Raw genomic sequence first — 61,649 nt, 5'->3', positions numbered from 1 at the left:
ATTTTATTATAATTATATTATTTGCAATATAGGCTATATAGCTCCCACTTTCCCTCTGTTATATATATATAGCTCAATATTCATATCATCTGAAATTTTCCATTAGCAAAGGCTCAGACAGTTATTAAGCTAATTCATATTCCATATTTAATTCAACTATCATGCCAGCAGCAGAAATTACTCAGGCGCTTCTCAAATGCTACATTTCTGAATTTGGAGTAACACACTTCATGTAAATATTTATTTTGGATAGGGTTAAGGGGATTTTCCCTTTGCATGTCTAGACAGTAGCTCTTTATCACACTCATCCTTTTCATTTATTTGTATTTGCAATCTGCCAATCAGTAATTGTTACCATTTAATGGTGTCTCCATCCTTCAGAGTCTTAGCAGAGAACACCTTCACTCACCAGTAATTCTACCAGCCTCTTTATGCCTGATGGCCTTTGCTTTACAGAGTGACTAACTTAGAAATCTGCAGTCTTTGATGGGGCGGACAGACAGATATTGCAGTTGATGCAGCTAACATGAATGGTTAACAAAATACAGATCATTTTTAGATTTGGTTCACAGACTATTTAAAATCTGATTTGGCTTGCAATGTATAAGTACCCTGCACTACATTACACCACACTTCCCCATAAACCCTGTTAAACCTTCTGCTCAGGGTGCAGAACTTGTCATTTCCTGTATTCAAAATAAATCAAATGCACCCTCCCTTTAGGACCAGGTTCCTGCTGATGTCAGGGAATAAGACATGCCTCAGTGTTGAAGTTTGCACAAGACACACTTGCCATTTCCATCTTGCCAGCTGTTCATTTCCCTCCGTTCTCCACCCCTGTTTAAGGTTTTGTTGAGTACCATGGTGTTGCCTTGTCAGGCGTTCTCTTACACACATGCACACACTGACCTCATGTTTGTGTTCCTCTTGGTTTTGATTGAGTCGTTTTATTATTTTGTTTTCTTTGAAAAGCACTTTGAGACAAATGTGTTTTGTTAATCTTCCAAATTAAATTGATTATGAAGCAGAAAAACAAAAATCTTCAGTTGCAATTTTAAAGAACAGACATTCAATCCTCCAAAAAGTAATTTAACCATAATGGGTTCACCTGGTTTTTCATACACTCAGGCGACCCAGCTGGGTCTGATTAGTCCCCAGCTTCTATCAAAGTTCAAGTCACAGGTTCCTCTGCTCTTAATCCGCATTCATATTGAGGCCCTCTGTTTTTAATGCCCTGCCTCTTGTAGAGAGAGACTTGGCTGTGATATCTGATGGACACACTGCTTATGCACTGTATGACTTGCAGAGAGAGACTGGCCTGTGATATCTGATGGACACTGCTCCTGTCACCCCAGCCTGCAGTGCACTCATTTGGGCCCTTTTCCTATCATTGGCCGGCCGCCACCGCCTCCACCTGACGTTCCCAGAGAACACCCATGTATGGCCCCAGAGTCCTGCCAGAGCGTTGTAATTGCAAGGTCTCAGAGTCCATCACAGAAACAGCTATGTGTCCTGTTGAAGTGTCCTTGAGCAAGGCATCAAACTCCAACATAGTCATTTTAAGTGACCCTGGATAAGACTCTGCTAAATGGGCATCATTTGGGTATGGTAAGGTGGCACTTCCCTCTTTGACTGAGTCTAAATAAAGCATAATTGCCAGAATTATATTTGAAAGCCATAAAAGCCATGTCAAAAAGGACATCAGAGACGCTTTTTCATGATCAATGTTCATTATCGGTAGCTGGTTGGTGACCTACCTATGTCTGTCTAATCATTTCACATTGGCCACATAATAAACATGTTCTCAGCCAGCATCAGTAAATTACCCACTTTGTCAGCATTAATTTGGTCGATATGAGCGGATTTGGACGTTTTGTTGGCAAATCATATGATGTGGTTGCTTTGCTCTGCCGTCTACAGCGGGCGAGCTTACTAGGAACACCTGAAGGCAACGTTCTTTCGACAGTCGCTAGATGGGCAATTTCAGAAACTTTCCTACTTACAATGAAATGTAATGTGTGAGTTGTGACCTGTGATTGACCTTTACGACGTGTTATGCAGTTAACCTAATTCAATTATTACAGTTAAAAATGGTCGTGTGATAAATAGCCAACTAACGAGTTTTTTAGCATTACTTGAACGCGGCGCCAGTGTCCAGCAGTGCTCCGGCACTGCCAGCCTCCTCATCATATCGCGATAGAGGAACACCAGGCCACGGAGCTAACGCTATAGGCAACATGGCGGAAGGTATGAGATTGGCTTTTTTGATGGTATTTAATGGTACACTCCCTTTCATTGTGGTATGCGTGTTGAACTGTAGGACCGAAGCAACTAGTGATTAGGCAATGTAACGGACCATGCGTTTACTGCAGTTGAAAATGCAGTACATGTCTGGTCAGATTCAGCTGGTTAGCAATAGCTCTCATTGATATTGCTTTATTTGATGGCTACTAACGTTACGAGCTAGCCAAGCAAGTCAGGGGTGGTGCTGGGTTGGACTGCGGAGATCAAATTATTTTGTCTGGACAGCCAACTGGTTAGCTAGCTAGCTAACTAATGTTAACCAACCTAGTGTTAGCGTTAACTGACAGCATTGGCATGTAATGTTATGAATGATTAGCTAACGTTAGCTCGTTTATGTCAACGTTATGGATCACACAACTCTACTGTCATGACGTTATACATGCTCAATGTTAGTGTTAATAACACTTGAGTAGCAACGATTATGTTGTGCATGAAGCCATGTCGTGTCATGTCGTTCTGTAACATTATTGTATGTTCTGAATCAATCTAGCTACAAGGTTGTACGACAGGGAGGGCAGGTGTCGTTCCCTGATGGTATGATTTCTCAGGAGTGGCAGTGCCAAGTGCACAACCTATATGGCTTTATGTTAGTCACAAGGGGTTGTGTGCTCTGTCTGTGTGCCTGCAAATCTACGTAAAAACTTGACTGGAGAGGAGCAGTCCAGACTATGCTGTACCCTAGGCAGGCACTGCTTGTGGAGCTCCTCCATTGTCAATGATTCTGAAAGTAGATTTTGAGGACTTGTTGGAGTCCACAATCTGCTTTCTATGCTTTTCTACAGATAATTCAAATATATCCATGTAAAGTCAGCCTACATCTGTCTTCTATCGTCAATTGAACATCTCCAGATATATTATACAGCCCAGGGCTGTTTTGTGTGTGTGTGTGTGTGTGTGTGTGTGTGTGTGTGTGTGTGTGTGTGTGTGTGTGTGTGTGTGTGTGTGTGTGTGTGTGTGTGTCAGTGTGTGTGTGTATGTGTATATATATATATACACACACACACACACACACAGACACACATATATATATATATATATATTATACATACATATATATACTTGGGAGAGACTAGATCATGGTCACACCTCTTGACTTAAATCCAGCATTCGCACAAGGTCCTTGGAAGTGCTTGAATGATTTAAAAATAATTTGCTAAATTGCTACATTCAAATAGTGTTTAGATTGGATTTTTGCTTAAATATAATGAATTACTTATACATGAGGTCATGCTGTCAGAGTTGGAGATAAACCCTTATAAGCATTGGGTATGCACACAAAGTAATAGTCCTGCAACATTATAGTGGATTGTAGCATTGGGAATTGGTCCGCTGGTTGGTCAGTGTGGTTGTATGCTGCTGCCCCAGCATATAGCCCTTCCTGTGTTGCGCTGATCAGGTGGTGTTGAGAAGCTCCCCCTCTGTTCCTCATGACCAGTAGCAATGCCAGTAACGGTTTACGAGGGAGGACAAAGTAATGTGCCTCCTCAGCATTCTGTCTTCACTAAAACTTTACTGGTTGAAAAGGAAGGAAATGGGCCTCAGTGAAATTCTGTGCAGTCTTGGCTCAGGCATGAATCATGCTTGTGACACCAAGCTGTAGAAAGTGCTCCTAAGAAGAAGTTATGCTATGAAATATTATTGGGGTGGCTCAGCTGGCAGTGACATGATGAACACTTGACTTTGTAGGTGGAAGTTCCAGCTCACAACCTATGTCACATGCCGTCTCCTCTTTAACCCCTCTCTCTTCCATCTTCACTGCCATAAGAGTAATAATCTTGAAAAATGGACGGTTATGTTTTTAGTCCCACAACACAAGGGGCTGTATGTCAGTAGTGTAGGAAATTAGCCAGGGGCAAGGGCAAAAATGCCCCAAGAAATCTCAGAATGCCCCTGAAAACCACGATCGAGGGGCAAACAAATGTTTGCCCCTCGATCGTGATAATTCAAGATCACCCCTCAAGATTTTGATAATTTTATTTACATTAATTTAATTTCCATTTCCATCTCTAAGCCAGTTCACACTCACACCATATGCCGAAGCAACGCTCAACCTAAGCTTAACCTACGCTGAACCAACAAGTTTCATTTAGGCGTCATTGTTAACAGGCGAGGCCGTTCACACCATGTCACGCTGAAGCCACGCTCATGCCTTGCTCAAGCGATTGTTCAGGATTCAGTCCTATTTTCCAAGCGTGAAGCTTGAAGCTGCCAGGCATGAAGTCAATGGGAGTTGTGGTTGGGTTTAAGGTGTGCCGAGGAGGCGCTGAGAGGAAAAGAGAAGGCTTCTTGTGTGAACGGTTAGGCGTCAGTTCAGCTTGTGCCTGCCTCAAGCTTCAGCTCTGCTATGTCCGGCGTCCTGTGTGAACAAGGGCTAACACACACTCAGCACCTGCAAGCTGTTTGCCAGAAGAAGAAGATGAAGAACACACTCACAAACACACAAAGCACTGTTGCTCACACACTACACTTTAGCAACTTCAGGTTTGCCACTGTTTTGCAATAATATATTTCAAGGGACTTTTCAAGCAGTTTTCAAGCCATAAAGCCTGGGGAAAAAAAGAGATTAAAAGAAAAATGTATCCACCCATTCTATCCACCACAGGTTACCTAGGTGACCAGCCGCATATTTGAGCGAAGAACGCCTATGAGAGAGCATGACAGCTCAGCGATCAGCAAAACGCTGTATACTTGTAGGGCCCTATTCTCCCACAGGCCTTAGGCGCAAAAACTGGCCTTAAAGGCCGGCTTTCCTGATTTTCAACCATATTTGTGTCATTACAATGTCAGTAGTTGGATTAGATAAGCAGCCTTTACCTCCCCTCACTCAACCCTCCTGGCTGATCTCCCTTATCTCTCACATATTTTGTGGCCGCTCTGATGCGTTTTACGTCAGAGCGGCCAAGTCCAGACTTGCGGAAGACGAGCAGCTGTAAACTACAAGTGTTGTGGGGGTGTGCCGCCATGGTTCCACCTCTAGAGGTCCTCCACGCCCCTTCACAGCTCCTGAAGCAAAACAAAAGGCAGCCATCTTTTTTCACCGCATAGCCTAGGCTAGCTAATGTTAGCTCCCCTAGCTCCTTGCAAAGAACCATGGCCATATCTCGGGAAGGGAAGCAGCTACAGACACGGGACTGGCGGCATTGGAAAGCTCGTCAAATTTTACATCTAGTAGAAGGTGCGTTGAAGTTACGAAATCAACGCTGAGCAATGTACCCTTTTTTACATGAAATAGTTACAACATCAGATGCTCATAACTCCTAGGAAAATGCCTTAAACTGCATGAAACTTTGTGCGTGAAGACATCTCCCGACATATATACTTCGGTTCAAATTTGGTGCAATTTGGAGCCAAAAATAAAAAATATTCTTCTTCTTCTTGTACTATTGTTTTATGTCGATGCCTTCTTCTTCTTCTTCTTTGAGTTTTATGGCGGTTGGCAAACATATATGCATATGTGCATTGCCGCCACCTACTGGAGTTTGATATCAGCCAAATGCCTGAGGGGTGGGCGTGGACTTAGAAAACCACGAGCCCAGTGCATTGTGGGAAGTGGAGGATTTCTGCACCTCGCACCCGCCCCCTCCCCACCCCACCCCACCCCACCCCACAGAGTGTATTTTCTTTGATTTATCAGGCTATGAACAACCGATTCGAAAAATTGTAACGGATTCCAACTCCATAGGTGCGTTACATTTAATAAATCTTCATATTCACCACGGTAAAGCCATCCTTTAAACGCAAAAAAACGTGCCTTGCGCCTGCCTCGGGAAGATAGCAACATGGCTTTACGCCCCGAAATGCGCTTTACGCGAAATAGGCGTGGCGCAGTGGCAGAATAGGCCAGAATGGGCGTTTCGGCCTTAAATACCGGCCTAATGATATCTTCCCTCCTGCCATTAATTTAGCGCTTTGCGCTTTTGAAAACCAGGCCTTCAGTGCGCCGCGGATATTCCAGGCACAGCTTCTGCTCTGCTGATCTCAGTTTGTCCCCCTCTCTCTCTCTCTCTCACTCCCTTGCTCAGACAGGCACAAGTCCGATAGAAAAAATAAGTTGTTATACCGTACATAGTATAACAACATGAGTTGTTTCTAACATGACAGTTTTGAGCCCGTGACATTCAGAGGCTGTTGCATCATCCTACCTGTGCAGTGAAGGCGAGAGAAAACGAGATCATTCTGGCCAAACAAATGTTCACTGCCTGGCTTCCCTGCCACAGCCACACGTGAAATCTCCCAGCATGCATTGGGCTAATCCATTTCGATAATAAATAGTAGGGGTGGGGGAAAAAATCGATTCACCTAAGTATCGCGATTTTTAATGTCACGATTTTTTGGATCGATCTTTTATTCCAGAATCGATAATCGCAATTTTTTTTTTTTTTTTTGGGTGCTTGCAGTCAGGCCACTCACTGAACAGCAGGCCAGGCGCCGCCTACTGGTTTACTAGTGGTTTTATTACTTTATTAGTTAGTCTGAAGTAATAATTACACTTCAGGGTTAAAGTGGGTGCATCTCATTGTAAAATTGGACTTCAAACGGCCCAAATCTGGCTTCAAACGGCCCAAATTTCACGCGCGTTGGCCCATATCGGCCTGGCCTGCTTGGTATCTAATGCCCGGCCTGAATTATGATCCCAGTCCGCCCCTATTTTTAACTATATCGCCCAGCCCTACTCATGATATATAATATACAGTCTCTAGTGTATGATTCAACTTTTACCATGTTCTAATCTAGTGTAAAAAAGCAAACAAACTGAAAAAATAAAAGAAAAAAATAAACAAAAATCGCAATAAATCGTAATATCGAATCGCAATAATCGTAGAATCGCAATACTTAAGAATCGCAATATAAATCGAATCGGCACCCAAGAATCGTGATAGTATCGAATCGGGAGATAAGTGAATCGCCACAGCCCTAATAAATAGCATCCAAATTAGCCAAAATAGATAGAAAGGTAGATAGAAATAGATAGAAATAACATGTAATGTTACTAGGGATGCACCGATCGATCGGCACGTGACCGGAAATGGCCGATTTTCACGTGATCGGCCTCAATCGGTGATCTGCGCCGGTCACTCTTAACACGTTCACTGCCAAGGACGTGTTAACACGTTTTCAGAATCCAGCTGTTGACTGCCAAGGACGTGTTAACACGTTCTCAGAATCGATTTTTTTTTTTGACGGTGGGACGTTGATCTAACCCTTTTACGTCTCCTACACCAGAATTGGAGGTATTGAATGTGTATAATCTATTTTACCGACCCACTGAGTGTCGACATGTCTCTCCACAGTAGAAAGAGGCGACCCAAAACTGGAGGGAAAAGCGCGACGAAGCCGTTCTCATACTGTAAAATTGATGGCGAAAACGCTTTCACTTTCGCGCTGATGCACAGCGGTGGCAACGGTGGGGGGTTCCAAGAATAGATTGGATGCACACTTTGAAACACGCAGCATAAATATGACCAGAATCGCATCAAAGCTCTCAACCAAAACTCCACGAAACGAGCGAGTCCACCCAGACTTCCTCAAACAGCGGCCGCTCAAACAGGCAGCAGCCAGGCAGCAGCAACTTCGTTGTGACACGCCCGCTGGAGAGCCAGGGAGGCAGGAGGAGAACACACACGGAGGGAGGAGTTGGAAGCAGAGGGGGGTTTCCTGCTGTTATGGAGGAAATTACTGTTCAAAACTATTGTTTAGATGTCTGACTCTTACTGATGCCAAAAATGAATGGTTAAAGTGACTGTTCTATCGAATTTCACAAAAAGCCGTTTATCTCTGAATAATTTTTCTGACGCTGAAACCATGCTGTATTCAACTGCTAATGCTTACATAACTACTAACTCTACAAACTAACTCTTTTAGACAGAGAAAGCACACATTCTATTAGTTCTTTTGAGATATTGTGTGTTCACAAAATCTTAGCAGAAAAGAATCCTCGGGTCTTGAAAGATGAGCCAGAATCCTCAAAAAAACCCTCTGGCAGAAGCTAACTACAGTAAAAAAAAAACGTCTGGCAGTGAATGTGTTAATAGCCGATTCTGTGAGCCGATTTTCACATGACGTGCGCGCACCCCAAAGCACCGAGACAGGCACCCAGCCACCACACCACACACGCCAGCATACCTTCCTCGTTGTGGATTTTTTTCACCGTCAGTGAAGTAGACAAATCTCACAGTTTGTCACACATGCAAGTCGAAAATAAGCCGTGGAGACAGAGATGCGGCCGAGTCCCGCTCGGCTGGAGTCCAGTCTGAGGCTCGCTTCACCTCACTGGCCCCCCTCTCTCTGCTCTCTCTCCCCGGGAAGCGGTGCTCCAGCAGCAACCCGCCACCGCGCACAGCCGGCTTGGCGAGGTGAACGCGAGCATTGTGTCCAGTACAACCATTCCCCGACCTGCATTCTCCATTCCACATCAGCGCTGCTGCCTCAGCCTGTCAGTCATGTTGTAACGTTGATACAGGAGAGACTATTTGTTTCGTATTGCAATAGAACTACATGAGAACGACGGACATAATAATAAAAATGCATCGGACTCACAAGTGTGCAAGGATTTCTGTGCGTGACGATATTTTTTCGGATGGCAGATGAAAATACGCATACCAAACTTCGGACTGTGTGTAAACTCCGCCTGATATTCAGACTGAAGATCGTTACTGTAACTCATAAACTCATTTCCCCTCTACTCAAGAGGACTGGTCTGGAGCCAGTCTATAAACTCCTTGTCCATGGATCATTTTGATGTTCTGTTGCACCTGTTTTCTTTTGGAAAAGTAAATGCATGATAGCTGTGGGATATAGGCTATTGGATTTAATTTAATTTTTGTATTCATTGTATTTGCACAAAAAAGCTCTGTCCAGTAGCCTAACCTGGAACACTTTTATTTTGAGATGTGTTTGAGTGAGATGGTCCTACTTCATGCAAATGATAAGAATTGTTTATTTGTTTATTTGGATCCCCATTAGATGTAAGAATTGTTCTATGAATCTTAATTTTCAAACAAAGTTACAAAAATGTTTGTGTAAGCTGTCAATTGTTGTTTTTAGAAAAAAAAATCGGAATCGGCAAAAATCGGTATCGGCAAGTCAGACTATTCAAAAATCGGAAATCGGAATCGGCCAAGAAAATGGCAATCGGTGCATCCCTAAATGTTACCACAACATGCAATTGTAGAACATTTCAATATTGGACAAAATAAAATCGCGAAATCAAAACACAACCCTATGTGAAACATATATGTCATCCTGGGCCTATATATATCCCTCGTAGATTTAACGTGATTTAGATAAGTGACAGCATAACGCGGTTCTACTGTCATGTGCTATACTGTCATGTCTGCTCCAATAAATTGGCCCTACTTCACATTTAGTTTTACAATAAAAACACATTTCTTCAATGACTTTACATAATGTAGGCTATATTTATGTGCATCATCCTACCTGCAGCAGGGGAGAGAAAATGATATAATTCTGGACAAACTTTCACCAATCTAATCTCATCATAGGGATACGCTATTTTTTTCTAGCGATGCGTTTAGAACATTCTTTTCACTTTGATCTTGCTATAGTGTAGTGTATTTACATGCTTGCAGTATTTAAACTGCAGTTAGATTGGTTTGAGAAGCATAATAATATGGAATAATAGCCTATATATGGAGACAGACAGACGGGATGAAGGGAGGGGGGGGGAGCAGAGCGCTTGGCTTGTCTCTGGCTTTACTGGATTGCTCCGTGGAATTGGAGCTTAAAAGGCAAGCTTGTGACTCGTTTACTGCACTTCCCCAATGAGCAGACTGTGCATAATTTTACGCTTAAAAGACGTGGTTGTAATGCTTAAGGCTGCGTGTAGCGCCGACACCAAGATATCGAGTGGGCTGGTCCACGCCCACTGATCTGCGCTGCGCTGGGCGCTCAGCGCAGTTTATAGGCTGATGCAACAATAGGGGCCGTAGACTACTACGAGGCTCAAACTCAGAGATTCTGGTAGGCTAAATCAAAGCACTTTTAAGGATCTCTTAAACCCAAGCATTTTCAACTCCTTGATTATGTTTTCTAAATCTAAGCACTTTAAAGTACTCCAGACCCGTGGCAACCCTGAACTTTATGCACTAATTACTTTTTTTAAGTGCCCCCAAAATTTTGTAAATGCCCCCATTTTTTAGACAGTGGGGCAAAAGTTGCCCCCAAAATATTTTTTTTTAATTTCCTACACTGAATGTCAGATGCACAGATGCACTCTTTGCCATATTTTTGTCATGTGGGTCTGAAAATGTTGGAGATGTTGGAATTACAGACTTTAAATGTGGAGACCTGAGTTCGATTCCCTGCAGGAATGCTTCCATAATATTTTGTGTTGTTGGCTGTTAGAGTTAGTCTTATTAAACGTGTGATGTAAGCCCCAAAGAAAGCTTTAAAGCAGTGATATTCAACCTGAGGCTCTCGAGCCGCATGCGGCTCCCTTATGGGTAGTTGTAGTTCTTTTAAGTCCTACTTAAAAAAAACACATCTCAGAATTAATCAAATTTTTATTCTCAAGTCACATCAATCTATTACGCCCCAACCCCTCCACCGTCTGAACAACCAATCACAATTTATCTCAGGTCTGGCGCTTTTTGCAGGTGCAAGTGCAAACTCTGTCACACTGGGAAAACCAACTTAGCATGAAGCTAAAATGGCTAAAGAATGTAAGAAACGCAAATATGAAGAGGAATCCTCTAGCTAATCTAATCTATCGAACATTTAAAGAGGACTGGGAACTCAAGTTTTGTTGTTCTTTGTGTCCATGTATCTGTCTTCTTTGCCATAACATCATTTCACAATTCAAAAGGTCCAATTTGCAGTGCCATCACAAAACCAAGCACCAAAGGTTCAGTACCGACTTTCCAAAAGGTGGAGAGCTTTCAGGGATTTCAGGGAGGAAAAGGACATTTTTGGATTGTGCCTCTTGCAAAAAATATATATTAATGTCAGTGTGGCTCTTGTCTTGAGTAGGGCAAGGCTGAGTACCACTGCTTTAGAGCCTTCTAACACTGCTTTGGCTAATAGTCATATGGAGTGTCTTTAGCTGTAGGGTAAAAAATCATTTAATTAGTCCAGACTCCAGCTCAACACTATGTTCAGAGCCTAGTTCTTCTCTAACCTGCTTTTTTCTCTGCCTGCACCCTCTGTCTTGTCCTTGGTCTGTCCCCTTTCCCTTGCCATGGGACAGAGGAGGTGGCCAAGCTGCAGAAGCACCTGGCCCTGCTCAGGCAGGAGTATGTGAAGATGCAGCAGCGGCTGGCGGACACAGAGAGGCACTGTGCCGTCCTAGCTGCTCAGTCCCCAGGCCAGGGCCCCACCAACCCTGTGCCCGGAGACACCTTCATCAGCCGCCTGCTGGACATCGTGGGCGACCTCTACCAGCAGGAACAGTACAGGTGAGGGGGGTCGTCCTTGGGATGGATGAGTGACAGCTTTGGTAGAGGTTTTGACGATCCAGCAGTGCTACACATTTTATGATGGAGTTGGGTGTCTGTTAGCTCTGGGCAATATGGACAAAATCTATAATGGTAAATAGTAAATGGCCTGCATTTATATAGCGCTTTTATCCAAAGCGCTTTACAATCAGTAGGTAGTCTACATTCACCCATTCATACACCGATGGCGGCAGGCTGCCACGCAGGGTGCCTACACACCATTGGGAGCAAGGAGGGTTAAGTGTCTTGCCCAAGGACACAACGACAGCAGCTGGGAGGGAGCGGGGATCGAACCGCCAACCCTTGCGTCATTGGCCGACCCGCTCTACCTCCTGAGCTAAAGCCGCCCCATCATAATAATGATGATGATTATTTTACCAAATACCTCTATTGATATTTCAATACGCTAGGCAGTGTTTCCCCTACCATACAGGCCTGGCGGGCATATATATATATATATATATATATATATATATATATATATATATATGCCCGCGGGTCCATGAGAAACCAGCCAGGCGAGTCACCCGTCGCCCCTAACCTCATCGAGGTATGCTAGAAACAGGCCCCAGATAGTTAGAATTTTTTTAAGTGAGTTGGTTCTCACAGGAACCTGAGCCTCTCCATCCGTATAACAGAGATCATGTCTACATTAACTTTTGTTAATTGCAAACTTGCTGCTACAAGTTCAATTAAACAAGTTTCGCAAGATATTGTCCAGGCTGTTTTAATTTCAATTTACCCACATTGTAATTGTGTATTCACTGTATAATGCAATGTTATCTATTGATTTTATTGATTTGGAAATATGCACTATTGTGCTTAGGGGCCTGTGTCCACCTAGCGTCTTTTTCCGACGTTAAACGCTGGAAGTGCGCTGGGAAGCGCTGATCTCGGCGCACAATATACAAGGAAGCAGTCTGAAAATAATGTTAGTTCAGTGCGGTAGTAGCTTGATAGCTGACAGCTAGCAAGCTAACAACACATATAGGCTACGTTATTAAAAGCAGTAAGCACAACACTCACCAGAAATATTAAGTGTTTAGCCAATCTGCTCCCACAATTGAGCCTTTCTGTCTCTGTTGCGATAGTTTCTCCATATGATTAGTTGCCAGAAAAGGAGCACCCGACACCAGCGTCTTTCTGAAAAGTTAAATTATTCTCAGCTGGAAGCGCTGGGAGCCGGCCCACAAAAACGGCGGAGCGCTCTGAAAATAGACGCTGGGTGCAGCGCACTTTCTTTAGGTGTCCGTGTGCGCCGGCATACGCTCTCTCCTCATTGGAAACAACTGAAAAAAGACGCTGGACCTGAGGAAAAGACGCTAGGTGGACACAGGCCCTAATACTGTATGCTATTTAGATAAAAAAAAATGGTCCCAGCCCCTATATGGAAAAAAACGTCCTCTTACATTAGAAAAACAGAAATTCCGAGTATCCAGTTTATTTCTATATTATTGCAGACCTAGTCTTTCTTGTTTTTCAAATACAGTACTGTTGTCAGGACTAATGTTATCTTGGAAAATGGTTTCAGGTGTCTGATGAGTGTGTGTTGTTTTGCAGTGATCTGAAGGTGAAAGTGGCGGGGGAGGAGCTTAGCCTTAGTGCCCATAAGTTTGTGTTGGCTGCTCGCAGTGACGTCTGGAGTCTGGCCAACCTGGCCTCCACCTCAGAACTGGACCTGTCTGGTGAGCAGCCCTGGTGAAACACGATAGGATTAGTTCACTTCGCGCTAAGATGACAATTCAGTCATTATGTACAGTACTCACCCCCGTGTCAGTGGAAACACCACAGAGCTTCATAGGGCTGGCAATGAAACACACATCTCACTCAAACCTTACAGTAGCAAGCACAGCCATGCTGTCAAATTCAAACACGCATCTAAAGACCCCCACACATGCTCCGCAGTAAAACAGCTGTCCGCCCGCTGCCTGGTTGTTTTCCTATGGGGAGAGCGGTGCCTCCAAACTATGTGGCAGCGCTACACTTGGCATCGCGCACCGCTCGAATTTGCCACCAAAGTTCAAATTGTTTAACTTTGACCTATTTACCACTGAGCTCTCTCCGCTCTGCCTCACGGTGAGAGACAGTAGACAGTTAATATTACAAGGTCCATTATTGGAAACGGCTAACTCCGGTGAGGTTTTGGCCTTTCTGTCTACATTTCAATAAGACTGCCTGGTTGTTTTCCTATGGGGAGAGCGGTGCCTCCAAACTATGTGGCAGCGCTACACTTGGCATCGCGCACCGCTCGAATTTGCCACCAAAGTTCAAATTGTTTAACTTTGACCTATTTACCACTGAGCTCTCTCCGCTCTGCCTCACGGTGAGAGACAGTAGACAGTTAATATTACAAGGTCCATTATTGGAAACGGCTAACTCCGGTGAGGTTTTGGCCTTTCTGTCTACATTTCAATAAGATGCTCAGTTAGGGCAGCATGAACACAAGCACACTACTGATTGAGCTAGTTCTAAAAATGTCTATGCATTTCTTTATTTAGTGAAACCTATGTTGATTTTTTGTCATTTCGATCATGATTTACTAATGCAGCACATAAAACCTCTGAGTCATACTCCTAGTTTATCCCATTGTATCTAATAAATAAATATATTTATTGTTTTGGCCTTGTCCACTTTCTCCCTGATTACTCTGCGAATTGTTAACTTTATCACATGATGGTTATCCAGATGCCAAGCCTGAGGTTGCCATGGCGATGTTACGCTGGGCATACACCGACGAGTTGGAGCTTAGTGAGGATGATGCCTTTCTTATCGACTTGATGAAGCTGGCCAACCGCTTCCAGCTCCAGCTGCTCAGAGAGAGGTGAGCAGGGTCATCATACACTTCAATTGTACCTGTCATTTCTGTAGCTGCAATGTTACTGTTTTAATGCGTGCGGCTCAACTGCTTGAAAATACATTTGTGTCTCCATTGGGGCAGGTGTGAAAAAGGCGTGATGTCCTCGGTGAATGTCAGGAACTGCATTCGCTTCTACCAGACGGCTGAGGAGCTCAATGCCACCACATTGATGAACTACTGTGGCGAGATCATAGCCAGTCACTGGGTGAGTCGCTCCATCTCCAGTAGGCTTAAGTGGCTGATTGGGCAACTTAGGGTGTGCATGCACACATGTGTGGGTGGTAGCATACTTGTGTTGGGAGGTGAAGTGGTGGATGAATCAAGTGTAATTTCTTCAGAGATGTACAGAGAGAGCTGTTGGACCATGCATGGAAAATTATACATTATCAAACCATCTCAATTTGCTCTGCTATTGATTTTTCTGTCTGGATTATGTGACAGCCTACATACTCCTCTTCTGAACGTTCTTTCATGTTTGAGGCATCAGGTATAACCCTGGCATTTATTTAGGAGTGTGCATGCCACCTCTGTTTCTCAGAATCAACCAGTAGTTTCTAGGGATGCACGATAATTATCGGACCGATATATTATCGGTCGATATGGCCATTTTGCGTTATTATTTATTATTCTGATAATGGCCTTTTTCCAATAAATTAAAGCCCCATTCAGCAAGTTTTCCAAGTTTTGCTATTGGAGAAACTGCGTCCTCTGCGTGCAATAGTATCGATAACGATATCGCCGTTCAAAGTCAACAAAACACAGCGCCAGAAAGCTCTATGTACATGTTGTGACATCGGGTACTCACCATGTGATGAAATAATAATCCATAGTTCCGTGAAACAACATTTTCGTAGCAAATCCGAATCGAGTTACTTCCTGGTTTCCAGGAACATAACACTGCCGCTGTAGAGCGCATGCGCGCATCTTTTTTTTTTTTTTTTTTTTTTTATTGCCACGGGACGTGGCAGACAAACTGCTTAGTCCCAGGGCTGGCCAATGGAGGGCGGTGTGGGATAAATAAAGGCGAGAGTCTCCCTATTACAAGTCAATCTACCATGTCCTATGACTAAAAAGCTCTTATATTACATTAAAAAATGTCAAAAGTCTTACTGATTGGGGCTTTAACAGCCGATAATCATGCTTTGTTTTTGCCTTGGAAACGGAGCTATTGTTGTCGCACGCTCGTGACATCATAGATGCGACGCAAACATGGCTGCTGCCAGTTACCAGTATGTTGCTGTTTTTCAGTTTCAGATGATCAGAAAGCTATTGTAATTTGCAATCCATGTCCCGCACAGGTTCCGAGAGGAGGGGAAACCTCTAACCTTGAATTACGTTAAACCAAAGCTGGCGATGATGGAGCGGATTTGTTTGTTGTTAGCGAGTGTTAGCATTAGCATTAGCTCGTAGCGTGGCCTACACTTCAGGCTCGTCCGCTTGGCAGACAAACTGCTTGTGACATTTACAGTCTGTGGCTTGTGATCAAACAGCCCCGCAAAAGTACTTCATACTCACAGAACTGGTATAAACATATAGAAACTAATGGAAACCCCTTTACCCGAAATGAAATATCCAGGGATTGTGTATTTAACACTTTGAGTGCCACGGCCCTTGGGCAAAAGGTGCTGTACTGTGCCACATAGGCCGCAATGCATTTTAACACATTGAATGCCAGCCATGTTTTCATTCCTGTAGGTAAGTTGTGCCAGGGGTGTTTTTGACGATTCTGGCTCATTTTAGAACAGCCGAGGATTCTTTTCTGTTAAGAATTCATGAACACCAATCATCTAAAAATAACTAATAGAATGTGTGCTTTCTCTGTCTAAAAGAGTTAGTTTGCAGAGTTAGTAGTTATGTAGATATTAGCCGTTGAGTACAGCATGGTTTCAGCGTCTGGAAATTTATTCAGAGATAAATGGCTTTTTGTGAAACAGTCACTTTAACCATTCATTTTTGGCATCAGTAAGACCGTCAGACATTCTAAACAATAGTTTTGAACAGTAATTTCCTCCATAACAACAGGAAACACCCCTCTCATTCAAACTCCTCCCTCCGTGTGTCTTCTCCTCCTTCCTCCTAACAGCGGGCGTGTCAGAAGCGCGTTGTGCTGCCTGCCTGTCTGTCTGCGTGCCTGCCTGCCTGCTTGCCTGCGTGCGGGGACGAGTCTGAAATGGATTACTGTAAAATCGCCAAGCCATTTCCTTGAATGGCTTGCTCCCGCGGTGTGTGTGTGTGTGTGTGTGTGTGTGTGTGTGTGTGTGTGTGTGTGTGTGTGTTCGCGCGTTTGTTCCGCGGCTCTGGGGGGAAGAGATCTCTGTCCGTTCTGTGTGTGTGTCCGGGCTTCTGACTGTAAAATCGCCAAGCCATTTCCGCGGGAGGCGGCTGCTTTTGGGTCCCGTGGCTGTGGCTTCTCTCGGTCTCTGTCGCCACTTAGTGGTCGGTAAAATAGATTACACACATGCTCTTGCTCCAAATAGTTATCTCGAAGATGTAAAAGGGGTTGATTGATGTCCCACCGTCAAAAAAAAAAAATGTTTATGTAAGACGAGTTAGCTCGTCCTTGGCACTTAAGCGCTGGATTATGTAAGACGAGTTAGGTCGTCTCTGGCACTTAATGTGTTAAAACAGTCATATAATTTCTTTAATAATTACTATGTAAACACTGAACACGCACAAATAACGATGAGACTCTCTTCTATCACCTGCAAAAAAAAGTTTATTGATCCCATTTTCCGTTCTTTAGTTATGAGCCGGAGAAGATAGCTTGATTAGACCAAAAACAGCCCTTTTTTTCTACGAGCTGAGATAATGACCCTTTTGTGAAAGGAAGCATTTCAAGCACATCATTGACTCATTGCTAATATTTTCTGATGTAATGCTGCAGCTGCCTGGGTCTGTTGTATGCTGTAGTGTCCTGCGTGCCCCACCTCCCCCCCCCCCCCCCCCCCCCGTTGTGGGAGGAGTAGCTCTCTGCTCTGCTCGGCTCTGCTGTGAATGCGTTTGCTCTGCGTGTGCTCAGCAGTGAAAAGTCCGCTAGTCCAGCTTTTTTACACCCGCGTGTATGTCACCATGCTTCCAGTTGAGAACTCCACGGCTGATCATGCGAATGGACTGTTGCAGCGGACACGAGGTGCTCAATTGTGACAGCAGATTGGCTGCTGCAGGGGCACAGCTACGTTATGCTTCAATGAAGCAGCTGCATACGGACGGATGCGATGCGATTTCCTCTTCCCAAACGACTTCTTCTGTGTGTTTTACTCTATGGTTTTACTCCACTTTCTCTCATCTGGAGTGCGCTGTCGCCACCTAAGGGTTCTGTAAAATAGGTTAGACACATTCAATAGCTATCATATTGTAAGAGGCGATGTAAGAGGCATAGATCGACACCCCCCCGTCAAAAAAACAATTTCGAGTTACTGACGCCATTTGGCGTCGCTGGCAGCCTACGGTAAATTTCTAATGACGCCATATGGCGTCGCTGGCACTCAATGTGTTAACTTCAAAAAACAACTCGCTAACGTTAAGCTAACCGCACTAGCTTGGAGTCCCACTATAAGCCAAAGGGACTTTGGAGTTGAGCTAGCTGCTGCAGCTGCTGGACAGAGCCATCTAACAGAGCCAATAATAAGGAAAACAAAGGTGCAGTCGCGCACATTAGGCTACATACAAAGCATCAGTCAACATCACATAGTGTCTTTTCTTTAATCTAGTGGCAGCATTTTTCAGTAAAAAGTGAAACGACACAGATGGTTTATAGTGCCTGCCCCATTCATTGTGCCCAGGCTACAATTCACTGAGAACTGGAACGAATGCAAAACTGAAACAGATCAGTAACATGACAATAAGTCTAAATTACTATGCCTTTTGTCATTGTGTTTTATCTGCAGACTAAGCAGTCATTGGCTTTCCATTCTATAAAAGCCTTTATTTTTGTATTGACTATAATTGAGTGATACACTTTATTAAAACAATCATATTATATCAGAAGTTTTCTTTGTTTTGTGTTCACAGTGATGTCAGTTAGATTTGGTTAGGTCAGAGCTATGCTCACTACATCTGCCTTTTTTAAACCCCAGGTGTGCATAAAATACAGGTTAAAAACAAAAAAAATAATATTTTGATTATAATAATTATCGGTTTTCGTATCGGTTATCGGCCAGGAGAAGCAGATATTTATCGGTTTATCGTATCTGTTGAAAAAAAAATCCATAACGTGCATCCCTAGTAGTTTCTTACCTCAACTTGTGTTCCTCTGTGGGTTATTCTCCATCCATTTCCTCCCTTTCAATACATTGAAGTTATGTTTTCTCCTGAGTACCGTATGTCCTTTATGATATAATAAATCTCTTGAGGCCACGACCAAGCATTGGTCAAGGTTATGTTTATGACTAGGTTGTGGGGGGAAAAGTATCTGCCACCAGCCTCTCACACCTCAATGTGCTTTTTTCTGCCTTTATTGGTTGAAACTCTGATCACCGCTTTTCACTGTGCAGGAGAGTGAAGAACCCTCTGGCCAAAGTCTGTTATACATAGAAAAATATAAATAAGTGGCTTTTCTAGCTTGGTGAAGAAATTTGGTGATGCACAATTTTTTTTTTTTACCTTTAAAAAAAAAGTTAACCTTTTCCATCTGCTGGTTTTACCAAGCATGCCAATTCTGATGCTTTTCCCTGAAGTCTTTGTCTATTGATTGTCTCTTCCCAGGATGACCTGAGGAAAGAAGATTTCAGCACCATGAGTGCCCCACTACTGTTCAAGATGATCAAGTCCAAAACAGAGTATCCTCTCCACAAAGCCATCAAGGTTGAGCGGGAAGATGTCGTCTTCCTCTATCTCATCGAGATGGACTCACAGGTCAGATCCAAACGGCACTTTACTAACTGCTTAAAAATTCGCAGTTCATTACAATGTATCTGAGATTGGAATCAAAACACTTCTGTTCATATTTTTCTTAAATCTCCTGTTTTCAGCTTCCCAGCAAGTTGAATGAACTGGACAACAACGGTGACCTGGCATTAGACTTGGCGTTATCTCGTAAATTGGAGAGTATCGCCACAACTCTAGTCAACAACAAAGCTGATGTGGATATGGTGGACCAGAGTGGCTGGAGCCTCCTGCATAAAGCTATCCAAAGAGGTGTGGGGGAGGCACTACTTAAAGGGGGACTTACCCCCCCAGATATGTGACAAAACGGCATGCTGCTTGATTTGAAAAAACCTATGGGAAAAACCAAGAAAAGGCGGCGTAGGTCGTCCCCTCTTGTCTCACTATACTCTTTGGCTGTGCTCAGACAGGAAACTTCGGAAACGTTTTATCGGAAAACGACGCCATGACAGTTTGCCCACCGCAGCAAGAAAAACGTTATACGAGAGCTACAAAATCTTTATAAATATCAACAACTAGCCAACGCTGGTGGCCTGTATGGAAACAGCGTTGCTCAAAATGGTTGAAAGTTATATCAATTTGGTCATTCAGTGGCGAAGTACTTGCCATTGACTCCCATGTAACTCGTTAAAAGAGCCTGGTGACGCGAGCCAGCCGCAGCAGAGCACAATACGAGGCAGGACAAACCCTCTGCTCTGAACACGCTCTAAGTCTAATGTAATCACAATGGGAGATTTCTGCATTGAGGTAAACACGTTAACTTGTCCAACTTGTCCTCTAGAACGCTATGAAGTCAGTTTTTCATTTTCGTTTTTTTTTTTTTCGTGATTCTTGTAAAGGTGCAGTGCGCCATGTGAAAATCACCCCCTGCTTTTTCCTCTCGTTGAGCGCGAGACCAGAGCGGAGCGGAGTAGTTGCAGCTGGGCCGTACACACACAACATTCTCGACCCCTCCCTCCTCTCTTCTCTCTCTCTCTCTCTCTCTCTCGGCACAATTAATTGGTTGAGTGGTTCTCAATGTGGGGTCCGGGGACCACCAGTGGTCCTTGAGAGGATTCCAGGATTCTCTGTTATCTCTCAACCTATATGGAATTCTAGACAAAATCATATCTAGGCTACATTAAAAAAAAATTGCATAGGGCTCTATTTTCCCACAGACCTTAGGCGCAGAAACTGGCCTTAAATGCAAAAAAACTTGCCTTGCGCCTGCCTCTGGAAGATAGCAACATGGTTTTAGGCGACGCAATGCGATGTAGGCTAAACAGACGTGTCGCAGTGGCAGAATAGGCCAGAATGGGCGTTTCGGCCTTAAATACCAGCCTAATGATATCTTCTCTCCTGGCGTTAATTTAGCGCTTTGTGCTTTTGAAAACCAGGCCTTATTCATAGCGCCGCGGATATTCCAGGCACAGCTGCTCTGCTCTGTGCCTCTGCTCTCTGCTGTGCCTCTGCTCTGCTGATCTCTCTCTCTCACTCCCTCGTTCAGACAGGGACGCACAAGTCTGATAGAAAAAAGAAGGTGTTGTACCGTACATAGTATAACAACATGACAGTTTTTTATAACATGACAGTTTTGAGCCCGTGACATTCAGAGGATGTTGCATCATCCTACCTGTGCAGTGGGGGACAATAAAAGGCGAGAGAAAACGAGATCATTCTGCCCAAACAAATGTTCACTGCCTGGCTTCCAAAGCCACAAATGTGAAATCTCCCAGCATGCATTGGGCTAATCCATTTCGCTAATAAATAGCAACCAAATGAGCCGAAATAGATAGAAAGGTAGATCTAAATAATGTCTAATGTTAACACAACCTGCAATTGTAGAACATTTCAATATTGGACCAAATAAAACATCAAAATCAAAACACAACCCTATGTGGAACATATATGTCATATTGGGGCTATATATATCCCTTGCAGATTTAACGTGATTTAGATGAGTGACAGTGTAACGCGGTTCTACTGTCATGTCCTGCTGTGATGTCCGCTCCAATGAATTGGCCCTACTTCACATTTTAGTTTTACAATAAAAACACATTTATGCAATGACTTTACATAATGTAGGCTATATTTATGTGCATCATCCTACCTGTGCAGCAGGGGAGAAGAAAAGGTAGCAAAACGATATCATTCTGGACAAACTTTCACCAATCTAATCCTCATCATAGGGATAGGCTATATTTTTCTAGCTGATGCGTTTAGAACATTATTTTCACTTTGATCTTGCTATAGTGTAGTGTATTTACATGCTTGCAGTATTTAAACTGCAGTTAGATTGGTTTGAGAATAATATGGAATAATAGCCTATATATGGAGACAGACAGAGGAGATAAAAGGGAGGGGGGGAGATCAGAGCCCTCTGCTTTTCTGAAGCCGGACTGGATCGCTCCGTGGAATTGAAGCTGAAAAGTGAAGCATGTGATTCGTTTAGTGCACTTCCCCAATGAGCAGATAGTGCATAATTTTACGCTTAAAAGGCGTGGTTATAATGCTTAAGGCCGCGTGTAGCGCCCACACCAAGATATCGAGTGCGCTGGTCCACACCCACTAATCTGGGCTGCGCCTGGCACTAAGCGCAGTTTATAGGCCGATGCAACGATAGAGCCCCAAATCTCATCATATGGGGGTCCATTGCCCCAATGTGAACTATATGAAAAAGGTTGGGAATGATTTACAGCAACACAATGCCATTTAAAAGTATGAATGGCGGTGGACGGAGAATAAGGTTACTTTTTTATCCCATTTGAACTGTGCCACGGGGTGCCAACGCTAATTTTGTCAATTTAAAACATAACTTTGCATGTCAAGAAAGTCACAGTTGTAGTCAAACTGAAACATAGGGGTTAGTTTCGTATAAAAACTACATAGCTTGTGGAAGCTCGTTTCATGTCGCCGGTCTTCAGCTTTGCCGGTAGAGAAAGTGACGTCACTTAGGCGACAGTGTATGTAGTCTTTCTGATTTATAACTTCTGGTGCAACAGTTTGGCGACAAACTGCGACTTTCTTGACATGCAAAGTTACGTTTTAACTTGACAAAATTGGCATTGGCACCCTGTGGCACAATTCAAACGGGATCAAAAAAGTAGGGGTGCTCCGATCCGGCTAAGCCACGATCCGATCCGATTCCGATTCCTGGGGTCACGATCCGATTCCAGAATCGATTCTCGATTCCAACGATTCTCGATTCCAGAATCTAGAATCGATTCTCAATTATGTAGTTTTATATTGCAATAACACACAAAGGTAAATCTAAGACAAAAAATTACAAATGTATTAATGCTGAACTTCAAATTCAACTTCTGAAGTATTACAGTCAGGGCCTAAATTCATTTTGCAAACTAGGGGGGAATTCCCCCCTTATGTTCTTCAGATAAGATGGATTTATAGGCTGGGGGGGAACTGTAGACTTTGAGAAGGATTTATAGATTTTGGGGGGAATACATTAACCAGAGTTCTTAAGTGCAAGAGGTGGTGGCACCGTGGCAGTACAGTACACAAATGACATGAACATTTGGACACTTATTCAGCCGGTATCTTGCATGTTGCGTTCAGGTGCACTGTAAAAAAAAATATATATATATATATATATTTTTTTACAATACGAAGAAGAATCGATTCTTGGGAGTTTGGAATCGATCCAGGAATCGTGGCATTAAGAATCGCGATCCTTTCAGAATCGATTTTTTGGAGCACCCCTACAAAAAAGTAACCGTATTCTCCGTCCACCGCCATTCATATTTTTCGCAGTGCTGGTACAGGGAGAAAGCAGGAAGTGACGTTTCACTTTGGCTCTCTATAGAAATGTGAACTTTGCTGAGTGCTGAAAACTCTCTTGCTCCCCCTCCAGGTGATGAGTTTGCCTCCACTTTCCTGATCCGCAACTCAGCCCAGGTGAATGCAGCCACAGTGGGGGCAGTGGAGACGCCCCTTCACCTGGTCTGTTCCTTCAGCCCCAAGAAACACTCTGGGGAAGTGATGAGCGGCATGGCACGCATTGCAGAGGCCCTGCTCAAGACGGGAGCCAACCCCAACATGCAGAACAGCAAGGGCAGGTGAGTCACACTCGTGCAGCATTCACCCTCTAAAACGGTTGGATTGCATGAGTCAGGAGTGGCAATGATGGCTGCATTTGATGGCTTTTTGTTGCACCAGGGCCAACATTGACTGAAACAGTGTGATGATGCTTACATGGTGGCTTTGTTCTCTTCTATAGAACCCCTTTGCATGAAGCGGTGGCATCAGGCAACGAGCCAGTGTTCAACCAGCTCCTACAGTGCAAACAGTGAGTTGTATTTTAGAACGGAAGGAACCCTGGTCGTCTCGTCTTTGAACTCTGTTATCTGGCCTGATGTAACCTGGTGTTATCTGTCTGTCTTGGTAGGCTGGACCTGGAACTCAAGGACCATGAGGGGAGCACGGCTCTGTGGCTGGCCCTGCAGTATATCACAGTGTCTTCAGACCCGTCGGTAAACCCTTTTGAAGAGGACGCTCCGGTGGTGAACGGCACCTCGTTTGACGAGAACAGCTTTGCAGACCAGCTGATCCAGAGAGGCAGCAACCCCGATGCACCCGACACGGCCACAGGTACGGCTTCATAAACTCACTCTACAGGTAGTAGAGCTGTATGGAACTGTCGCTGTGCCTTTAAAGACCCCCTCCACTCAAAAATGTGCTTTTCTTCTTTTTCCTTCAGTTGAATTTATTTTGATCCATTTTTTATTGATTAAATTTTTAAACATAAAGGAAGAAAAACATACGAACCACAAACGTTACAATAAACACAAAATACAAAGTATGTACAGATCCACTCACAACATAACCCCCCTCCCCACAGGACTTCCCCACACATATAAATGGCTCACAGCACGATGTGTGCCCATCAATGTATACATGACTCAGCCCTCTTGCAGCCCATTTGAACAAATGAAAAACCTGACACAGGCAAAGTCAACATAGGAACAGTCTCCAACAACAATGAAAGAGACATGGAACCTAGCTATCATGACGATGCCCGCGGCCCCCATGCACGACTTCAACAAATGCATTCCATGACCAGTGTTGGGCAAGTTACTGTCAAAATGTAATATACTACATATTACTAGTTACTTTCATTTGAAAGTAATAAGTTACTTTACAATATTACTGTCTGTGTAGAGTAACTCATTACTTATTACGGTACATTACTTTTGCATTACTTTCACCAAAACAACAGCAGCAGCAGAATGACATCGCTGCCCTGGAACCATCCCGAAAGATAATGTCAACCGCATTGAAGTCAGTTTACACAATCCAAAATTCTAAATGTTATTCTTCTCCTTTGTGATTGTCATCTGTAGTGGTTATTTGCATAAAAACAGACAGTTTGATTAGGAAATTATTATACCTTTATTTAAATGTCCTTTGATTAAAAAAGAAATGTAACTCAATTTGTAACTTGAGTTAAGTAACTGGTATAATATTACTGAAATCCTATAAGTAATAAGTTATATTACTGAGTTACTGCTAAAAGTAATATATTACATGTAATATGTTACTTTTGTAATGAGTTACCCCCAACACTGTCCATGACATAATATTTTCTACCTTTGCGCCATGCATACGGGTCACCGACATCTCCATGACAGCCAAGTCCACTACCGAAGATACCAATTGTTCCAAAGGGAGAGTGTGAGGAGCCATCCATCTCTGAGCTACCTTTTTTTGCAGCAGTAACGCTCAGCAACAGCCAGCATCTCTGCCTCAAGGATTAATTCAATCCAGTAAAATCATTCAACAACAAAACAACAGGAGAAAAAGGAACAGTGACTCCCAGCACTGAGGAAATCTTCCTGGCAACTTCCCTCCGGACTACTTACATGCCTCAGTACCCAGAACTCGCACTTGTGAGTTAAATTCTGGTCAAATATTAGATCTGTGTTTGTTTTTGTTTTTTTGTGTATTTTTTCCTCAAAGCCCCTCCCCCCCCCAATTTCTCCCCAATTCTACTTGGCCAATTTCCCCATGCTGCCCCGGTCGCTGCTCCACCCCCTCTGCCGATCTGCGGAGAGACGTAGACTAGCACCATGCTTCCTCCGACACATGCGCAGCTGCCAGCCGATTCTTTCCACCTGACAGCGGGGAGCTTCACCAGCAGGACGTAGCACGTGGGAGGATCATGCTGTTCCCACCAGTTCCCTTCCGCCCCAAACAGGTGCCCCGACCGGCCAGAGGAGGTGCTAGTGCAGCGACTAGGACACATACCCTTAGTCCGGCTTCCCACCCGCAGACACAGTCAATCGTGCCTGTATGGATGCCCGACCAAGCCGGAGGTAACACAGGGTTACCATAAGAGAATAACATTGAGTTTGGCGTTAGTGGGCGTAACCCATAAGAGAGCGAGCCCCGTACCCTAGCGTTGTGTAGCAACAACACCAGAAGCAAGTCTAGCTTGTCCTTAAGAATAGGGGGTCTTAACACTGTAAGACATTTTCGTCATCCTCTTCCTGTCCTCTCCTCTCCTCTCTCCACCAGGAAACTGCCTCCTGCAGAGAGCGGCCCGGGCGGGCAGTGAGGCTGCTGCTCTCTTCCTGGCCACACACGGGGCAAAGGTCAACCATGTCAACAAATGGGTGTGTATTCACATTAGGCACATCTCAGACAAACAATGTCATTATTTCACTAAAGCAGAACAATTAAGTCACACATTGTTGATGGGCAGCAGGGTCACGTAGTCAGTATAGAGAAGGGGTGTCAAACATATGGTCCCGGGGGCCAGAATCGGCTCGCCAAAGGGTCCAATCTGGCCCACAGGATGACTTTGCGAAGTGTGAAAATTGCACTGACAAGTCAATACAATGTAATGCACTAAGAGGTACCAGGTTTCAGCAGCAAGTTAAATATTAAGTAGCCTATTAACTCATTCATGGCCAAAGACGTCTTTGACGTGTTATCAGGAATAGCCCAGAGGGCCAATGACGTGTTTGACGTGTTTTTGTTTTTATTAGTGCAGCGCGTAGTTCAAACACTTCCCCAGCCTGTGACATGTTATCAGGTCCCTAGCCTCAAAGACAAACAGCCGACAACACGCGATCAAACGCATACCGCAGCTGTTGTTTTGAAATGAGCAGGAGGAAAAACAGAAAACAGAGAAACGCGCTTCCTTGTAGAGAGGAGAAACGCCATTGAAACGCCCCTCGGCGCGCTGCACTGGTCGCCTTGCTGCAGGGCGAACCTGGATTGAGTTGTTCGCGGAAGTCAAACCCGTGACGAACATGATCGATCCGGTTCCAGCGCCTGGTCCCAAAGCCAAGCCGGACCCGTTCCTGTGTCGCAGCATTCGTCCCAGCCCGAACGAGAGGAGGAAAACGAAGCAGAGGCAGAGGAGGCTAGACGCTGATCTCAGACCAGTTTGGTGGTCCCCTCCTATGCTAATTTGCGGGGGAAGGAGGTGCGATCCAGCAGCAGCTGTCGACAGAACTCTCTCTGTGTGTGTGTGTGTGTGTGTGTGTGTGTGTGTGTGTGTGTGTGTGTGTGTCTGTCTGTCTGTCTGTCTGTCTGTCTGTCTGTCTGTCTGTCTGTCTGCACACTCACTCACACTGAGTAAACTGTATTGTTGAATGTAAAAAAAGCACTTCATGTATATATACAGTATATATATATATTTTTTTTTGTCATTTGTGTCATAATGAATAATATTTACATGTCTGATGTCAATACAGTTCAAAATAAAAGAATTGAGAGCGAGTTCTGCCTGAGATTGTGTCGTTTACAAAAATGGCCTTTTCTCCTGTTTGTCTTCTCAGAGAGACCTTTTTGGTGAAAACAGGGTGTATATAAATGGCTACAAGTAGAGTACAGAACATGCTAAAGGATGAGTCACCTTTTTCATCCTAAAATAGGCACTTAAGTGAATGATTTGGTGTCTGCCCTGGTATCTGTCACCTATTTAACTATCCATGACTTTGCATCCTTTAATAAGAGTCTAATTACTATGTCTTTTGTCATTGTGTTTTATCTGGAGACTAAGCAGCCATAGGCTTTCGGTTGTATTAAAGCCTTTATTTTTTGTATTGAGTGATACACTTTACTAAAACACTCGTATCATATTATAATACCCCAGGTGTGCATAAACTACAGGTTAAGTAAAGACAAAAATGTGAAATTATTATTGATTATCGTATCTGTTATCAGACAGGAGAAGCAGATATTTACGGTTATCGTATCAGCTGAAAAAATCCCCCCCAAAGTCTATAAATCCCCCCTATCTGAAGAACATGAGGGGGGAATTCCCCCCAGTTTGCAAAGTGAATTTTAAGCCCTGATATATTAATTGTATGTCCCCACAGCATCTACAATGTCCCAATCCTGCCCACCCCCCTCCAATTTCATTCCTTGGATGACAAAATTAGCATAAAAAAAGCCTGTGTTACCACCTCTGAATGTCCACAGTTGGAACTTCCAGTTTTACAGAGGAATCTGTATCACATAGTAGGCCTGAGAACTTGTCTAATGAAAATGGGTAAATTCTCATGTGTTTAAAAAAAAGTTGCTTCTTTCTTTGCCCTTGTCTACAGGGTGAGAGCCCGCTGCACACAGCCTGTCGCTCTGGCCTGGCGAGCTTGACAGCAGAGCTGCTCCAGCAGGGAGCCAACCCCAACCTGCAGACCCAGAAGGCCCTGCCTGATGATGCCCAGGGTGTGGCCCTGCAGAGCCCCCTCCACATGGCCATCGCTCACAACCACCCAGACGTGGTCTCTGTCATCCTCGAGCAGAAAGGTCAGCATGTCTGGGGGAGTTTGAGGGACTTTGTAGGAACGCACTTGTGTTGTTTTAGTTGCGTGTAAAGCTAAACTACCTTTTGGATGGATTTCCACACTTGTTGCACTTGAACGAAGGTTAGGTGTGTAAAGCATTGTCTTATACCACTTTCATACCGACGAACAGGGTCACTTGAGCCATGTTCAACATGTCTTTTGGCACTTCACACCAAGTCAGTCAACACGGGTTAATCCCTGGTCATGACAGCTCCGATAGGATCCGGGTCACCACCCGGGAGAGATGCATAACACTTAGCATAAGCTATTGGCATAACAAATGGTGTGGTGCCATTCACACCGAAATTAACCCTTGTCCAACCCACCTTTCAAGGTGGGTTGGACAAGCCAAGTTCAGGGTTAACCCTTTCATACCCAAAATCAACCTGGGAATAATAACCCTGTTTGGACCCTTGGTGTGAAAGGGGTATTATATTGCACTACATGCATGGTCCATCCTTGAAGTTCCTCAAATGTATGCATAATAATTGGTGCTTCCTAATTCTGTATTCCTTGTTCTATTGCAGCCAATGCACTTCATGCCACCAACAACTTTCAGATCATTCCAGACTTCAGCCTCAAAGACTCCATGGACCAGACTGTGCTGGGCTTGGCCCTCTGGACAGGTACACTGAAACAACATGACACCTCCATTTGTGGTAAAATGTCTCTGGAGTGGATAAACTGGTTGCAAATGTGCATAGTGACATGATGTAATACATAACATGTATAATGTTCCCCATCAGGTATGCACACCATAGCAGCTCAGCTGCTGGGTTCAGGGGCTTCTATCAATGACACCATGTCCAACGGGCAAACCCTGCTGCACATGGCCATCCAAAGACAGGACAGCAAGAGCGCCTTGTTCCTACTGGAGCATCAGGCTGACATCAATGTTAGGTACAGTAACGCCTGGGTTACACTGCAGCTGTAAATCATTTTGTCTTGCTGCAAACTGAGTCATGAGGTTCTTGCATGGAAATATTTACATGTAGACACAATTTTTGATTGTACAATTCTAAAGCAAATTTGTGTTTTAACTTTGATTCCTGACAAAATGTTTCATCATAACATTTCACTGAGAGCTAGCAAAAAAGGGGAAAACAAGCCATTAAAGTGTATGCATATATTATCTACTCTGAATAAGAACAAATCCAACACATGTGATACCTTCATTGAAACTTAACACATGCAGTGGAATGGTGTAGGATTAATGTGATGCTTGCCTAAAATGGGACTAGAGGCGGTTTAGGAGAAGGAAATCATTTTTCTAAAATTATATAATTAGAAAGGCCTCCTGAATGGCTAATAATTTAATCAATTAATTTTCTCCTCATTCCAGGACCCAGGAGGGTCAAACAGCACTGCAGCTGGCCATCAGCAACCAGCTGCCCCTGGTGGTGGATGCCATCTGCACGCGGGGAGCTGATATGTCTGTGGCAGATGAGAAGGGCGACCCTCCGTTGTGGCTGGCCTTGGAGAATGGCTTGGAAGATATTGCATCCACACTGGTGAGAGAAATGCATACAACACAACCAATTTAGAGGTAATAGGGCCATTCTGATTCATCATGAGTAGTTTATTGAAGATAAAATTAAACTTAAAATGACAATGATGCAAGATCTCTCCAAAGTGATCTCTCCAAAGACTCTGTCCTTTTCTAGTAATTTAGTATATACAGTATATATATATATATATATACACACAGCGTAATATATATGTATATATACATATATATATACTGTATATGTATGTGTGTGTGTGTGTGTGTGTGTGTGTGTTTTAGAGATGCGCGGATTTTTATGCCACCCTAATCCGCGTGTATGCATGAACCATCCGCCTGCCATAAATCCGCGTAAATTATTTCCTACTATTTATAGATCCGCGCCCGCTGTGCACCCGACATTTGACAATGCTATAAATGGGCGATTTGGGTAGATGAACTTACTGTTTCTGCTGCTGTTGGTGCAGTCGACTCCAAATAAACGTCCATGCTGTATTATAATCCAGTCCAGCACTTGCCCATGTAGCATACTAGGCTAACGCTATAGCTTTAAGTTTAGATCAAGACTGGATTGAGCTGTATGGGAAAATAATACTATTTTTTCACGCGTTGCGTCTTCTCTTCCAATGTGTCTTTTTTTTTTTTTTTTTTTTTTTTTTTTTTTTTTTTTTTTTTTTTTTTTCTTTTTTTTTATTGATTCATTCCAAAGCATACAGTCAACAAGCATACATTAAACATCAATACAGAGTATGCTACTTCGATAGAAACAAAATAAATGAACAAAACAAACAAACAAACAGGGGTATCATGTTAGAATAAACTCAGGCATTAACAAAAATATTTAAATCTTTACAAATATTCACAGTTTTTAAGGCTTTACTGTTCTTGAGATCACATAAAGTTTTAATGTAATGTCCAAATTCAACTTTGAACTGTTGGATGTGCGGTTTCTTGGTAGCCCACTTGCACTTATGTAAATAGTATTTCCCATATAAAATAAAAAGGTTCAAAATAAATAATCTTTTACACTCAATATCACTCTTTTCATAAAAAAATATAATGTCTCTTTTTTCTAAGTGAACAGTTGGACCAGTCAGCTCCTTGAAGAAACGCTCTATCTCTATCCAAAATAATTTTGCACATAAACAATCAAAAAATAAATGACATATGGTCTCAATTTCAAGATTACAAAACACACATATTCCATCAATATCAATCCTGAACCTTGAAAGTACCTGGCTAACAGGATAAATCAAATGTAAAATTTTAAAAGAAACTTCTCTAATCTTGTTGGTAACACAATACTTCTTATTGATATTCCAAACTGCCTTCCAATCAATATTCTCAAATCTAGAATTCCAGAAAAACTTGGCAGTAGGTGTTGTGGACTCCTGACATAATTTCCTAATGAACTTATTAGTACATTTTTTGTCTGTGAAACATATACCATCTACCATAAGGTTACCATTAACTTGTGGATTCAAATCAAGCATCATACTTCCTTGTAGTAACCTCAAAAGACCGGCAGGTATTGCGTCAAAGACAACAGCAAACTCTTTGGGCGTAACTGGAACTCCGTATTTTCTGAGGAATTCTGCATAAGTAAATAGAAGTCCATCTTCATTTAGTAATTGTGCCACCAACAAAATGTTATTTTTAACCCATTTATCAATATACAGTGTTTTATTTTTGAATCTAATATATTTATTATTCCAAATTAAACATCTATGGGGCGAAAAATTGTGTTTATACATAAGTAACCAGGATAATAATACTTGTTTATGGTAGTTTGACAATGTGACAGGGATCTTATTGATGTCAAAATTACAATGCAGGAGGAATTCAATACCACCTAATTTTTCAAAAATAAGTTCTGGAAAAATGTACCACAGTTTATCTTTTCCTTTCATATAATTTTGTATCCACTTGACCTTGAACGTAGTATTTGAAGTACCAAAATCTAACACATTGAGACCCCCTTCACAATATGTATTACAAATCACACTCTTTTTTAAATAGTGGGGTTTATTCCTCCAAACAAAATTAAAGAGTCTTGTGTCAATCTGTTTAACTATTGCCTGTGGGACATCCAATACCATTGCAGTATATACCAACCGTGATAAACCTTCACTTTTTGATAACAATACACGGCCATTTAAAGATAAATCTCTCATTAGCCAAGAACCAAATTTCTTATTGATCTTCTCAATCAAAGGAGGGAAATTCAAATTCACCCTTTCATCTTGATTTTTACATATTTTAATACCCAAGTATGAAATTACATCTTTTATGGGAATACCACATATTTCAACCAAATCATGCGGCTTATTTTTTAAAGCAAAAAGGTCGCATTTTTTTATATTTAAAGTTAAACCTGATACCGAAGAGAATACAGCAAGGCAATCGATAGCTTTTTTAACTTCTTTTTCATCCTGTAAAAAAATTGACGTATCATCTGCTAACTGACAGCATTTTAATTCTTTCCCGGCTATTTGAATGCCTTTGAAATGGTCTTTTTTAACGTGAAGTGCCATCATTTGCATGACGAGTAAAAATAAGAAAGGAGCAGCCGGATCCCCTTGTTTAATCCCTCTCCCGATATTAAATCTAGGAGTGGTTCCATTTGATAATTTAACTGAACTATTACAGCCTTCGTATATTGTCTGGATTGCACGTTTGAAATAACTGCCAAAGCCAAAGAAGTCTAAAGTATCAAATAAAAATCTGTGCTCCACAGTGTCGAAGGCCTTATAGTAATCCACAAACAAAATATAGCTATCATCATCAATTAACTCGCTATAATCAATCAGATCTAAAACTAGACGAATATTATTGCTTATGTGCCTTCCACGCATAAAACCAGATTGACACTCATCAATAATTGAATTAAGGCACAACTTCAATCTCTGAGCAAAAATCAGTGCAAATACTTTAGCATCATTGTTAATTAAAGTTATAGGCCTCCAATTTTCAATCATTAATAAATCTTTATCTGGCTTTGGTATTAAAGAAATAAGCCCTTGAGCCAATGTTGGAGGAAGCTTCCCAACCTCTATTGCTTCCCTAAAGACACATAACATAAATTCTGCAAAGTCATCTTGAAATACTTTGTAGAACTCACTCGTTAGTCCATCGTTCCCAGGGGATTTATTATCCTTTAATTTAGAGATACTATTTTTTACTTCTGTTAAAGTTAAATTCTCCTCACACATCTTTTTTGAATCCTCATCTATAGACTTTGCATTCTGCCTTATAGAGGCAAAGAAAGATGCATCACTAATATCACTTCTTTTGGTATATAATTTCCCATAAAAGGATGTAACAAAGCAAGAGATATCTTTTAGATTTTCAGAAACTTGGCCATTAATGTTGAGCTTAACTAATGAGGAAAGTTCTGCATTCCTTTTTTCCAAATTAAAAAAATATTTTGTGTTCTTTTCGCCTTCTTCCAGCCATTTCCTTCTCAATCTTACAAAAGCTCCTCTTGCTTTGTTTTCATAAATTTGGTCCAATTCTAAATGTAACTTGGTCAACCTATTTTTATCTTGTTGATACAGTCTTTCTTTTTCGTACAATGTAATTATTTCTCTGGTTATATCATCTTCCTTTATTCGTTTAGCCTTTGCTAATTCCTTCCCCCTCTGGATCGCCAAACTTCTGATATTATATTTCATAAACTCCCAATGTCCGCCATAGGATTTTAATACTTTAGCCTTATTCCAACTTTCATTAATAATCAATTTAGCAGCTCCCAAAAATTGTTTGTCTTCTAAAAGGGCATTGTTTAATTTCCAATAACTATTATTGGGTTTCCTTCCTTCCATTGTATTATTAAGACTAACTGAGATGTAAATAAGTTTATGGTCGGTGAAAACAGAAGGCTCAATATGAACATCCGATACCAGTTCATGTAATTCTCTAGAAATTAACCAGAAATCTATTCTTGACTGTTTAGTCATATCTTTGGTACACCAAGTAAAATGTATTTTGTCAGGATTTCTATATCTCCATATATCAAAACAATTCAAGCTTAAACATAAATCATCAAAGTCTGCAGTATCATTCACTCTTGCCGGTCTTGGGGGAATACAATCTAGTAGTGGATCTTTAATGGAGTTCCAGTCTCCTCCTAGGATTAATTTTGCATTAGCAAAGGTTGTCAGTAGTGTAGAAATTTCTTCTTCAAACTCTTGGAAAAGACTTTTGTTTCTGGAACTATTATTTGTGGCATAAATATTTCCCAAAATGAACAGGATTCCCTTTAACTCTACAACTAAAAGTAACCATCTACCAAAACCATGGGATTTACTCTTCAAAACTCTACCCTTAAAATTTCCTCTCATAATGGCAACACCTGCAGACCTATTACTTCCATAAGACATCCAAATATTGTCTCCCCATTGGTTCTTCCAGAAATTAAAATCAGACAATGACGCATGTGACTCCTGTATAAAATAGAAATCAGCCTTAAATTTCTTACAAAATAAAAAAGTAGCCTTTCTTTTCAACAAATCTCTGATACCCCTAACATTCACTGAACAAATTGATAAAGACAGTTTACAAAAACGTCACTCTCTACTCTCAACGATAAACTGAGTAAAGAAAAGATTATCATCACCTGTTAACAAATGAAAAATCATCAAATATATTATACCTGACCATATTGAAATTGATCAAAACTTTTGGCTTAGTGCAAAGATCGAGTCCATTGTATCACTCTGCCATGCTGTCATCTTTAAGACCGCAATTCTTTCCCATCAATTATCGCCTTGGCTCCGACAAAGAAGGCTTTTTTTCCTCCTTTGCGTGCTGCCTCTATTTGGGGCCACAGTCTGTTGCGCGTCTCTTTGTCTTTTGCCGTCAGGTCTTCGGCAAACCTTAGCTTCCTGGACGCAAGGTATTCGGATCCCTTTGCATTCTTCCACACGGCTTCCTTGGTTGATCTGGATGTGAATCTTGTGATCACTGGACGAGCCTTGTCTCCATTCTTCCTCCCAATCCTGTGGCTGATGTCAATGTGGTGGCGAAGATTGTCTCCCTCTGCTGGAATGATGGCCCGGCAAATCTCGACCACACGCTGCTTGACATCCTCTCCTTCTTGCTCCTTTAAACCATATAACCGCAGGTTCCATCTTCTTTGGTATCGCTCAGCCTCATTCACCTTGTCTTCAAGCTCAGACACTCGTTTCTCGTGGTCTGCAGTTGTCGTCTTCACAGTTGTGACATCTATTTTCATGTCATGGATCTCTTTGGAAAGAAATTCTGTGTTTTCTTTCAGGGCATTGATACTTTCTGTATTTTCTTTGATCAATTTCTCCAGACCATCCGCCTTTTTTTCTATACCGTCAGCTCTCTCGTTTATTTTATCCACCAGCAGCCTCACAATATTGTCCTGCATTTCAGCCAGGGATGGCTCAGGTTTAATCTTCTTGTGCGGAGGAGACTTAGGGCGTGCATAAGTGTGAATATCAGCAGCAGCGGAAACATCCATCTCGGAAGCGTCGTTGCTTAAGACAGAGAAACGATTCTTATCTGCCATTCTTGTTTTCTCGTTTACCTTGTCGTCTCTATCTCTCTTGTTATCACCAGACTTTGACGTGTTCTCCGTTGTAATGTTGTAAGCACAGCGCGCGCCAATGCTAACACTATTCCTTGAATGTTAGCTAGCGTTAGCTTGAATGAGTCAGCCAAAAAGTTTCTCCGGTCAAAAGTAAAAGTCAGAAATCACCAATTCCTGCATTTTCCACTTCAAAACAACCTTACATTGCCGTTTATGATTCGGTATTAAGGTAAAGTCTGTTAACAGGTGTGAAAATCAAATTTATCCACTCAGCCTCGAACAAACACAACCAGCTTGACCGCCATCCGGCTCCAGTCCTTCCAATGTGTCTTCAGTAGAGACTCCTGTTTTCTGGTGACATCATTGACCATATAAGGAGTAAAGAAAGAAGGAATCCCATCGCGTGGCTATTTGTTTACTACTGCCCCAGTGCCTTGGGTCCTTGCCATCTAGCAATAGCTGGCTAACATGTGCCTGACGAAAAATTAAGCTTAAAATACGTTCATAGACTAGATAACGTAATTAATATTAATGTTCCTCATTAATGATACATCATTTCACCCGCCCGCAACCCATCCGCTATCCCGCGGGGCGGGATATCCGCAGTCAGCGCGGTTATAACTGCAGCCCGTGCATCTCTAGTGTATATACATACGTACATACATACATACATACATACAGTACATATACACACAAGTTGAAGTTGTGTGTGTCTGGCTGTGCTTGTGTATCTTTAATGCACGCTACACCACAGGTCAGGTTGGGCTGAAATTTTGCATGGCAGTGGGTTATGAACTAGTAGGGTTGCCACCCATCCCTTAAAATACGGAATTGTCCCGTATCTGACAGTGAAATCATGCGTCCCGTTTTGAACCGATACGGGACGGGGTTTGTTCCGTATTTTCATCCCACCCGCATTGTGTGATGAAAACCCACCCTACTCTGCATCTGGTTGGCTAATACTGCTGCCTTTGTTGGTAGATTGGTTAGTTTTAGGCATCAGTCACGGTCAGGCTGAGCCTCTGCTCGTCTGAGCCGATCAGAGAACAGGGATGGGGCGGGTCTTCGCACAATGCTGGTGGGAAATGGCTGCCCCAACTCCACCACTTCCAGTGAAAACTCTTCCAAGTTTCTGAAATACAGATGTGAATGGGAAGAAACACTTGGTTTGACAGGATTAGCGAAGATGAAAGAGTGCGTTCGTAAATACGGTAGTCAGTACGTAGTAATGCTTCCAGATCACAAAACGGCACAAACCCGAACCGAGCCAGGAGTGACAGGAGGCTGGTGAACAGAGGTGAGTTTAACACGTTGTTGAGTGCGGTTTAGAGCGTCAGATTTGACTTAGTGTTTTCTGTGGTGGTGCATGGTCATTAGACAGCAGCATGTCTCAGTCAAGAGAGCAACATTCACGTCATGTCAGGAGGACACCCTGCAGTGTCCCACAAGCAACTCCCGAGGCTGAGACAGTAATGACAGCTTTTTAATCCCTTCTGGACATCATGTGCTAATTGATCAGAATCTGATCAATTAGATATCCTATCCAGTTGTATTTAGGCTACTAGGAAATATATAGATGTACTGTCTGCTATAAATCTTGGCTGCTGAGGTGCTTCTCTAGGCGACATTATTATGATTTGATTTGGGAGTTTTACAGTCAAATACATAAACATTAATCTACATTAATCAATATAGTGCACATGAGAGGAAAGTAAACAACTGTCATAGTATGCTCAACCAATCTGGAAAAATGCATTCTTCAATAGGCTACTAATGCATTAACAAACAAAAAGTTAAGTAAAAAACTTCGCAGGTTCACAGAGAAAGTAAATATTTTTAACCAAATATATTTTTCTCAAATATAGGCTACCCATTTAGTTAGGAGTTTATAGCTGAAAAGCTATCTATTAGTTCATTGTTAATTAAGCACTACAAGCTTCAAGTATCAATCTAAATGCTTTCTTGAAACAATCTAAGTTATGATTTACTACCACTGGCGCCCCACCCCGCCCTCGGTCGTGGTCCCGAGGAGCGGCGGGGCCCCTGCTGCGGGGGGCGTCCCTTATTTTTCTACATGAAAGGTGGCAACCCTAATATGAACTGAGGAAGGTCATGGACAGGTCATCAAGTCCAAGAACCACCTGGAAAATCCTGGAAACCACCTCACGACCACACCCCAGGTCGGATTGGGCTGAATATTTGCATGGTGGTGGGTTATGAACTGAGGAAGGTCATGGACAGGTCATCAAGTCCTGGAACCACCCATAAAATGCTGGAAACCACCTCACGCCCACACCCCGGGTTGAATTGGGCTGAAAATGTGTATGACGATGGCTTATGATCTGCGGAAGGTGATGGGCAGGTTGTAAAGTCCTGGAAACCATCATCATTTCCAGCCAAGCAAAAGCCGCAGTTGTAATTGCTTTGTGCCTATTTAATCCAGGCAACGTCAGGTACTCTGTGTGTGTGTGTGTGTGTGTGTGTGTGTGTGTGTGTGTGTGTGTGTGTGTGTGTGTGTAATTAACTTTTTTCCACAAGTGCTTTTTTTTTTGCCCTTGTGAAATATGTTTCAGGTGCATTTAGGATAATTTCCAGGGCAACTGTGTGTGTGTAGCTGCTTCTCTCACCAGAATATTTTAATTTTTATTGTATTTTTCATACTCTATATTATTCTCTTTATCTTACATTGTGCACCTATTGTATTGTAAATTCCTATTTATCACTCAGGAGGACCTCCTAATTATTGTATATATTGAACTGCACGTTTTGATTCTTAGTCATTTAATTTCTTGATGTGACTGCTACGCTGCATACTTAACACTAAGGCCTAATGTACACCACCTCCGGAACTGGGGCCGGTTGCACCAACGGGTCTTAACTATGCCTGGTCGTAACTCCTACGTCGGTCTTAGTTAAGACCATGGACTTACGCCTGTTGCACCAACACGGCTTATGTCTGGTCTTAACTATGCTGGTCGTAGCAATGCGCGTCCATGTGAATTGCCAGGGAATGCACCCTGATTGGATGATGTTGCAAAAAATGTGCCTCGCGACCTGCTTGGAGCACTGTGCCACTACGCTCTCTCAGCCACTACTGTAAAACACCCTCCCTCCTCCCATCCTCCCTCGCTCCGGGGGAGAAATGGCAGCTATTGAGCAGACAGAGTCAGTCTGAATGAAATTGAATGTAACGTTCCCAATTCTATGTATTAACTTCTAAAAAACTAACGGCAACATTTTAGAAGGCGGGTTAGGTTAACTAGTTAGTTATAATCTAACGTCGTGCTTTCAAAGACGGCGAACTGGCGGTGTTACGACGATGACGGTCAAAAAGCTCTCCGCGGAGATCTCTGTTACAGGCAGGCTCTACGCCTCCTCCTGACGAGGCGTAGGAGTTACGCCTGGTCTTAGTGAAAATAAGGGTTAAGTCGTCTTGGTGCAACCGGCGTAGCTGTTAGGTCGTAAAGTTACGACCAACTTAGCTTAAGACCAGTGTAAGACCAGTTGGTGCAACCGGCCCCAGATGCGGTACAGCTGCGAACAGACCCACACTCGTGTAATCTGTGAGATGTATGTGGGATCTGACAGAAATAGAACAGGTGCGTAATTTGCTATACCACATGTATCGCCCATCAATTAACATGGGCGAGAGTCGATCCGGCAGTTTTGCCAGATCCGCAACCCAGCCATAACGCATCAGGTGTACATTGCCTCTAAGGGAAATTCCTCGTATGTAATCTGATTACCTACTACTGTGGCAATAAAAGTGATGTTTCATTCATTCTCATTCTCACAGCAAATCAGCTGGCAACTGACAGGGAACTCCCTGTCAGTCTTCTCCAAAGCATCTGGATATCCATGTATCCTTTGCTACAGATGCTGGCCAGTTTCACCAACAAATCTGACACCCCCTGTTTGTCCCCACTAGGTACGCCATGGCTGTGATGCCACTTGTTGGAGCACAGGTCCCTCAGGTTGCCAGCAGACCCTCCTGCACAGGGCTGTGGATGAGAACAACGAGGTCACAGCCTGCTTCCTCGTCCGCAGGTAAACATCATGTTTTGGTATCCGCACCAAGAGCAAGGTCTCTTTGTAGACTCAGCATTTTGCACCGATGTTCAACAATCAATACGGGAAGAAATCCATTGAAGAAGAGGCAGACAGATCCATTTCTCCACCTCAACAGTCCATAATGCATTGAAGAAGAAGCAGACAGATCCATTTCTCCACCTCAACAGTCCATAATGCATTGAAAAAGAGGCAGACAGGTCCATTTCTCCACCTCAACAGTCCATAATGCATTGAAAAAGAAGCAGACAGATCCATTTCTCCACTTCAACAGTCCATAATGCATTGAAAAAGAAGCAGACAGATCCATTTCTCCACCTCAACAGTCCATAATGCATTGAAAAAGAGGCAGACAGATCCATTTCTCCACCTCAACAGTCTACTGTATAATGCATTGAAAAAGAAGCAGACAGATCCATTTCTCCACCTCAACAGTCCATAATGCATTGAAAAAGAAGCAGACAGATCCATTTCTCCACTTCAACAGTCCATAATGCATTGCAGCCACAAGATCCATTGCTTTTTTTTTTGTCTTGCTTTTTCTCAACTGGAAAACCTCTCTCGCTCTATTATCACTCTCTCTTTTGTGCTCTCCATCTACACAACCAACAGCTGAATGCAACCAGGTCATGTTGTGGAAAGTCATTTAGGAAAATGTATGAAATCACTAACTAGAAGTAGATGATGCAGGTTGAGTTAAAAGTGGGTTCACCACTACACTTCATCATCAAGTAACTCGTGGAATGTATCAATATTGATGATATCTAACAGTATAGTTGAGTATCTGAGGGTGGATTTTTCCTGGTAAAGTAGCTGTGTATAGAAGGACATCACAACATGTCTCATTTATGGGTAGGCAGCAGTGATTAAAAAGGTGGTTTAAAGAACAGAGAATATGTTAATCCCAACCCAAGGTCTTTTACTGACCCGGTAGAGAGAACAACCAGGGGGGGCATGGTGGTGCAGTGGTAAGCGCTGTCACCTCACAGCTAGAAGGTCCTGGCTCCTGGGTTCGTCAGGGGTCGCCACAGCGGATCATCTGTTTCCATCAGTTCCTGTCCTCTGCATCGTCCTCCGTCATGCCCGCTGTCTGCATGTCCTCCTTCACTGCGTCCATGAACCTCCTCTTGGGCCTTCCCCTCCTCTTTCCTGGCAGCTCCATCTCCAGCATCCTCCTCCCGATGTACCCCACCTCCCATGTCCATACCATCTCAGTCTTGCCTCTCTCACTTTCTGTCCAAACTGCGTGACATGGGTGGTTCCTCGGATGTAATCGTTCTTAATCTTGTCCAGCCTCGTCACTCCCAGAGAGAAGCGTAGCATCTTCATCTCTGCCACCTCCAGCTCTGCCACCTGCCTGTTGGTCAGTGCCACCATCTCTAGACCGTACAGCATGGCTGGTCTCACTACCCTGCTGTAGACCTTTCCCTTCACTCTCGCTGGTACCCTTCTGTCACAGATCACCCCAGTCATCCTTCTCCACCCGCACCACTCCGCCTGCACTCTCTTCTTTACCTCCTTGCCACAGTCCCCACTACTCTGCATGGTTGACCCCAAGTATCTAAACTCCTCCACTTTTGGTACCTCTACTCCCTGCATCTTCACCCCCCCTCCATCTTCCCTCCCGTTCACACACATATACTCTGTCTTACTTCTGCTTACTTTCATACCTCTTCTCTCCAGCGCATGCCTCCACTTCTCTAGATTTTCTTCCACCTGCTCCCTGCTCTCACTACTGATTGCGATGTCGTCTGCAAACATCATAGTCCACGGGGACTCCTGCCTGACCTCGTCTGTCAGCCTGTCCATCACCATTGTGAACAAGAATGGGCTGAGGGCCAACCCTTGGTGCAATCCCACCCCAATCTTGAACCCCTCAGTCACTCCCACTGCACACCTCACCACCGTCGCACTGCCCTCATACATGTCCTGCACTACTCTCACATACTTTTCAGCTACTCCTGACTTCCTCATACAATACCACATCTCCTCTCTTGGTACCCTGTCATATGCCTTTTCTAGGTCTACAAAGACGCAATGTAACTCCTTCTGGCCTTCTCTATACTTTTCCATCAGCATTCTCAGGGCGAACTGTCGTGCTTCTTCCTGGCATGAACCCATACTGCTCCTCACTAATCTTCACGTCTCCTCTTAATCTAGCCTCCACTACTCTATATATATATATATATATATATGTGTGTATATATATAATATATATATTTATATAATATATATTTATATAATATATATATATATATATATATATATATATATATATATATATATATATATATATATATATATATTATATATCGTTTTTGTTTTTTGTCCCCTCCTCTCTTCCAACCGCCCCCCCCTCCCCCTCTCTCTGTCTCCCCCTTTCAGGACGTTACGCAGGACATTACCAGAGTTTTTCGTGCGTGGGTACCCCGTAGAAGCTTTGATTATGAGGGAATTGATCTTCCTGAAGCTTCAAAGCTCTGAATATGGTATTGGGGACAGCCCTAGTGCTAGCTGTCTAACTCTCTGCCTGTCCTCATCTGTGTGTGTCATGTGTATAGTGGCTGTGATGTGAACAGTCCACGGCAGCCAGGCCCTAATGGGGAGGGAGACGAGGAGGCCCGTGATGGACAGACGCCCCTGCACCTGGCAGGCAGCTGGGGGCTGGAGGACGTGGTGCAGTGCCTTCTGGAGTTCGGAGCCAATGTCAACGCACAGGTCCGTCCCACCCGGTCACTGGGCCCGGCGTTCTCTGATCCCACTCAGTCAGGTCCATAAATATTTGGACATTGACACAATTTTCATTCAAGCATTCAAGCATTCCAATTTCATTTCAAGTCCATTGTGGTGGTGTACAGAGCGTACACCACCACAATGGACTTGAAATTAAACAATCAAGATGTGCTTGAAGTGCAGACTTTCAGCTTTAATTTTATGGTATTTACATCCAAATCAGGTGAATAGTGTAGGAATCATAGGTGTAGTGCTAATGTAACGTGGGGGAACGGCGTTCCCACACTTCTCCAAGGGCTGTTTTTTGGGTTATTATTTACGACAGCCTGAAGAAGAGTGCGACTGCCCCCAGTGATAATTATAATAATTTTGAGCATAGCACCGGGAGAGGGGGGTATTCCCCATATAGCTATAGGTGCGTTCCTCCGACTTCTCCTGATAGCACTACACCTCTGGCAGGAATTACAACAGTTTCTACTGTGCCCCCCCTTTTTAAGGGACCAAAAGTAATTGGACAAACTAACATAATCATGCAATCATCCAATGGGTTCTGAAGCCTTTGACTGAATATGAGCAGATAATATTGTCCAAAACACTTGGACAATACTGCTGTTGTCAGCAGTTGCATCATCAATAAAAAACAAGGGAACCAGTTCCATTGACAGCTATACATGCCCACGTGTGGGCATGTATGAGTGTCAATGGAAATGGAACTGACACTCATACATGTCCACGCGTGGGCATGTATGAGTGTTCATGGAACTGATTCCCTTGATGATGTGACTACTGACAACCAGTGTTGGGGGTAACGCATTGCAAAGTAACGCATTACTGTAATCACATTACATTTGTCGGTAACGAGTAGTGTAAGGCAGTGGTCCCCAACCACCGGGCCGCAACGCATTTGGTACCGGGCCGCGAGCCCGGTCCACAAAAAAAAAAAAAAAATGTTTGTTTTATAAACATAGGCTATATTATTATAGGCTATGTGTGTGGTAATTGCATTGAACTTGTATGTCTCTGTATGTACTTGTCGCTGACCTTTCATGAGCGCAACCAATCAGAGGAGGAAAAGAAGATCTACATCCCGTTGAGAAAAGTGCACAATGCTTAGGACATATTTGTGACTATTTGTGCACAATTGGCATGTGGCCTGTCTGTGCGGACTGCAGAGCAGCATTGCAGCGCCTGTGTCGGTCGCACCTTTCCTCAGCCCACAACACACACACACACACGCACGGGAGGTAATTAATCGTGATGGCCCGCTCATAGATGTGCGGCGGGGTGCAACGAGCTTGAGAAACGAGAGAGAGCGAGATAGAAAGAAAGAAAAGCTTTCAACTTGGCAAATTAATTGGTGTATGTTTTTTTGTTTTATTATTGTGTATTATTTTATTCACATATTTTGTTATTGAATGTATATAGTGTAGCGATCCAGGTAATTACAGGTAATGTGGTGTTTCCGTGTTTAGCTAGGAACTGAGATGTGTGGGTTGTTCCTAGGGGGAAGGGTGTGTATGGGACCAGCGGCTGCGTGGCGGAAGTCAGTCAAGCTGGGAGAGAGCGTTGACCAGACGTGTGTGTAGAGCTAGCAGCCAAGCTACCGCTAGGTGTTGATGTGAAGCCACAGAATAAAAGCCTTGTACCAACTTCAAGTCTCCGGTTCCTTGGACGAATACCTGATTCGTTACAATAGCATTATGTCTTTGTTAGGCATCACTGCTTATTGTTCCATGCTGCTGCTGCTATACCTTCAATAAAAAATAAAAAAAGACCACAAAAAAGAAAAACTTGACATATTAATGACGGTGTGTAAAGTAGGCTATGTTCATGCAAGGAAAATACTTGCTGTGTCTAATATCACGACTCCCCATACACCCCCCCCCCCCCTTCCCCGCCGCCAGTCCGCAGCAAGATTGTCAGTATTAAACCGGTCCGCGATGCAAAAAAGGTTGGGGACCCCTGGTGGAAGGCATTACGGTTCCTAAATCCCGTAATCACATTTCAGTTACTAATCAAACACTTAAGTCGTTACTTGGGTTACATAAGTTCTTCAATTTTCATTAGGATCGGGTTTGAATCTGCAGAATTATGGAGAAAACATCACACGTGTTTCATTCACTCGATTGCAACAACAGCTGACTGTAAACAGAGTGAGTCTTTGTGTGGCTAGAATGGAAGGGCTGGGGGGGAGGGGAGGAGTCACGATTGGTTAGGTTTTAGGCATGAGGAGTGACGATTGGTTCGTCCCTCCAGCCGATCTATTTTAGGATAACTTCCTGAAACTACGGTGTCCGTAATGGTCAATATCACTGTAAACAGAATGACAGCATGGGGAAGCGCGCAGTCTACAACTTTTGACAGGTGGATTATGCACATACTTATAATTTGTTACATGAAAGGACAGGAATGTGATGGTAAAGTGGAAACTTTGCCCAGGCCAGAAGCAATTTATCCACCGCTGGACTTGAAACCTTTCCAAGGCAGCACTGGAAGGCAACATATGTTGCTAACGACACAAAGCTAGCAGCTAAAGTCACCCACGCTGAGTCGACATGTGTAGCAGCAGGTAAGGTGAAAAGCAGCGATAAACAGGCTTGTTACATTGTCAGAGGACATTTTGCCAGTGTAAGCTATTTCTATGGTGACGGCTGAGTTTCACGTTATTTTCTAGAGGGCGTACAGATAGCTTTTATTTTGAAGGCTGGCTATGGAAGTGTTGTGTTGTGTTGTGTCCAATGTCCAAATATATATGGACCTAACTGTATGTTCCGTCCTCAGAGAGCCTGTCACTAAAGCATACAGTTCAGGAATGGTTGTGCGTCTCCGCTCGTTTTCTCATTGTTTAATCTCAGTGTGTGTCAATTTCCCCTAGGATGCAGAGGGCCGAGCTCCCATCCACGTTGCCATTAGCAACCAGCACAGCGTCATTATCCAGCTGCTTATTTCCCACCCGGACATCCGTCTCAACATACGTGACCGGCAGGGCATGACCCCCTTCGCCTGTGCCATGACCCACAAGAACAACAAGGCTGCAGAGGCTATCCTCAAGAGGGAGCCGGGCGCTGCTGAGCAGGTAGATTGTCTCTATCTCTATACCACTAGGAATGTAATGATACGTTTTAACAATGATACGATACACATGTCACCATACGTGGTTGCAATACGATCCAAGGACGATATTTGCTCATTTAAAGCGATATGATATGATACGATTCAATGAATTGAAACATTGACAATTACAATCTTATTTGACTTGACAGGGCTGATGAGGGGGGGGGGGGGGTGTTGCGATGTATATAAAGAATAAATACCCCTCTACTAATATACATTTCCAAACCCAGGCACACTCTGAGACTTTGGCTGTTAAATTACCTCTTTCAGCTGAACATGAACTTGGCATTATCATCACATATAAACCACCAAACAGAATCCTGCACGGGTCCAATTTTGCAAACCCGTGCCTGCCCAGACCCGTCAATATAAGACCTGTGCCCGCCCCATTACCCATGATTATCTCAAAATCAAAACCGGCCCCGCCCAGACCCGTTAATATAAGACCTGCGCCCTGACCCGTTGCACGTGATTAATCACACAGGCTACAAACACAGTCTCTCACTTTGAACCAAACAAAACTGCCCTTGTTTCACACAGTAGACCAGGGGTCCCCAATTACTTTTCACCAAGGGCCACATTTTGCTGAGGGCAAGGGCTGAACGGCGCTAGGTGCAGGAAATTTGGGGCATTTGAAGCCCGATTTAGAGGAATACCGGTAACTAATTTTAAATTAACAGTTGTCATGTCATTATTCAGTCTTAATATTTGATCCTTAGAGCTTGAAATTAACTTTTTTGACCACCTGCCAATTAGGCCTGTGAATCTTCACTGGCCTCACAATTCGATTCGATTACGATTCATCTGTCTTCGATTCGATTCCACGATGCTCTGCACATGGCTACTTTTTCATCAATTAATACAAGCAGTCAGATAAATATCAAGTCCCTTTTTTACTTTAAAGTGCTGTACCCCGCTAGTCCATCTGATGGACTTTTCCTGCATTCGCGTATGGGCCGTTTCGGCATTTTTTGAGTATATGGTCTTAAATTAAGGCTAGGTATTTTTTTGGGGGTATTTGACAAAAATCAATCATAGTTATCATTTTTATACGATCCTAAGACCTATTTTCAAAAATACTCCTCAATTTACTACTGGTCCATCTGATGGACCCATTGACTTCCATTGAAACCACTCTATTGGTACTCCCAGCAAATTTTCACAAAATTAATTTATTTCATTTATTTCAGCGGGCATCCTGGACCAAATACCTTGAACTTTGACCTTAATATCTAACCTTGGAGTTGGTAGAAATTTTGGGGGAGTTACATGGTCTCAAAGTCCATTGCATAGTTGTCCCATTGATTTCAATGTTAATTTTGCACAAAAAGAACATTTTTTTTTTTACTTCCAGCAAATTTTTCAAAAAATCATTATTTCCTTGATGTTACACATCTCACCTTGACTCAAGCGGTTAAAATTGTAGTTTCTAATGTGTTTGCCTATTTCCCCATATTCCCCCAGTTTTGGCATAGCAATCAATTCCATACAGTTTACATGAAATGTAAAAAAAAACTGATTCCTATGCCAAAGATGGGAAAATATTATAAAACTGAATTTGACAGTCCACACTACTGATTTGAAGCCTTTAGACCAGGATAGATGCTGGACTAAAGCTCGTTTGTGTTTTTTGGGGAAAATGGCTGGATGTCCAAAACATGCGCTTTTTGGATTTTTGGCTCAAAATATGAAAAAATACTATTTTTACAAAAAATACAAAAACCCACTGATGATGTCACAATGTCTGTGACATCATCAGTAATGTCATCAGTAGTCGTGTTTCCATTACTCTCAGAAATGCGCAAAATCTATATATCGCAATAGAAAGTGGGTAATGGAAACACGTAAATTTCGAAAAACCTCCCAAATATCGCAAAAAGTTTTTGCGCTCTCATGAGGTGGTTTTTCAGACGTGTCGATATAGCAGTTTATCGCAAAAGTGTAATGGAAACACATTTTTCGCATTTGCATGTCATGTGACCCATCTTCCCCTTTGGAAACGGAGCGGAAAATGAAAGGAAAATGAGGGAGAAAGGGTTCGCCGTGGCAAAACCTCCGCAGCAAGTGGAAAACTTTTAAGCAACGCTACCTAGCAGAAAGACGAGTGTTGTGCAAAAGCGGAGCTGGGGAATATAGATCATGTTTAATGACAGAAATCGGTCCATGGTGACAGGCTGCCTGTCTGTGTGCGCGCAGTTGTAGGCTACCTTTTTTCCTCTGCCTCTCGCGCTCACTGCATTCACTGCAGCCAGCAATATGTTGACACTCATTTTCGTTTGAATTGATAATCAGGCTCGTTTATATGCGTTGTAACTTCATGTTGTGATTTGCATTGAGCATGCAGGGGACGGGATTTGGGGCAGATCCCCGTGCGTAATCACTGTGGCAGCTGCTGCAACGGGGAATTTCGTTCAGGTGTGTGCGCCGTCACTCAAACGTAACTTCAATGGAAACGCCTACAAGTCGCAATTGTACATTGTCGAAATTGTAGAAATATCGCAATTATTTTGCGAAAAACTGTAATGGAAACACAGCTAGTGACATATTATTGACAAAAAATCATCTCATGACATCACTGATGATGTCATAGGCTAGTGATGTCATAGCTATTGTGACATCATGCCTGCGAATCTTTGATACTAGGCATCTTGCAGTGGTGACTTTTGTAAAACACCCCAACTTGCCCATAATATCAGACCCAAAGCCAGTTTGTCTTTATGGAAATGGAAAAAAAAATCACTTTTTTTTTTTTACTGTACTTACTGTACACTGGCATTTGAGGGGTTAAAATTCGAATAGGTATGAAATGTTGGTATGAGGTATTAGGGAAGAAGTTACCAATGAATTATAAACAGTCAAAAATTTAAAAATTTAAATTAATATTTATAAATTAGTACACGATACCCGTTAAGGTCCATCAGATGGACCAATAGTAAATTGAGGATTCCGCGCCTCCGGGGTACAAGGGTTAAAATCTGAATGTCAACAGAAATTTAAACATAAACGATTCAACGATTCATCTGTCAACGATTCGATTCACACGTGCATCGATTATACGATAAATTTTCACACCCCTACTGCCAAATATGGCTGCTAGATTTTAAAGTTACCAGCCAATTAGAATTTCCACTAGCCAAAATGTTTTTCTTGAAATAAACCAGAATATGAGTGTGTTAATTTAAGCATAAGTATCAGTAAGTGGCCCGGGATTCTCAAAGCCTGGGTTGAGGGTCACACAAGAACAAAAATGCACTCTTGAAGCTAAATAAATCCAAAACCAACAAGTTAATGATTTACATTTTTTGCTTCAAACTTCCTCAATGTAGAACAGTCATTTCTTACACATGAGATTACTTTGAGCCTTTTAGTCATAAAGATTATTGAAAGATATTCCATATTCCAGACTGAAATGTCATAACAGAAGTGGAGTATTGGCCAGAATGACATGAACATTTGCACACTTATTTAGCAGGTATCTTGCATGTTGCGTTCAGGTGCACTGTAATTTATTTATTTTTATTTTTTGGAATTCCAGTGTGGGCCGCTATTTGGAGAACCCTGCAGTAGACGAATAAAGCTTGTTTTATGCTTGCCGTGCCCCGCGAGGAGCGAGCGGTGCGAGCGTCCAATGACGTCAATGTGTTGGGCGCGACCCCCACAGCCGCACAGCGCGTACCTTCTCTCCAAACATGGACGCATTCGAGCCACTGAGCCCTGAACACTGAGCTGTGTTTTCAACCCATTTCTTGACCCATGTGGTAGGCTAAACTTTGATTTGCAACTGTTCGTTTTTAGTCATTGCAACAAGTAAATGTGTTGTGTTGAGAGCATGGTTGAGAGAGATTAAAAGCAGCAGGCTATCAGGGCTGAGATCTGAAACGGCTATTCGCTATGTGCTGATATACGGTCATTTGAGAGTGAATTTGCGCTTCATTGCGACTTTTCACGGGCTGTTCTCACTATTACCATTGTACAATTAACATGCTGATCACTTGGCTGCCGTTCTGAGTATAAAAGCATCTGCCCCAGCGTGAGGTCCGCACATGACTCGCGGAGCCTCGCTCGCCTATAATGAGACAAGGTCTCATTATAGGTCTTTACTCTTTTTACTGCTTCATTATATTTAACCGAACATATCAGACAGGCTTAGGCTACACAGCAGGCACAAGTGGCCCGTATCTGATCTTTTCCCCAAGTCTTTTCCATGACTGTGTGAACAGTACAAGTCACATGGAATGTGACTTTTTTAAATCTGACCTGGGCTACTTTCAAATGTGAAAAAAAATCTGATTTGAATCAGATTTTTTGGAATGTGACCTGGGTGTGAACAGACATGTGGCCTGTATCAGACTTCAATGTGATTTGTACGTCACTCTAGAGCGACATTTGTCACTATTCCTCGCTGGCGGGAGGGCCAGGTGGGCAGTCAGTATTGATTACAGACATGGAGGACACCTGCAACCTTAGACCTCATAAGTATTTGGAGTAGGGATGTTCATCAATTATCGAAAATCGATAATTGATCGTTAAGGATTGGAATCGATCCTGTGGCATTTGGATCGATTTTTAAATTATTTAAAAAAAAATTTTTTTTTTTTTTTTTTTTTTGGACTAGGTTTGGGTGGAATTCGTTCCTCCTCGCCCCTCTCCATTGCACAGCCGACTAACGTGAGGTGGAGCTTCATATAGTCTCTAGTTTTCTGGCTGGGCACGGGCCTTTGTGCCAACAAAACTGTTTTAAACATGGGAAATTCACACCGGCATGCGAGTGTTGGAGAGGAGACACATTGAAATAAAGAGTTCATTGAGGAGAACACGTTGTCTTTCGTATTTTCTGCCATAGGCATTCATTTTGTAAAAATATATATATATATATATTGAAAATTTTCTAAGTATTAATATGATCGATAATCGATAATTGATCGTTAGTTTTCACCGATTATCGATTTTGGAAAATTTTCAAAATGAACATCCCTAATTTGGAGTGACACTTTTGTGCTAGCAAAACTTGAGGGGTCGCCTGTAGTGAGGCGCTGACAGATGTAGTTCAAAGTAGCCCTTGACATCCTGAAATTTTTGATGAACTGTTTCAGTGTAGGCAATAGGCATGCACGTCACGGTCCCACTACTCCTGGCATCGACTCCGCATCCACAAATTCCTCTGTACAGAAGTAGCAGCTATTGCCCCACAGAAAGCATCATTAACATTTTGGCTCTCTTTCTCCTCCTCGCTATCATCTGCTCCCATATTCGCTGGCTTCCACTGCACAATAACTTATAAATTAAACTGGAAACAAAACATGAAACAACACCGTCAGCTACCGCCATGTTTACTGCTGTCTTCTTCTGGGATTACGTAGAACAGCAGTGTGCTGCCTGTGACGTTATTGTTCTTCTGCGCATGCGGGTCACTTCAGGGCCGTGACCTGTTCACACTGGAATTTGATATTGGCCACTTTGAAAACGTCTGTGTGAACAGCCACACAAAAAATCTGAATTGAGCACTAAGCTTTGCTGTGTGAACGTAGCCTAAATAACAGACAAATAACTGGTGCTATTTTTATTGATTTCAGACGGCCAACCATCAACTCTTAATGTAATCTAAGGTGTGTGGTTGTCAGGGGTCACCCCTCGGAGATTCCAGGCGGGCGGGCAGCACCAATGCATCGGATTGTCCGCTCCGTTCCACACAGCAGCTGCTGGCTGCCTGGTACTCGGCGGATCCCACTCGCGTAGCACGACAACACGCTGAATCCCACTCGAATTGGGGGCGGAACACGGCAGGATTGGCCAATGCCTAAGCCAATCCCCAGAATTGTCAAATCAAATCATCGACACGCTATATGGTCCACCTCTCAACCCTGTCATCTCAGACAAGATTTGTTTTCAGACTCTGAAACGTCTCCGACCCTCGCGCTACTTGCATTCCGTTGGGTTCATTTCGACTTTAAAGAACCCATCGAACAATCTAAGTCCCCATAGGCTCCATGTAACATCGGGTTCCTCAGGGGTCAATAGTGGGATCTCTGTTGTTTGATGTACAGTATATATAAATGAATTGCCATCTACTTGCTTTTTAACACAAGCCATAATGTAGCAGACGACACAGTGGTGTATGTATCAGACCGAGACATAAACGTAATTAACACAAAACTGGCATCTCCATAAATGGCTACATGCAAATCATCTTATTTTAAATGTAAAAAAAAACTGAATGCATGTATTTTAAATCCCCTCTGAAACAGTTGCCAAAGTATCAACCTATAATGATAAATGATGAGCCTTTAGCCGTAGACTAGTAAATAAATAAATACAAATACCTAGGAATCCTACTAGACACAAATCTTACATATAAATTACACATAGATAAGGTAGTGTAACAAATTAAACAAAGATTTTTTTCTTTAAAAAAAATGCACCCATATCTCTCTCAAACTAGCCCATATGTATGTGAATGCAGTTCTACTGTCAAACATCTCTTATTGCCTCAGTATAAAGAGGATCCTGGAGCACTCGATTCACTGGAAAGTTATTTTAATAAGATGCAGTGACTAACGTTTCGACGCACAGCGTCTTCATCAGAGTCATCGTTTGACTGATGACGCTGTGCGAAATGTTAGTCACCCCTCAAGACGACGAATCATTGAGCAATTATGCAATCGTGCCTACAAAATCTGTGTAAATTTACCATATCGTTGGCACTACTGTATTGCACTCGAAAGAGCTAGTGCATTACATTTTGACGATCTCAAATTAACATCAATGAAACTTTATTATCAGATTCAATATCACCTTACGCCATCCCTTAAGTTCTCTTCTTCCCAGGTTCTCAGCCACAAGACAAACACAAACCACTCGTGCCATCACAAATTCTGAAAATCCTCTTCCTAGATATAAAAATAATTATGGACAGCGATCTTTCTTTTACAATGGTACAGTAACCTGGAACGAGATTCCGCTATATTTACGCAATAGTTTACTGGCATCTTTTACTGGTTTTAAACTGCTGTATAAAAATCTCTTACTGGGGGAGCAGGTCAGCGGTCACTGACCTGGGTAATGAGGCAACACTTGTAGCTGCCTCATGGCCTAAGTCAGACAATCCTAAACCCTCTTATTTATTTTCTCAAAATGTTCCCATCTTCTTCTTCTACATATCTATCACTTTAACTGTCTCTTCTTTTTTCTCTTGCTGCAGGACAGGAACCCTCTGAAAACCAGCATATTTGCTGAGTAGGGCTCAAAAGTATTTTAATTACATTTTATGGTGTTTGTATGCTTTTTTCCTGTTTCTGTTTTTCCTGTTCCTGTTTTCCGGCTCCCAAATGGTGTGCCAGTCCACGTGTGCTGTGGGATTTTGTGACACCAGGGTAATTGAGCTGCCTGGTGCCAACAACTAAAAGGGGACTCAGACAGCTATATATTTATTATGAAACATACAATTATGTCACTATTCTAACTGATTAAACCTCAAAATTATCAAATTATTATATTAACATTTTCAATTGATGACACCCGACCCAACCCCCCCTCGCGCACGCTTGCTTGACAGATAAATGGACTATTCCTTAGTTTAGCCTGCATGCACAGTGCGTGCTTGAAGTCAAGCCAGACTCCGAGTGGAGGCGCACAGACACACACCATAGCCAGGGAAGCAAACATGAACTCCTCCAGGTAATGTGGTGCATTTCAACAAAACAACGGTTTAACAGCGTTGTAAAGCCACATTTCAAATTATTTCAAATGGCGATGAAAAGTAAAGCAATTATTTCACTTTGGTTACTTTCACTAATGTTTTCCCTCGCATGGACTCTGTTTGCTGACGGGAGCACCGACCCTCTCCCCCCCAAACCCCCATGACAACAGAGAAAGAGGATGATGATGATATGAGAAAAAACTGCATTCAATGAAGAGTGTGGTCAGTCAGTCAGACAGACAGCACAGATGACTGAGTAACAGGTGGATGGAAAAGGTAGGGAGGGAGAATAGATCAGATAAGAAACTTTCATGTTTAATAACAGAATGTTTAAATTGCTCTGATATTCTGATTAAACAATTAATTGGATTTATGAAATGGTATGTTGCTGCTTTGATGTAATTTTACAACGTTTCAAATGGATTCTTGAATTATTTTGTTAAATTTGCTTGTGAAAGCATTTACAGACTATTTTGTATGCATATGAAAACAGGTGTTCCTTGAGATTTTGGCTTGCCCGTTGGTGTGCCTTGGCCACAAAAAGTTTGAAAACCACTCCGCTACAGCCTCAGAAAGATATTTCCAGAATATTACGATATTCGGCACAAGCCTACTCCTCAGGGTTAATGTGTATTATATAAAAACTGTTGTCTGTATTAGTTTAAAATGATTATTGTTATTATTGCAATGCTCTGGCGGACCACCAGCTGGGCAGACCGCCCACAGTTTGGGAATCACTGCAATAGATGAATAGAAGTGGAGCTAACTGACCGCTCTGTGTATGAAGCCCATCTGACCTTTCTCTGTCCAGGTGGACAACAAAGGGCGTAACTTCCTCCATGTAGCCGTGCAGAACTCCGATATCGAAAGTGTCCTGTTCCTCATCAGTGTCCAGGCGAATGTCAACTCCAGGGTTCAAGACACAGCCAAGCTCACCCCTCTCCACCTGGCCGTCCAGGCTGGCTCTGAGATCATTGTCCGCAACCTGGTAAAATAGGAGAATCCATTTGTACCTCAGTATTTACTATTCATGTCAGTTTAAGTATTAGAATAGAGGTCAAGTCAAGTTTATTTGTATAGCCCTAATTCACAAGCATGTCTCAGAGGACTTCACAGAAAATATGTCTAGCTAAATCTAGCTGACACAACAGTAGCAATTACAGTAGTAATAATAACAAGATTGAACAATCATGATAGAGGAAAAGGGGGGTGGAATGTGGGGGAGGAGAGAACAGGGAAGGGGGGAGAAGGGGGAGGGAACATGGGAATGTGGGGGAGGGGAGAGCAGGGAAAGGGAGGAGGTGGTGGGGAGCAAGGGAGGGAGAGTGGAGGGAATGTGGGAGAGGAGAGAGCAGGAAAGGGAGGGGTTGGGGAGGGACAGCGGGGAGAGCAGGGAAAGGGATGAGGTGGGGAGGGGATGGGAAATGTAGGGAAGGGGAGGAGGTGGGGAAGGGGAAAGAGGAGAGAGCAGGAAAAGGGAGGAGGTGGTGGGGAGCAAGGGAGGGAGAGTGGAGGGAATGTGGGAGAGGAGAGAGCAGGAAAGGGAGTAGGTGGGGAGGGAATGTGGGAGAGGAGAGAGCAGGAAAGGGAGTAGGTGGGGAGGGAATGTGGGAGAGGAGAGAGCAGGAAAAGGGAGGGGTTGGGGAGGGACAGCGGGGAGAGCAGGGAAAGGGATGAGGTGGGGAGGGAATGGGAAATGTAGGGAAGGGGAGGAGGTGGGGAAGGGGAAGGAGGAGAGAGCAGGAAAAGGGAGGAGGGGGAGCAAGGGAGAGCAGGGGGAATGTGGGGGAGGAGAGAGCAGGAAAAGGGAGGAGGTGGGGAGGGAATGGGAAATGTAGTAGAGATGCTAATGTCTTATTTGTGTGTGTGTGCGTGCGTGCGTGTGTGCGTGCGTGCATGTGTGTGTGCGCGTGCATGTGTGTGTGCGTGCGTGCATGTGTGTGTGCGCGTGCATGTACGCGTGTGTTACTGCTTCCAGCTGCTTGCTGGGGCCAAAGTGAATGAGCTGACCAAACACAGGCAGACAGCCCTGCACTTGGCCGCCCAGCAGGACCTGGCTACTATTTGCTCTGTGTTGCTGGAGAATGGAGTAGACTTCGCTGCTGAGGATGAGAATGGCAATAATGGTACAGTAACTTATTACACTTCATAGGTTTTTAAGCAGTGCCCCCCCCCCCCCCCCCCCCCCGACTCTACAAGTAGGCGAGAGACAGAATGGAGAGAGAGCGCGGCTCAAAGCCGGTGAAACTGCAGGGTGAAACACACACACACACACACAGTGCCAGGGCTCGGCGTTACCGCTCTGTGGGTGGGCAGCTGCGATGGTGAGACTTTACCATGCTATGGAGAGAGCAGCTCAAATGCACTTAACACGCGGCACGGCACGCACACACAGTGCCAGAGAGAGGCGGGCGGGAAGGGTCTGACCTGTGCAAACCTGCACCGCTTACTTCAACACCTTCAACAGAATCTTATACCCCCATATCAAGTTCAAAGTAAGGATTGTCATTCTTTTGATGGCCGTACACCGCTTTTTTTCCCTTCTTTGCATAATAAGACTCTGCTGGTTTTGGTGTTTATACTTTTTTTCAAGTAGGTCAGTAGTATCAATTCTAAGAATGACAGTAAGAGTTTCTCTAATGTGGTATTCATCTTTATGGCTGTTCTTTTGTTTCTTGTCCCTTTGTTCATAACATTGTGTTGTCTTATTGCCTGCTGTTCCCAGCTCTACACCTGGCTGTGATGCAGGGTCGCCTTAATAATGTCCGAGCCCTTCTCACAGAGTCCAACATTGACGCTGAGGCCTTCAATCTCAGGTACACTCAGTGTCTTTAACAAAAACAAAACAACAAATGGTAACAAGATACAGCAAAGAAAACAAAACAGTAGAATATAAACAAGAATTTAGCAAATAGAGGTTAGATCAATCTTATTAGTCATCAGTCTGACAGACGGCTGATATTATGGGGTTTCTGGTGTTGAGCAATGTCGGTGCCAAGACTTCAGCTTCCATGTGCCGTGGACATTGTATACAATCCGATTGACACGAGAATGGAGTTGGAGTTGATAGGCTGAACTTTTGGTAGATGTTTTTGGTCCAGACAACATTTCGGCTAATCTTTATAAACGGATAACTGCTATGAGACATCGTCGGACTGTAAACAATGACGAAAGCAGAAGTCTTGGCGCAGATGTCCATTCTACACCGGAAACCCTGAAATATGGGCTGTCTGTCCCCAGAGTCTTCTTAGTTGTCAGACTGATAGACTCTGGGTGGCCAGATTGGGGTTAGAGAAACATGCAACTGACAGTTCCAACATTGGATCAAAAGCCTCATGTAAGTCTCTGTAGATGTGTGATTCCTTATTTCCTCATGCTCTGATTGTTTCGTCTGCCCAGGGGTCAGTCACCAATGCACGTCCTGGGGCATTATGGGAAAGAGAATGCTGCTGCCATTTTTGAGTTGTTCCTGGAGTGCATGCCTGAATACCCTCTGGACAAACCAGATAATGAAGGGAACACAGGTAGAGGAACATTTGGATCCATCACTGTGTGACTAGAATTGGCTTGCTTAATAAAGCTCAACACTCACCTCACATCGTGAAAGTCACCTCTGGTTCCAGAAGAGTATTTCACCATTCATTTTTGTCAATCACTTTTGGAAAAATCCTTATCTAAAGAGTTTTAAGCCTGGAACCAAGCCAACCGGCCAGCTAGAGAATCGTGACCAGAAAACATTTGATTCAGAGTTGAAAAACATCCAAATGTACATTTCCGGCCAATCAGATTAGTGGATGATTGAGCAACAGAGCATTTCAGCCAATGGGAGAGCACTCTGAGTGCCAGTGGGCGGGACCAGCGCTCTTCCAGGTCCGGCGTTATATTAGCTCCATGGCTAACGTTATCGTAGATAGATGCATTTCCTTGCATTAATGTGAATGAAGCGGGTAACGGATTTCAAAATGGGTGCTGGCGTTGAAAGCAGCATGACTCGTAATAGTTTCGATAATATACTTTCAGTCACTCAGTCACGTTCGTAGTAGCCTAGCCAGAGATATTTCACTAGTTCCATAGCACCCAGTGTGCTCCACCAATCACAGACAATCATACAGCAAGCTCCACCAATCAAATATGTCGTAGTGTAGTAGTTCTCCATGATTTTTTTTAATGAATAAGGATGATATACAGATTTATGGCTTCTACCTACAAGAACATATAGCATCGTTTCACAACTAGCTCGCCTGTGGTAAGTCTACCTTGGTAAGTCTACCTGTGGTAAGTCTACCTTGGTAAGTCTACCTGTGGTAAGTCTACCTTGGTAAGTCTACCTGTGGTAAGTCTACCTTGGTAAGTCTACCTTGGTAAGTCTACCTGTGGTAAGTCTACCTTGGTAAGTCTACCTGTGGTAAGTCTACCTTGGTAAGTCTACCTGTGGTAAGTCTACCTTGGTACGTCTACCTTGGTAAGTCTACATGTGGTAAGTCTACATGTGGTAAGTCTACCTGTGGTAAGTCTACCTTGGTAAGTCTACCTTGGTAAGTCTACCTGTGGTAAGTCTACCTTGGTAAGTCTACCGTGGTAAGTCTACCTGTGGTAAGTCTACCTGTGGTAAGTCTACCTTGGTAAGTCTACCTGTGGTAAGTCTACCTGTGGTAAGTCTACCTTGGTAAGTCTACCTTGGTAAGTCTGCCTGTGGTAAGTCTACCTTGGGTGGTTACGGCATTATGGCTAATAATCAAAATCACATTGCAGAAAATGAACGGGGAAATACTCTTCCGGGACCGAGGTGCCACGTGACCGTTAAGCTCTATTGTCAAAGTAGAAGAGTAATCCTCATTATAAAGTGAAAGATGCTCTTGCGATAGAATAAACATGTGCTGGTTATCTTGCAGTTCTGCTTCTAGCCTACATGAAAGGAAACGCTAACCTGTGCCGTGCCATTGTGAGGGCCGGGGCTCGATTGGGCGTCAACAACAATCAGGGCATCAACATCTTCAACTACCAAGTGGCCACCAAACAGCTGCTCTTCCGCCTTCTAGGTCCGTTTTCTAACAGTTACCATATTCTAAACACAGAGAAATCTAAATACAGTTGAAAAGTTAGGTAATAATTTGGTGTTTTTTGTTGTTGGTTTAGATATGTTGTCCAAAGAGCCCCCATGGTGTGATGGGTCCAACTGCTATGAATGTGCTGCCAAGTTTGGTGTTACAACACGGAAACATCACTGGTTAGTAGTGTTTTCTTTATATATACAGTACTGTGCAAAAGTCTTGCACCCTAGATTTTTTCAAATTAATTTGGTCTTAGATGTTTATGTATTTGTTTTCTGCATTTGTGTGTCAGTGACTGCTGTTTATATATATATATATATATATACAGTATGTATGTATATGTGTGTGTGTGATACTTAGAAACCTTAAATTTCATTATTTTTTATAGCATCTTCGCTTTAGGGATTATTTTTTTACATGTGCCTAAAACAGGGGTTCCCAACCTTTTTTGGCTTGTGATCCTATTTTGACGTCACAAAAATATAGGGACCCGAGACATTCAAATTCCGGTACACCATCGATAATATCATCAGTGACATCGTCAGTGATGTCACATTATGCTTCTTTTTCCCCACAGAATTCTGACTTTAATCTGAGAATTCTGACTTTAATCTAAAAATTCTGGCTTTTTTTCTCAAAATTCTGACAGTAACTTCGAATTCTGACTTTAATCTCAGAATTCTGACTTTATTCTCAGAATCCTGATTTAAAGTTATAATCTAAAAGATTTTCATCTAAAAAAAAAAAGGAGTCACTCACAATGTTGATTGAAGCTATGGTCCATTGATGGAAGCCTTTGCAGTGACATTATGTGACATTAGTGATGTCACATAATGCAACACCTGGATCTCACCTGCAATTACCACCCATCGCCATAGGTGTCACCCAAGAGAACAAAATTTAGAGATTATCACTTTAAACTCAAAACTAGTACTGTATAGTCTTAGGCCTTAAGACTATACAGTACTATATATTAGGAGTGTCACGATACATTCAGTTCACGATACAATACGATACACGATATTGGGTTCACGATAACGATATGATACGATATTTTAACAATATTTTTTTGCGATCGATTTGTAAGTTGAGGGGGCATCCTCCACGCTAATTTGAGTAATTTCACCATTTTCATCCTCCGTGTCTGTAACGTCCCTCGTCTGTTCAAACAAAGCAATGAAAAGGAGAGCAAGCATGCAATCAGATGCAGATCAGTGCCACCATGTTCAGCTTCTTTTTCTCGCGATATGAGATTTAATCTCAACGATACATATTGTCACGTTTTGATATCGCAATATATTGTGGGACGATATATTGTGACATCCCTACTATATATGCAATAGATTATGATTTTCTTTCAATCATGTTTGCATTATGTGTAACTATTAATCCTGTCTCCTCAACTTTTCACGTCAGCCGTCACTGTGGGCGCCTGTTGTGCCACAAGTGCTCTATAAAGGAGATCCCCATCATCAAGTTCGACTTGAACAAGCCTGTGAGGGTGTGCGACATCTGCTTTGATGTGCTAACTTTGGGAGGGGTATCCTAATGCAGCGGCCCGTCTATCCTCCACCCTCCCACGGTGGCCACGCCAGGCCCAGCTTGGCACTGTGGCTTGCCAGGAGAAGGGACATCAGTAGCAGGACATACTAACAGGAGATCCCCAGACAGTTATGGACCACCACCTCTATTCTATTCCAGTCTATGAACAACTATTAATGTTCCAGAGGGACTTTTCAAATAGAAAGTGAAAACATTGTCTGTTTGTTTTTCATTCTTTTCTTTTTTGATATCCAAGTATCATGTGAAAGTGGAAATGAAAAGCTCACCAGCTCAGTGACGGCTGGACTGAGTTTCTTGGACATGGAAATGTTAATCGGGTTGTCTTTCCAACCTCAATGACATTTGTAATGATTAGATCTAGATATCACTAGCAAACAATTGCTGCGCACAGTCAGTTCAATTCAATGATGAATTCAATGAAACATGTATTGTATTATCAAATCAGCTTTCAGAGGGGTTTACCCTGTTCTCTGGTGGGTAGTTGATAATGGATAATTTCACCTTCAGGACCTTTCTTGCTCTGACGTCCCCACTGATAAACACTTTACGGCACTGCATGAATACTTACATAAGGGAGCAGAGGCTGCTGCTGACCAAGACCCGAGTAAACCACCTCTGAATGTCAAATGCCCACAGAACACTGGATTCTGGAGGGCCGCGCTATCGCATGTATTCTTCTCGACATCTTTCACTTGTCCATTGCCACAATTCTGTATTGACTGGGTAAAGTTTGACAGGCCAGTAGGATCTTAAGGGACAAGACTTGAGCTTTTTTTATAGAGGTTCCAGATGTGTTCATATCTACTTCAATCAGAGATTCAGAATTAAATTTACACAGATTGGCACTGTATTAATTTACAGTTACAGTTGAGAGATGATACTACTGGATAAAGATGTGAAATGGCTTATGTTAATTACTCATTTATAAAAGTTGTTTTTCCCACGTGGTTGGTACATGGTGTACCATTTATAAGCATCGAACCAAGTAATTTAGTGGTAAACTGCCATTTTTAACTCGGCAAATGAGGAAAATGTGATCTCAGAAACCCCCCTTTTTTTCTATCACAACAGTGGAATATAAACATTGTATCAAAACCGAAATGATCTTCATGAAGTTAGAAAAATACCTAGTATGTCTATGCATGTCATATAATTTGTAGCCTTTACATGTTATTGTCATAATCATAAATCGTGTTTCCAAAATCAGTCACCAAATGATTACATTCCGTTTTTGTCTGTCATGAGGTCTTCGTTGGAGTTGTGAACCTGATCCCGTGTTGCCTCAAGTCAAGGTATTGTCTTGACCGTCACATTTAATGCTTCTTGATTTCTAAGCCTAACAGGTGCACTTTATCAAGATTACATGACATTTCTGATCATTGTGGAGAATGTGGAGTGGAGGGATGGCCTGGCAGGGGGGCCACATTAGGTATTGTTAAATTGTACAGATAAATGTGTGATATTTTTGACCACTACAACTGTTTTGTACTTAATGCAGTTTGTGCTTGTCATTGTGACAAACTTAAATCTTGCCTCTGTTAATCTTTTATGCACATTGTTTAATCTTTTATGCACATTGTATTGTATCTGTATGCTCAGATATCTAGCCTGTTTCTTCCTGGTGTATCCTTTTAGAGAAAGGGAGGACAACTTTACATAAAGGTCATCAAAATACGAATAAGGTGTAGCGTTTATTCTTTTTCCCAAAAGCACTCAAATGCTTGAGAGGTTGAATGCAGGAGTTTACGATGAGTACTTGAAGGCAGCATTTGGCGCTGAGTGCGGAGCTCCCTCTAGTGGGGAAAGCCTGCAATGCAGTAGGGAATTAGATTTTAGTATTTTCCCAGGTCTGGGAAAGTATGAAAAAAGGAAAAGAGCATTGAAAAAAAAGTGCTTTTATTGTCTATTGTGACTATCTGATAAATATAAAATCGGAATTGCGAAAAGAAAAAAAATAGGCAACGACCATATCTCAGTGGTCCTTTACTTGGATCCCTGCTGGACGCGGACCACGCCCTGTGCCCGCCTACGCAGCAGTCAAGTGCCAGGATTGGCCAGGTGCCCATGCTCC

The 61,649-nt window shown here is 42.9% G+C and overlaps 1 protein-coding gene across 1 annotated transcript; it reads left to right on the top strand.

Moving 5' to 3' along the window:
• Window positions 1–2,214: 2,214 nt before the first annotated feature.
• Window positions 2,215–61,238, top strand: ankfy1 (ankyrin repeat and FYVE domain containing 1). The gene is made up of 25 exons (XM_083636160.1): window positions 2,215–2,247; window positions 11,510–11,717; window positions 13,317–13,441; window positions 14,442–14,577; window positions 14,695–14,818; window positions 19,318–19,467; window positions 19,584–19,749; window positions 23,345–23,549; window positions 23,711–23,779; window positions 23,879–24,081; window positions 26,008–26,105; window positions 28,050–28,251; window positions 28,817–28,915; window positions 29,036–29,189; window positions 29,632–29,800; window positions 39,282–39,400; window positions 41,983–42,139; window positions 45,030–45,230; window positions 53,776–53,952; window positions 54,943–55,090; window positions 55,690–55,780; window positions 56,364–56,488; window positions 57,857–58,003; window positions 58,101–58,191; window positions 59,432–61,238. Exons 1-25 carry the CDS (start codon window positions 2,238–2,240, stop codon window positions 59,562–59,564), a joined length of 3,507 nt encoding a protein of 1,168 aa, XP_083492286.1. The 5' UTR covers window positions 2,215–2,237; the 3' UTR covers window positions 59,565–61,238.
• The last annotated feature ends 411 nt before the right edge of the window (window positions 61,239–61,649 follow it).

The sequence above is a fragment of the Poromitra crassiceps genome, assembly GCF_964638095.1.
Source record: "Poromitra crassiceps genome assembly, chromosome: 1".
In the NCBI taxonomy this organism is placed as follows: Eukaryota; Metazoa; Chordata; class Actinopteri; order Beryciformes; family Melamphaidae; genus Poromitra; species Poromitra crassiceps.
Note: the sequence above shows the minus strand (reverse complement) of the source record. Positions and strands in the feature narration are given on the sequence as shown.

What these genes read in the sequence shown, in the direction of transcription:
- ankfy1 (XM_083636160.1), top strand. An exon ending in TGCACCCGACACGGCCACAG is followed by an intron (nt 24,082 to 26,007) that starts GTACGGCTTCAT and finishes TCTCTCCACCAG; the next exon opens with GAAACTGCCTCCTGCAGAGA. An exon ending in CAGGCTGACATCAATGTTAG is followed by an intron (nt 29,190 to 29,631) that starts GTACAGTAACGC and finishes TCCTCATTCCAG; the next exon opens with GACCCAGGAGGGTCAAACAG.